Below are 70,748 nucleotides of genomic sequence, written 5' to 3'. Positions count from 1 at the left end.
CATATTTTTTGTCAAAACTGAAAATAAATAAATAAATAAGATGTACTCTTTTTGCACCATATTGTACCTAATATGTTCTTAGGAGACATGAAGACGTAAAAAAGAGGATCATATCAATTTGTTCCGACCTAAAATAATAAGTTCATGGGCTTAATCTTTATTAATGAAATATGCCTATCGCTTTGTGTCAAAGAAAAGACATTGGTTTTTTGGTCAGTTTCACATCAGCTAATTTAACCATTTCTTGATCAACTTAATGAAATGGATGACATGACAAAATCAGTGAAAACAAAAAAATAAACTCACAAAGTTGCAACTTCAAGGAGAAAAATGGAACTTACATACAAATTAAGCCTAAAACAAAGATTAGGTGGGCTGAACATCAGTGTACTTTGGTTGGTTGGCAAAATATATAAAATTAAGAAAACTAATGGAAATTACTTGAAAATTTTGAGTTTTAATCAAAATAACAAAAAGATGTTGTAAGTGAATAATACTATGAGTAACTTTTTAGAGTAAAAATGTCATTTTCGTTAAAAGTGAACAGTCTCTAAGTTTTTTCTTTAGGCACAACACCTCATTGGCAGAAAAATATGAAGTTCCTCCAAAGACTTGCATAGTGCTTTAATAATACTTGTGGATAAAATTGGTGGCTCATCAGATAATTGTATATAGAGACCAATTAATGATAGTAATTTAATTGTGAAGTTTGCCTATATGTTAGATCTAAACGGTAATATAAATACTAAGTGGCGATGGAGCTTTATCTGGGTGTGCATCTTCCTCCTATCTTTGTCTTGTGTTGCTAGACAAATTATTAACCAATGCTCTACGAGTTAGACGGGGTTGACTACGGATTCTTCATGGCGGCAGATATGATGTTGCTTTTGAACCAATTATTCACTTCTTTAGAGATTGCTCCTTTGTTGCTAAGGTTTGGAGAAGTTTTCCTGTTTCCTGATCAATTTTTACCGATGCATGTACTACTAATTGATTCCAAAATAATTTCTCTTCCAAAACATTAGTCTTGGATAATTTGGAATAGAGGCTTATTTTTTGTATCATTTGTTGGTTCTTGTTGCCCTGACGAAACAAATTAAAGTATTTTTGAACATGATTTTGCTCTCCATAATGATCCAAATCTATTATTATTGCCTACTTGAAAGATTGGCTTCAAAGGAAGATGGTTTCCTCCATAATGCCCATTCGAACACATGTTTTTCTTTATTGGGAATCTCCTCCTGAGGGTTGGATAAAGCTTAATGTTATGGGCGTCACAAGAGATGGCCAATTTCATTGATGTTGGTGGTGACGTTAGAAACACGTCGAGGTAGGTTTATGGCTTTTATTCTAATCCTGGTCAAGGTGAGATCTTATGTGCTTGCAGTACAATTGATTTCAAATGCAAAAGTGGATAATCACCTTCTAGGAAGTTTATTATTGAATTGTCGTACCCTTATTGTAAAATTCGTAAGCTCTTCCTTCTTGTCATCAATTGCTAGTTATAGATATAAGTGAGGTCTCGTGGCCTCGTAATATTCTTATGTAATTTTTCCTTTTCTTTCGGGCTTATGCCCTGTTGTCAACCAACAAAATTTGAAACTTTTGAGTGCCTCCAAAAACAAGGTTAAATATATATCTTTGCACGGAAAATATATGTTAACTACTTAATTACGTATCTTCTCAGTTAAATACCAATTTTATATCTTTTTGCTTTACTAAAATATTTGACCAATTTGGACCTTCTGTTTTACTCTGTTAACAGTCTTTGTCCCTCCGGACCAAAAAATGAAAAAAACAAACAAAAAAACAAGAAAGAAAAACAAAACTTGGTCCCTACTTTCTAGTGTGACGTTAATATAATCTGATGCACATGCTTCATCTAGAAGGTTGATCACTTCACATCACTTGTGCAATCTGTGTAAATTTCTTTATCCAAAATTTCAGTATTTCAATTCAATCCAAAACTGCTGTAATAAGTGTCCGGATCAATCTAGAGAAATGTAGAACAAATCGATGACTTTAGGAAATTTATGATTACACCTCTGCTGGGCAAATTTGATACCAAGGGTCCCAAATATTTGTCTAACCTGCTGACAAACCTGCTAGACAGAAATGAAATCATGCACGTTGCTGCCCTTCTTTTAAAGAACCAAAATCCAAGCTGTTAGTGGCCTCTGAATTATTGACTTGGCCCGATTGATCAGTCCATAATCTGCGTTTATTTGTACGTACTACTACTTGTTAGCTAATCCAATATTGCACCACTTCTAGGACCAAGTTGTTTTCAATGGGGAATATAATATTAGTCCACTTATAAAGGGATCAATACTTGTATTGCCATCGGTGGGGGCCGAGCTACTATTTTCTTCTTCATTGAAACACGGACTAACGTATATATTTTTGTATCGGTCGGCAAACATAAACATAAACATAATTAAGGGGTCCAATTTATAAATGCATGCATTATGTATTTCCTACCAAGTACAAAACATGAGACGTTTAATAACCATTTTTTTTGTAGTTTTTTGTTTTGATTTTTTGTTTATGAGATATGAGGAAAATATATAGAGGGGGAAGGGAGGAAGAAAGGTGATGGGAGATGGGAAAAGAAAGAAGGAAGAGTGAACAAAACAAAAACTTTTTTTTACAACAAAACAAAAACTAATTGAAAGTGAAAACAACTTAAAACAATTTTTTGCTGTTGGTTTAGTGTTCATCTTTTTAGTTTTTCTTTTGTCTTTTTCGTAATATCATTCATCCACTCTTCTTCGACTCTCATTTTCCTTACATTTTTCTTTATTACACTAACACAAAAATAAAAACTAAAAACGAAATAATTATTTAACGAGCTAAACAAATTGAATTTGAATTACGGTAAATTGTTATCTTCTCCAACAGAGCTTTATTAATTAACAAGAACATTCACACTTGGAGATGTTCCAGTTTTGTCTCGTTTTCTTTAATTTTTTTTTTTAAGACTGTCTTCGATATGATCATTTGGTAAAACAGCCCCACCACCTACTTTTGGATCAATCGTCTAAATTCTAAATATCTAAATAGGTTAACCCTCCAGAGATTTTGAGTTCTTTCGGTTAAAAGAAAACTAGATTCTATGTGGTTTATATTCACATTTTGACAATATAAACATATTTTGTGTTGATTAACATATATATGGAAACATATAATATATAATCTGCCAATGATTGCATTACTCGTTGGGAAAATAGTTGTTATAAACTACAAAAGTACAAGTTGAAGCATGATAGTTTTAACTTACCAAACACAAACATTTGAATACTTAAAACACGCGCATACAGATTTATAGGCCTACCTCTGCAGCAGTCCTTCTACCTCTTTTCGATCCCAACAAATGTGGTTGGTTGGTCTCTAGCTGAAGACCATCTGAGTTGAGAAACTAAAGGGAGTTTTGGTTGTCCTTAGCTTTGGCTCCTAACAAATATTTGCTTCCTCCTTGCGACGTCCATCTTGGTTGTCCTATATTGCAAAGAAAAACAAAAAAGAAAAGAGCCTCGTGTCAGGGTTTTTATTTTTTTCGTGAAGCTTTGCATGTCCCAGTAAAATGTACAAGTGGATTCCCTCGAAATCGTGAAAACATATTTAACTGACGAGTAACTTATGCATTCTCATTTTCATTTTTACGCTCTCCTCTTTTATCTATCCGTTAAATGACTTGTACGCACGGTGTAGGTACATTCAAATAGAGACATGGAGGCAATCTTTTTCCTCCTTTTGTGATTCTTGCTAGAGTTAGATTATATACGACCGTTTTGTCTTTAGAGATTTGCTGTCACCGTCACCGTCAGTGTGCAAGTAAATGGACTAAGGGGTGGTTTGGGAGTGAGGTGCTTAAAAAAAAAAGCAACTATGAAAAAAAACTGTGAAGGTTTTAGGTGTTTGGTAAACTGAGAAAAAAAAGTTTATTTTGGAAGCTGTTGTGAGAATAAGCTGGAATCAAAGGAAAAAGCTGAAGCTGCTATTTGCAACTTTGGAAAACTGGCTTTTTTTTCAAAGCACACGGAGCTACAGTGCTCATTTAATGAAAATACTCACTATCAGACTGCTTTTTTTTCCAAAAGCACTTTTACAAAAAAAGTTTACCAAACACTCTGCTGATTTATTTCACATCCGCTTATTTTCACAACAGTTTTTTTTCAAAGCACAGCAATACCAAACCAGCCCTAACACTGCATCTTACCTAACACGACTGTGATGAGTCAAACTATGAGATATTTACAAGGCAAAAACAGAGAGAAAGTAAAAGAAGAACTCCTGCATGCATATGGTAATACAATTAAAAATGAGCATTCACTGATAACTAAGATTTGCATTAATATTTATTATTGAAACTACCTAGCTACTTAACCAATAATTGGTTAAGTACTCTTACAACTCGATCAACTGTGTACACTGATTAATATAAAAATATCACTCTCTGACATGAGCGCGCACCCTCTCATAGAACTAGAGAACCAGAGAACTTCAACTGTGTACTACTCCATTGCTAGCTAGCTGGAGATATATTTTAATTGGTGGAGTTGGATTCAGATAGGAACCAATTGGTGAAGTTTTGGAGGGTAGCTTCATCAGCCCTGTAATGGTATTGAGTGAATCGGAGCAAATCTGACCATGTGAAATCCGGGTACTTTCTTGTCTCTTGTTCTTTGCGCAGAAGATCCTCGGGGGGCTTCACAACCTTGTCATCCCTTGGGCACAAAAAGAATGCCAACGATCTCCTCTCCTTGCGCCTGTTCACCATTGCCCTGTGCAAGCAACTCTTGTATTTCCCATTCGATAATGCCTATATATAAACATAATTAAAATATCGATTAATTAATTAAAAAATTAGTTAAACTATATAATTATTGGCCAACAGGATCCTCTCCGGATCCTTTTAGTGAGAATCTTAGGGATCCATGAATAGTGTCCGTTCATCGTATTTGATGCGGTCAATTTTTATCAGCTACTGTTTGTGTTTAATTTTAAATAAAAATATTTAAAATGATTTCTGACCGTACGATATACGATAAAATGACACGATTCACGGATTCCTAAGATCCTCACAAAGAGGATCCGGCAAGGATCCGGATTCAATTATTGGTAATCAGCACTATTCAACTTTATGAGAACAAAATACATAGTGCAAGTTGGCCCTTTACCACAATGAAAAGATGTTGAATTCTTGTGTTATGGCCTGATTTTGAATCATGTCAGCTCCTAATCTAACTAAATTTATATAGAGTATATATGTGCATGCAGGGAACAATTTATACACAAACAATTACTTAGATAATGTTAATTGATGGGGCATTGATTATTATTTTCATTACATTCTTCAATACTCTCAACATATCCATCATGATACTACCTGTTCCCAGTGGCTTTGAGTACTCATTGCTTGTCTGCCATGTCATACATTGAAACTCATTAATTCGGTTTTTTTCTAGAATATACCTATGCAAAACCCTAATATTTGCACAAAAAATATGCATGTGTGTACGTGTGTGCAACAAAATCACAGATTGTACAAATGCTAATGGGGGCCGGCCACTAGCCACTAGGATTCTTGTATTTTCTGTTAACACTAACCTAGCCCCCATATCAATCCTTTACCATTCTTGTACGTCAAGATTTCCTAATATCCATAATCTGGAACATTGATGGAAAGACACCTTGTTTTTTTCTTTTTGTTGGAGTAGCCACAGTTTTTTTCCTAAAATTGATTAATCTATGAAACCATAGTGGTGCCACGTACAAATTTGGTGGGGAAACCAATATGACTCAAGCATAATTACTATCTTAAATAGAGTAATATTATTCATATCATATTTTTGTACCACATTTCTATACCACTTTAGGTGGCATCTGATGTAGATTGCCACATCATTTGAAAAATTTACAAAACCTAAGGAAATGAATAAGAAAGACTCCTCGTATACCATAATCATCATTTAATTAACTAGTTTTTCTTAATTATTAGTTTATTAAATAATGAACCAAATTTAAAAATCTAATTAATTCAAATGATGTGGCTGTCCATATCAAATGTCACCTAAGGTGATATGAAAATGTGGTACAAAAACATGATATGAATAACATTACTCTTCTAGATATTCCTTATCAATTATAAGAGCATGTATGCGTACCGAGAAGGTGTCACCAATGTTGATGACTAGGGCACCTTGAATCGGTCGAACCGAATGCCACTTCTTGTTGACAAACACATCAAGCCCTCCAACTTGGTCTTGATTGAGTATGGTCAAGGATGTTGGATCACAATGAGGTCCGGTTCCGAGAGTAAGACTTGGCTCTTGGCAAGTCGGGTAGAAGTTGCACCTCATGATTGAGTGAGCATCCTCAAAAAATTCTCTGTAATGCATCCGATCCACTCCCAAGCTGATTGCAAGCAGCTCCATTATTGAAAGAGCCAAAACATTCATTGATTCACAGTACTTTTGATAGACCAGCCTATATACAACAAATAGAAAATTTCATTTTAATCCTTAAAAAAGATGAGTTTTAGATTATAACCATATGTAAGATTAAAATCCAATTTTAGTCCCTAGCACATTTAATCATATCATTTATTAGTTGTATTTTGATGTTTTATTTTATCCTTTTATTTTTATTTTAATGTATTAATTACATTTAAATTTAATTTTTATTTCATTCATCATAATATATTTTAATGTCTACATTTAGGCAACTAATTTTTTTATAATATATATTCCGATAACAATTTTGTATGTTCTTTATTTAGGTACATTAATACATTTGAATATTTTTGTATATCCATCGGTACAAACATGTAGTTACATTGATTCAATATAACGCATTTCGGTCAATATAATGTATTTCGTTACGTACACTTTGGTACACACATTTGAGTATTGACTTTTAGGTACATTAATTCAATTATTATATTTCGGTAAATACATTTTGGTATTGATATTTAGGTACATACATTTTCGGTATTGACATTTAGGTACATACATTTCGGTATTGACATTTAGGTACATTAATTCAATATAATACATTTCGGTACATACATTTAGGTTCATTATAATATATTTCGGTACAAAAAGTCAATTTTATATATTTTGGCACAATCATTTATGAACACTTATGTATTTATATATTTTTGTATCACAATTTTTTTTTAATATTTTCTCATTTACATTCATTTCTAATTAAAAAAAACTAAATATGTGCATATTAATAAAATTAAAATTTAATATGGAGAGATTAAATAAAAATACACATTAAATAACAAAAATTGAATGTAAATTTTGATAAAAGTACACCCAAGGGATTAAATTGAATATTTAATCTAGCACCAGATTTTTTTTAAATTTTAATCTTTTACAAGGATTAATGTTCAAAAATCCCTTTGTTTGCAAGAACTAAATTAAACACATCCAGCTTGTTTATAAATATACTATTTAGAAAATGCTGCCCACACGTGTAAGAAAAACAAACGTAATTAGTGTGAGTCATGTAGCACTACTGATCATGTACCATTTATAAATAAGACTTACCCTGTTTGTTCAAAATCTTCGCCTAGTTTGGATTTGAAGAAATCCGCCACAACTGTGTCGGTGCCATTCGCTTGGAAACCAAAAGACAAAGTTTCCTTCCATGGCAAATTGGTTGAGAATCGATCAGCATGAGACCCAGAATAACCCCAAGGGCTACCAGGTACCCTTTTCACCTTTGCTTTCTCTTCGACGGGGAGCTTGAAGAAATGATCCATGTGATCATCAGCGAGTTTGAGGAGATTTGGATCAACGCCGTGGTTGGTCACTTGGAAAAAACCATGGCTCAAGCAAGATGCCCTAATGAGTTTGGCAGCATGCTCGGTTGCCACAGCATCACCCTTGAAGAAACCCTCAAGATCCACCAATGGTTCATTGAGCTCCTCAAGAGCAGCAACCAAGTGACTTTCAGGCCAAATGAAACCAGTGGGGACATGGGATTGTTTTTGCAAATATGATGAGTCAATGAAAGGAGCAATACCTCCCTTTTGGATATGGCTATTGGTTTCCTGATGGTTTTCGAGCTTTGATGGAGAGGACAAGAGAACTGAGGCACTCGAATCCATAGTTTGGTATTGTAGGACACGGACAATTTTCTTTTTCCGCTAAGGAGACACGGACAATTGTGAGAATAGGCCAAGATAGGTTCCAATTTATGTAGAATTTATAAGAGGAGTGTTCCAAAGGGTGTTGAAAGAAACTTGGGGTCTAGTATTTGGATGGCCAAGACGTTCGTGTGTATCCACGATTATACTTGGAAATTGATTTCAAAGGAAATATTTGGCTGAATGACCGATCTGTATTTCGTTGCCAAAACACTGAATCTTATCGGTAATTTTTTTGGTATGTAATGAGCATATTTGGAAGATTGATTTTAAAGAAAATATAGAGGTTGGATCCTTTTCCATGTATAAAATGAACACAATAATGAGTTGGGTGTACATTGAACACAATAATGAATTTGATTAAAACATCTTATAGTAAATTTCTCTTACCAAAACACAAGAAATCGTTTACTAATTTTCTATGACGGATCTAGGAAAAATAATTCGAAAGGCCATATGTAAAAATTCACAAACATTTCTTAGACATATAATAATCTTAGGGTCCGCCCTTGCTAATTTTGTATTTTATTTTATATAAATACAATGTACTTGAAATAACTACATACAATTCACATTAATTAGATAAGAAGAAACCAAATATAGAAGTAAACACGATAGACAACCGCCACTAAAACTCATGTATTTGGGAAGTAAACCAAATTGAGAAGTAAATACGATAGACAATGAGCCACTAGTACTACGGTCTAGTGGTATTCCTTCTCACTGATTAGTGAGAGGTCTTAGGTTCAACTCTCGCCAAAGGCGACACCCCATCTCCTTAGTGTAGATAATATCGATTTGTTAAAAAAAAAAAAAAAAAACAAAACGATAGACAATGAACACAGTAATGAGTTGGGTGTATTGTATGTGGCGTGTACATTGAACACAGTAAGAATTGGTTAAAACATCTTAATACAATTATATATGTTTGGGTTTATCCTTTGTATACCTACATGTAAGGTAAATTTCTCTTACCAAAACACACGAAATCAATTTAGGGCCCATTTGAAGTGTTTTCTAAATGACTAAAACTACTTTTGGTGAAATTGATTTTAGTTTCCAAAGGCACTTTGAGTGTTTTTTGGAAGAAGCACCTGGTGCTTCTTGCAGAAAACACTTTGTGTGCTTTTCTAGGACTCACTTGAATTTTGACTAAGGATTTGTTTCAAGAATATTTTCACCAAAACACTTTCAGTCATTTAAAAGCACTTCCAAATGAGCTCTGATTTTGTTACAAAATACAATGTATTTTATCTATATCTAAACCACATATTAATGAAACCCTTTTTGTCAACCAAAAGAGGGTGAAAATACATTTTTGTCTTCTATTACAACAAAAAATTTAAGGACAATGACGTAATTTCATATAACAAAATTTTGCTATTTTTGTTTAAGCCTCACCTACAAATGGTTCTATCTCTCTAATATTTTAAAAATAAAAAATAAACATTTCTCCCTTTCTCCCCACTCCCACGTTTTGTCTCTCTCTTCCTCTCTCCTCCAATTTTAAAACAAAAATGAAAAATTTCACACACATTTTATGTGTTGGCATATACTGGTATATATAAAGGGAGAAGGAAAAAATGGTGAAACATTCATAATTTCAAAATTGCCCTTTTCCCCATTAAATTTTCAAATAAAGTAAATAATTTACAAAAAAAATAACCCCATGGATTAGTTAGTAACTAACTTTATTATTTTCTAAAATATATTATTATTTTGTTTTTTCAAATAAAAAATAAAAAAGTCAACGCATGTGGCAAGAGATTAGTTTTATATAAACTAGTATATGCCCACACATAAAATGTATGTGAAATTTTTCATTTTTGTTTTTAAAATTGAAGGAGAGGAAGAGAGACATAACGTGGAGGAGAGATGGAGAAGGGTTTATTATTTATTTTTTTTAAATTAGAGATGATAGAATCATCTGTAGGCAAGGTTTAAACAAAAAAATTAAAAATTTATTTTGTGAAATCCTTAACTTTTTTGTTGTAATAAAAGATAAAAATGTCTTTTCACCGTATTTTGGTTGATAAAGAGGATTTCATTAAGGGAAGTGTTATTGACACTCAAAAATTCTTATTCTACACTCTTCACAAGTGTTTTTTCTTTCTTTCCTAATATAGAAAGTTTGGAGTGTAGAATGAGATTTTTGAAATGCTAATAACAATTTCCTTTCATTAATATGTAGTTTAAATACAATATATTTGAAATCACTACATATAGTCCACATTAATTAGATAAGAAATAACCAAATTGAAGTAAACACGATAGACACCGCCAATAAAACTCATGTGTTTGGTTCCCCTCATCATTAGGGGCATTTTAGGCAACCGAAAATATAAATTGGGTGAAATTAAATTAAATTAAATTAAATTAAATTAATGAATTTGCTTAGTTAGTGTTAGAGAAAAATACTTGTGGTTCTTAAATAAAGAAAATTGAATTTTAAGGGGTAAGTCACATTTTTATACTGAAAATCACACACCCGTTGCATAATTTAAGGTTGAAAATGTGACATCATCCATATGACTAACCCTAAACTGCATCAAGAATCCATGGTTAGGCAGCTTAATTAGCCTCTCTTGCCACTTAGTACTACGGTATAGTGGTATTCCTCTTCACTTGTAAGTGAGAGATCTTATGTTCAATTCTTGCCAAATGCGAGTTTGAACCACATTATTGCTAGCCCATTGTGAGGCTAAGTCCATCACTTCTCTCTTTAGTGTAGATAATATCGTTTGTTAAAAAAAAAAAAAAATTAGCCTTTCTTATCCTCAAATTTTTTCATTAGAAAATAGCAAATGCTAAACAAAGGGTTAATTAAACTAACACTCTTTGAGGTTTATTGGGTTTTCACAAAATCCCTAGCTCTTGAGACATTACACTAACATCCCCTTGGTTTTAATTCCCTTGTCATCTAACCCTTTGAGTAAAAAATTTGCTTGTAAATTACTTAACGACCCTCTTATTATTACTTGAAACTAATAAAGAAAAGCTTTACAATTATATATTAAAAAAATTATAAAACATTAAAAAAATTTAAAAGGACAATACGACAATGATCGCAACATCAACCCCGAGGGTTTTGTATTGTAATTTTAATTCCACTATTGATTCCTTGGGGCCGTCCAAGACAATGAAGATCTGGGTTGTCGCTCTAATTTTTCATTTGAGATACAATTATACAAAGAATCCAAATTGAATCTTAAATTCGATTTACTAAAACCTACACAGAAACCGTATAGGCTGGTTGGACACGACGACATCGGTGAAAACCAAATTAATGAGCTTGGCGAGATAAACAACTATGTCGTCCCTGCCTCTGACGTTTTGATTTCTAAATTTTTTGTTTTTTAATATATAATGTTTTAATTTGATTTTTTTTTCTATATATTTATAAAGATTTTCTTATTCAACAAAAATATGAACTTTTCTTTACTTGTAAGGGTAAATTAGTAAATTTATAACTAGATTTTTTTACTCAAGAGGTTATACGAAAGGGAATTAAAATCTGAAAGTGTATTAATGTAATGACTCAAACATGAGTCAATTGTGTGAAAAATTAATAAATCTCAAAAAATGTTAATGTAATTAACCTGCTAAACAGAAGATGAAGTGCTTCCAGCCAAGGTCTTAAATGCCAATAATATTGACGATATTTCGCTGATTTATCGGTTTTTCACGTTACCGATATTTTAATGGTTATCCAATTAGTTTTCGTCAAAATATCGCGATATTATTGATATTATCGATAATATCGCTCTCTCTCTCCATCGTCGGAACGGCAGCCGAGCTCTGTCGTGGCAGCACCAAGATATGCGCCTCTCTCTGCCAAGATCTGCGCCTCTCACAGGTGGTGATGGTGCTCGCAGGAGTGTGCGCTACTCTGGTGGAGGTCACTGTGGGGTGGGAGTGGTGTGTCTCCCCTCCGCTCGCTCGCTCACTATCTATTCTTTCTGCGGTGGTGAACGAAGGAATTCTGCTGTTGTGCAGTGCAGCAAATCGAACTAATTTGAGCTTCACACTAACACGGAGAGAGAGATTCAAGACTTACCTAATCGGAAAATCAAAGAAGACTCGCCGGAGAGTTTATGGGCTCCGCCATTCTCACAAGGCGGGAGAGATAAGACTGATGATGTGTGATGATGGTGGTGTCCTCGAGCTGCTCGAGTGGAGCAGATGGTGCTGCTGCGTGTGTGTGTGTGGTCACGGCAAGAGAGGGAGAGAGGTAAGAGGGGTTCGAGAGAGAGACAGTGCAGAGAAGAGAGAGATAGTCGAAGTGAGTGAGAGAAGGAAATGGGGTCTCGGGGTAGGGGAGAGAGAGAGAGAAACGTGATGAGTGCTGGGGGGGCTGCCACGTGGCAGCCTGAGAGGGTTTCGAAATCCAGATATAGAGTTCAGATTTAATTAGGATAAAGGACTAATTTGATAGTTCCAAATACACTCACAATGTTTGCCAGCTCGTTATATAATCAACTTAAATCAGTTAAATCCATCATGCAATGCATTTCCTTCTAATTTTTTGTGATAAACTAATAAATAATTGACTAAATAAACACCCTACAAAGTTTCAATAAAAATTTCCAAGTTTTTCTTACAATTTCCGTGGTTTTTATTCAATTTTTATCGATATCAATAATATTCCGATATTTCCATCGATATTTCCGTATTTTTGAACTACCGATATTTCCGATATCATCGATATTTTATACCTTACTTCCAGCCGACAGGGATATCTAGTTTTTATTTAATCCTTTTGATTTGTAGCAATATATATCAAAACGGCTTCACGTGAACTCGACATTCTTGTTTTTCTCAAGGACACAATATCTCTCATATGTATGGCCTACCTGTCCTTCCTTTGTTTTGTTTTGTTTTTTTATTTTTTTTTTTTGCTGAAACAGTGTCAAAGTTTAGGGTTGATGGAATTTTTGAGACAATTATGGAGAGGATTCGAACGGATCAATCCAACGTCAACTGTTGAAGATGGAAATTTTGATGTGTTTGGATTTTGGATTGATAACATAGATAAACTCAGAGTCAAGCTCACTTTGTAGCATCTTATGAGTTGTTAAATTTATGCATTGAAAACCAATTCAGTCACATGTCATTTCGATTCTGTTGGAAAAATAGGATCTAATTGCTTTATTAAATCACATAGAAAATTAAAAAATAATTCATGCAATTATATATCAAAGTAATGCATGCACATGAGTAACCAATGTTAAATGAACATGACATAATGGATTAGAAAAACCTGGAAACACGGTCGAGGAAAGTGTTAGACCCTATATTATTACGATAATTTTATACCCCACTACGGTGCTCATGGTTGATCGGCGCTTGTCTCCCAAGATACAACAATCACGTCCATGTAATAGCAGCACTTCAAATCACAAGGCTCCATGATTGTGTTGAAAACTCTTATATAGACTCAATGAGAATATCTAATATTTAGTACACTATATGTATGAATATATGTATGATTAAAAGTTGTTTTATGTTTATAGGAAGCTTCCCTATTTATAGAATTTGAGATACATTTTTGGAAAGCATGTGACTATTAATGAATAGTAAAAAGTTGCAACTCTTCATTTGAATAGGCACATCTTTTTACCAAAACACTCTACTTCTAATTTCCATTCAATTAATAAATTTAATATAATAATATTAATATTAAATTTTCCAACAGATTCATCTCTCAAAACAAAACCAAGATGCAAAACAATCCGTGAAGTAACTTCCTCTCAAAGTTTCATGTCCAATCCAATGCCCAAAATGAAACTCAAAAAAAGAAAGGCCCATGAACATATTGATAGCCTTTTGTTTCGGTTATATTTTCCCAACATAATTTTTTATTACAAAGTGATATTTTAGGCTAATCTACACTATACAAAAGGAGAGGATTTGGTTCAGAAAGACTCTAATTGTCAGGACAATCTACCACTTACATTTTTCTTTCAACATTAAAAAGAAAATACAACCAAACTAAAAAGTTTGATGATATTTCTTCCTATCTAACATATTGAATAGTATAGCCACGTTGTACTACGATCTAGTGATATTTCGTTTCACTTGTAAGTGGAAGATTTTAAGTTTTACTAGTTCGCTACCAAATTATTATGGTTGACCTAAATCATTCACCTTAATGTTAGAGTATATACTCAAGTCATTAGGATTATGACATCTGTCAATGTGTGAAAGGCTAGATTACAAGAGTTGGTTAGTTAGTTAGTCCAAGTTGTATGGATTTAGAAGATAAGGATAAAATGTAACAAAATCTTACACAAGATATACTGTGATTGTATTGATCAGATTCATTAAGGAAAATATGCAAAGATTTCTTTCTCTCTCTTTGTCTCCTTCTTCGATCTTTTTCTTCATAAGTCTCTCTTAATCTTCTCTGTGCAATACTGAGGATTACTGCATTATGGTTAACATGGTATCAATCGCCCGAATGGCTTAGACAGCTTCTTTGATTCTGGTTTCTTGTGCTTCCGCTTCATCTCTCATCTCTCATCTCTTTGTGATTTTCTGGGTTTTTCTCTTCACCCCCAAGTTCTTCGATTCGGTTGGGTCGTTCTTGCCTACCAAGTGTTTGTTCTTATTCCTCAAAGAAAATTCTTTACAATGATTACTGCAAATCTTGTAGTCTCTGATTACTGGGTTGATTTCTTCTATCTCATCCTCTGTGTCGGTTAAGTTGGATGACTCCAACTATCTTCAATGACATTTTCATATGCAACTGACGCTTGAAGGATATGGGATAATGGGATTTGTTGATGGTTCGACTCGTTGTCCGCCTCAATACTCGTTTATTTCTTCGAGTGATTCTGAAGTTTCATCAGTTGACATTGGTTCAAGAATTGAGTCGGATGCTTATAAAGTGTGGAAAATGCATGATAGGGCTCTTATGCAAGTTATTACTGCAACTTTATCGTATGTTGCCATTTCTTGTGCAATTGGGAGTACCAATGCTAGAGATTTGTGGGTTCGTCTTTAAGAACGTTTTTCTATAGTTAGCAAGACTTCAATCTTTCAACTCAAGTATGATCTTCAGACTATCAAGAAAGGGGTAGATTCTGTATCTCAGTATCTTCAATAGATTAAAGAGGCAATAGACTATATTGCGGTTGCAAAGGTTAATTTTGAAGATGAGGACATTGTTATCTTGGCTTTGAATGGTTTACCTGCGGAATATAACACATTTCGATGTGTAATTTGTGGCAGAGAGAATGTAATTTCCCTTAAAGAACTTCGTGCTTAGTTGCTTGCAGAGGAATCAATTATTGAGAACAGTCAAAGTCTACCATTTTCTACTGCATTGTTTGTAAAGAATCAAGGTTCTAATTTTGGGGCTTCATCTTCTGAGTCTCAAGGAGTTTTTCATTCTGGGTTTCAAGCTCCAAATGGTTTTAATGATAACTCTGGCCAATCTCATTTCTTTAATGGAGGTCACAAGTTTAAATACAAGGGTAAAGGTAAAACTGGAAATTTTCAGGGCCACAAATATTATAATAATCAGGGACAAAGTTATTTCAGATATAAACCTGTTGTTCATGATTTTACTCCTGGAATTCTTAGTAATCCTTCCCGGCTTCATAATGGTCTATCTTCGTCCAGTATCATCTGTCAGTTATGTTCTCAACAAGGTCATAGTGTTGCTACTTGTGGTTACAGAAACACTAACTCATCTGAGTCTACCGTGAACTGTCAAATCTGTGATCGAAGTAACCATATTACAAAAACTTGTTTTTATAGAAATAAGAACAGACCTCATTCATCCCAGATGATTGTTATGCAAGCTACTTTTCCTGGATATATGCAGCCTCCATATATGCCCTCTATGATGCATATGGACTATCCTAATATGCTCTCTATGATGAACATGATGTCTTCAACTGGTACACCAAATCTCAATTCTTCTACACATATAACTAGTTCTAATGCATATGCTTCTACCAATATGAATTAGGGGTGGAAAAAATTCCCAAAAATCCTGAACTGAATCGAAAAAATCCCGATCCCAAACCAGGAATTTCGGTAAATTTCCCAAACCGAAATTCCCGAAATTTTTGGGATGTTATCCCGAACAGATCCTGAAATTTCGGTACAAGATTCGGGATTGGCTTCTTGATATTTGGGGAATCCCATACCGAACCGAAAATATATATATTTATACATATATATGATATATATTATTCTTTTATAATTGATGCTAGTAGTTTCTAATTCATGCTCTGCAATCAGGAATGCCCTGCACCTTGCATATTTTTCATGTTCTGTTTGATTTTCATTTGGATTTTATTATTGCTGCTGTCATGGTTGAGGATTTTATAAGGCTTGATTCTTTTGTCTGTCAACAGATTGCCAAAAGGGTTTTAATTAATTTGAATTTTGACTTTGATAAAAGCAGTCAGGCATGCCAGTGTTCAATTAAATGGTAGTGTGAATGAAATGACATTCATAATTCATGAATGTGTTCTTGAATTATATATTTGAAGAATAATTCATAATTTCATATTTTAATTTAGGATTCCCGATTTGTCCCGAAATCCCGAAAATTTGGTTTGAGATTGGTCTTCAAATTCTCGTCCCGAAAAATTTCAGTTTGAGATTCGGGGTACTAGTTTTGGTTAGGTATCCCATACCGAACCACCCCTAACATGAATGTCTCTACTTCATATGCTCCTACCATGCCCAATTTCGTTTCCCCACAAGTTTGGTTGACAAATTCCGATGCAACCAATCACATGACAAATGACCTCAGCAATTTGTCTCTGGCCTCTCCATATCCAAATAATGAGACCGTTCACACTGCAAATGGGGAAGGTTTACAAGTTTCACATATTGGGAGTTCTCTTATTCGGCCATCTTCACAATCTATCAAATTGAATTATGTTCTTTACATTCCCAAATTGTCTCATAATTTGCTGTCAGTTCATAGAATATGTTTTGACAACAATTGTTAGTTAATATTCGATGCTTACTGTTTTTGGATTCAGGACAAAACCACAAGGAGAATATTGTATAAAAGGCTATGCAACAATGGACTGTATCCAATTCCTTCATTCCCCAGTTTATCATTAGGTTCATCATCTCACCTACATGTTTCCTTCCTTTTTCTTCTGCTTCTGCAAAATCTGTAATACCCTTTGAGGTTATGCATAGTGATTTGTAGGGATCTGCACCTAGTGTATATATGGATGGTTTCAAATATTATGTCCTTTTTGTTGATGAATGTACCAAATTTTGTTGACTCTTTCCTTTAATCAATAAATCTTATATTTATTATGTGTTTGTTACATTCTACCACTTTGTTTTTACTCAATTCTCAGCAAGAATTAAGACTTTATAGAGTGATGAAGGGTGAATATATTAGTAAACCTATGCAGTCTTTTCTTGCTAAACAATGCATTTCTCATCATAAATCTTGTCCCTATACCCCTGAACATAACGGTTTGCCTGAGAGAAAGCATAAACATGTAGTTTAAACAGCAATTACACTGTTACAGAATGCACATTTACCTTTTAAGTTTTGGACTTTTGCTTGCCAAACAGCCATCTATTTGATCAATCAAATGCCATTTTTATCCTTCAAAATCAATCACCTTTTGAACTATTGTACTCTGCTATTCCTGAAATCTAGCACCTAAGGGTGTTTGGTTGTGCTTGCTTTCCACTTTTAAAACCCTATAACAACAACAAATTTTAACCTAAGTCTGCAAAATGTATCTCTTTGGGATATGCTTCGAACTATAAAGGTTATATATGTTTTGAACTCAATCTTGGGAAAATATATATATCAAGACATGTTATTTTCAATGAACTTGATTTTCCCTACAGTGCTTTGAGTTCTAAGTCATAATGTTCGCAGTCATAATGTTTAAAGCCCGATAGTAGTCCTCAAATACTCCCTGTTGTGATAACTACCTTGCAAAATGTGTTAGTTTCTCCATCATTAGTTCCTTCTTTTATACATGAACCTGATCCATTACCTTCTCAATCTCCCCCAACATAATATCCTCCACCATATATATTATCTCAGTCATCATCACCACATCAGTCCATTGTTGCCCAAGATTCTCCAGCTCATATGGTTCCTGAATATAGCTCTGAAAGTCTTCAAATGGATGACATACCACCATTGAATTTACATCCCATGCAAACTCAATTCAAGAGTGGAATTGTTAAGAAAATTGTTCTATTTTCTTCTGCCAACATCTTCACAGTGGTTGATTTGACTATTACTGAACCTACCATATATAAATCTGTATTGGAAGTTCTCGTGTGGTTTAATGCAATGAATGAGAAGCTTAATGCTCTTTATTCACAGAAAACATGGAGTTTGGTTGATCTTCCACCTCACAAAGAATTTAGTTGGGTGTAAATGGATTTTTAAAGTCAAGAGAAATGTTGATAGGAGTATTGCTAGACATAAGGCTTGTTTGGTTGCCAAAGGATTTAGTCAAGAGGAAGATTTGGACTATGGTGAGACATTTAGTCTGGTTGTTAAAACAATAACTGTGAGACTCATACTTGCTCTTGCTGCTCACTATAACTGGCCATTGAGACAACTAGATGTGAGGAATGCCTTTCTTCATGGCATTTTAAATGAGGAGGTTTATATGTCTCAACCTCAAAGTCTTGAGGATTCTAAGTATCCCTACCTGGTTTGCAAATTGAATAAGTCTTTATATGGACTTAAACAATCACCAAGGGCTTGGAATGATAGGTTTACTCAATTTTTACCACTGTAGTGTTTCAAAAACACTCATTCCGATTCTTCATTATTTGTTAAACATGTTGTTGGTTCCATTATGGTTCTTTTCTTATATGTGGACGATATTATAATTACTGGGAGTGCATCTTCTGCTATTCAACAAGTTGTTGCAGATTTAACCAAAGAGTTTGATATTAAGGATCTTGGTCCTTTACATTTCTTCTTAGGTATTCAAATTTCCAGAACAACTCAGAGGTTGTTTTTGTCTCAAGAAAAGTATATTGTTGACTTGTTAAAGAAGATAGACATGATAGATGCCAAACCTGCAGCCACACCATGTTTGCCTTATAGTAGACTTCTTAAAAATGATGGCCAGCCTTTTAATAATTCTGCCCTTTATCGAAGTGTGGTTGGAGCTTTGCAATGCCTTGTGTTCACTAGACTTGATATCGCATTCTTTGTGCATTAGGCTAGTCAGTTTATGCAAGCTCCAATGATATCTAATTTCACTGCAGTTAAACGTATTTTGAGGTATCTTAAAGGGTTTTTATCTAAAGGGATTACTTATAGTCAAGGATAGTTGTTTCTCAAAGCCTTTAGTGATGTTGACTGGGTGGGGGATCCCAATGATAGCCGCTCAATTACAGGTTTGGTTGTTTTTCTTGGCAACAATCCCATCTCTTAGTCTTCAAAGAAGCAGCAAACAGTCTTTCGTTCATCCACTAAAGCTGAATATAGAGCTTTGTCTTCAACATCTGCTGAATTAGAGTGGATTCAACAGTTGCTTACATTCTTGCAAATCAAAATTTCTAATCTTCCAGTATTGTTTTGTGATAATATGTCTGCTATAGCATTCTCTTTTAATCCAGTAAATCATCAGCGAACTAAACACATTGAAGTTGATGTTCACTTTGTGCGAGAAAGGGTTGCAAGCAAGAAACTACTGGTACAATTTGTTTCTTCTTCAGATCAATTTGTAGACATCTTAACTAAAGGACTCAGTGCACCTTTCTTCAACACACATTGCAGCAACCTCATGCTTAGTTCATCCAAACCTGAGCTTGAGGGGGGATGTTAGAGTATATACTCAAAGTCATTAGGATTATGACATCTGTCAATGTTTGAAAGGCTAGATTACAAGAGTTGGTTAGTTAGTTAGTCCAAGTTGTATGGATTTAGAAGATAAAGATAAAATGAAACAAAATCTTACACAAGATATATTGTGATTGTATTGATCAGATTCATTAAGGAAAATATATGCAAAGATTTATTTCTCTCTTTAAAACTCTCTCTCTCTCTCTCTCTCTCTCTCTCTCTCTCTCTCTCTCTCTCTCTCTCTCTCTCTCTCTCTCTCTCTCTCTCTCTCTCCTTCTTCGATCTTCTTCTTCATAAGTCTTTCTAATCTTCTATGTGCAATATTGAGCATTACTGCACTATGGTTAACACTTAATGTAAATATATTGTTGCACTGAAAAAGAGTGAACTCGTTTGATTTTCTCCAAAAAAAATGCATCAATTATATTCCTCGTATTACCTTTAAAACAAATGTTTAAATAAGGATACAATTTTTTTTTTAAAGCTACTAATAAAATTAAATAAAAACCCAAACCAAATAAATATACAGAAGAGAATTACTTAGTTGGATGATCCAGTAGATCATTTCCACATTGCCAAACCATAAAATGAATAAATTCACAACCTTTCAAATATACGCATGACCACACACACACACACACACGCACACACACACAAAATATTAATCTACAAGAAAATAAAACAATCAAGAGAAATTAAAGGGTTATCAATGTCCTCAGCAGGAAGAGAGTCCATATAGTCAGCCAGTGCTTCTCCAGCTGCAACCTCATCGATTTTAGAGGTGATCCTGTGAATTCTCATCTCTGTTTCTCTGCTGTTCAAACAAGGCCGAAGTCGCCGGCTCGAATTATTGTAATTCGCGTAGGGGTTGTGTGGCTCGATACAAGTCTTGGATGTGGATTTAGTACCGGCCTCACGCTGGTCCGTCGCGCAACAATATGAACCTGCAGGCCTAACATTCAATGCACTGTTAGGTCTCAAATGATTTAATTCTTTTGGTGGGATTGGCATGTTGAACCTTCTACTTGGGGAGGGTGACCTCAAAGTTCTACTTGGATGTGAATATGCAGAGATCATAGGCCTCTCTGGCTCTTTTCGGAAGCTCTTTTGCCTTCCTAGAGAATTTGGTGAGCTTGATCTCACTCTCTTCTGTGGTGTAACTGACACATTTGCCCTTTTAAGGTTCGGCAGCGGCTTCTTGTTCACTACAGTGGCAGAAACCGGCTTTTGTGGCAATGCCGATGGGGAAAATCTCGAAAAGCTTGCATCTTTGATCGAGTTAATGCGAATGACATGCGGGTTCTCCTTGTAACACGACCACAAGAACTCGTTGGAGAAAGAACGATCAATTTTCGAGCTGGAGGCCGAAGAAGCACTTGACAAGGCTGAGCTCAAGGAGGAAGCGCTTGTGTAGGAAGTGCTTGTGGTGCAAGGGAAGGAGGAGGCAGAGGAAGTGGAGTTGGAAGGGGATTGAGGACAAGGTGAGATTTTGTTGGAAGCAGAAATTGGAGGGATGGTGATCCTAGGAGGAGGCTGTGAAATTATCAACTTGTCTTGGACATTGTTGAATTGTTGTAGGAAGTGTTTTTTGGGTGTGCATTTGCTAATGCAGGAACCCATTTGCTGGATTTTGAATTAATGCAGGAACATGATGGTAAGTGGTTACACAATTTATATAGTTGGTACTAGCTTTTTTTATTTAATTTGTGGGAAGTGATGGAAAAAGTGGGTGTGTGAATGTGGCTTTTGCTTTTTTTCTTTTGCTTTTCAGATATTTGAATTTTGTTGCCGGGTATGAATTCCGTTGAGCAACGGCTAGGTTGACAGGGATGATATCAAACGGTGGTGGCTACTTTCATGATTTCATCACATGCCTCTTCAGCTTCTAGAATACACATTGCAGCCAACTTTTTTGTAAGATTTTTTTTTTACTGTGCGAATATTGCACGATGATTGAAATTGTCTATTTTCTAGTTTATCCTTTAAATGTCAACCCTGTACAAAATTCAACCAAATCAGAATTAGTTTAATTGTTCGATGAATGTTTTGAGAACTGAATGTTTAACTAAATAACATTGTTTGTTTCTTTATTGAATAATTATTAGATAACTAAACGATTTTTGTCAAACTTGATTGTTAAAGATAGTATAGAAAATAAATAGTTTTGGATGCAACATTAGAGGATAAGAAAAAGAACTAAGAAAATAACGAAAATGTTAAATAAAAATGTTACCCATCTATATGGCATCCAATTGACTTCTTGTTACACTTTGGGCATGGCAAAATAGTCCGTCGTCGAATTGGGCGGCCCACTTAAACCCGGTTTAAGCTTTACCCAAGCCTATTTGTACTTTTAGGTACATTCGAGGCCCACTATGTAGGCAGCTCCTCTATTTCTTCATTGTTACTTCAATTAGGGTTATATATTATAATATGAAATATTGTAATATATAATTTTAATAATTTCAATACAATTCCAAGTTATATTTTCTTCAGGTCGTATTTGGCTCGTTGGAGTTTCTTCAGGTCGTATTTGACGCAATACAATTCCAAGCCAAACAGCTCGAGTTTGAAAATTTTATTCAATTTCTCGTAAATCACACCATCGTCACCTAATAATCAACGATTCAAATTTACAATTGAATAAAATTCGCAAATAATTGAACCAAATTTACAATTGAATAAAATTCGCAAATAATTGAACACAGTCAAGAAAATTGTCATTAGCAAGCAATTAACCGACTTAATTTACCAAAAGAACAAACTCCATTTGCAGGTTGCAATTGATGATGGAGTCAGAATTCCCATAAGAAACAACTCATCATCAACAATACTAACATTAACACCAAACAAGATTTGGCAAATAGATCCATACAACTTCCAACCCCAATTACACTTCCCCCCCCCCCCCCCCCCCCCCAACACCAAATGGGGGATTTCCCGTTGTTATTTCACAACTAGTTAGGCTTCATAAAAATATACATACAAACATATCGGCACACATCGTACTTAACTTTATGGCGACGAGTATGTAGATCAAATGGTTACGGGCGACTAACCAAGTCAGCCACAATCTTCTTGATTATGGATCCTCTAGGTGGCACTGGTGCTCTACCCCCACCGCCGTTTGCCGGGGCCTGGCCGGGTCTACCTCCGACGTTGGGATCGCTCATCTTCACTCTTTCTGCTTGGCCTTGGACTAAATTAGCCAGTCCCAGTGGGAGATGAACCGACAAACACAGCACAAGAATTTTTGTAAGGTGCTATTTATCCCACTCTAATTATTTATGCCACAAAACCGCACATTGCCCCGGCGCCAGCTGTTTATAATGCCAACATTATTTATCCATTTCTTGTCCTGTTGTGATCATTTTGGTTAAATATTATGAAGTCGGCACCCCCAGTCTTACTGTGTATTACTCATCTGTCCCATCAAAATTTTACTACGATTTAACGGTATTTTTTTTTCTTTTTAAATTTGCAAGTAAGAAATTTTGATAAACCATTGTACATGGTAAATACGATACTCACTTAGTATGGTGTACAACTAAAGTTTTGATCAAGCTAATTACTTGAAATTAGGGTAACTTAATCCATGTATAAAAAATAAAAAAACAGTTTTAAACTGGTTATTTGGACAATGTGATGTGATTCGTTCAATCATTTAGGGATTAGGCCGTGGCGTCACCATGCTTACGTCAGCACCGCAAAAATCTGAGGGCTTGCGATCTTATCCATACACTTGCACATGGGATCTAGAAGGCGGCTTAACTGAGAAACCAAGGATTAAGATGAGAAATGCTCCACGACATTCTTTTTTTTTTTTTCAAACCAGACATTTTTTTAGGAATATGATTTCTGTTATCTTACATTTTTGTTACAACGGTTTATGATGTTGATATAAAAATTGACGTTAAATTGTAAAATGACAGAGAATATCACTTTGAAATAGTCTCTTTAACATTTCTCATAAGATATAATATTGTTGAAGTTTATCTTGTATTAACTTTTTAAGATATTTGTTGATATGCATGGTTCAATTTTATTAAGATAATTTTTTATGGAGATGTGTAGATTGGAGATTCTCTAACAATTGTTCTGTTTATTAACCAGCGATATTCCACATTGGATTTATTTAAACCAAAATAACAGAAATTCGAACTTTAAATTGATGAAGTAGCTTGTTGCCGGGTAAACTTTTTATTCTCACAAATGGCCTAAGCCCAAAGAAAGCCCAATTACAAGCCCATCCTCTTTTCTTATATTTCCTTCGAATTGGCGCTGGTATTTGTCAGGCTCAATCCCCATCCCATATTACATGTTCATGAATCATGTGTGACTCAGAGAATTGGCTCTGGTATCTGTTAGCACGATTTCTTCACACGGTGACATAAAGGGAACTGACAAAGCTCGATGAAGTTTTTTCGAAAAAGTGCTTCTCTTGGAAAGTGATTATACACTTCCAAGATTCCAACTGTTCCAGTGACTTTTTACTTTGCTTTCGTCCTTTACTCGCCCCTGGGTTCCGCTGATTCAAATAACGATGTGGTATTCACACATCTCATTTTACTTTTCATACACTTCTTGATAATTTATGTCCGTTGATCTTCTTCAATTCATCCGATCCGAATGTTGAAAATTAAAAAGGTGTGTAAGAAGTAAAATAAGGTGTGTGGATATCACACCCTTTAAAATATAACTTAGTGAATGACTGGACAACGAGCTAGCGAAATTTTTTTTTACTTATAAGTAAAGGGTTTTAAGTTTAAATTTTGGAAATTATGATTTGGCAACTAACCTATCCTACCATCCCATTAGTATAAATATCGTTGTAAAAAAAAATAACGATTGTGATTTTATTTGATGTTAAATTGTCATTGTAAGACAATCGCATTGAACTTTCCATCATCTCTAAAGAACTTGCGTAGGGCATTTAGACCACGTCATCTATGAGAATCTCATAAATATATAATCTTCGGTATTAGTGTTACATTGATTTCATTAGGACAAGGATTGTCTGCTCTCCTACTTCTGGTGCCCTTTTGTTTTGTGTGGCCACGATTAAGCCACGTCAACATTTTATATTACTATTCATTTTTGTCTTATTATCTCTATAAAAAAATAATATAAAATGTTGACGTGGCTTAACCGTAGCCACATAAACACAAGAACACCAGAAGGGGAAGGGCAGACAATCCTTATCCTTTCACCAGATACGAAAATTGTTCTATTCGTACTACCTTACCGAAAATTTACTTCTCCCAAAAGGGGTAAAACCCGTAAAATAAAAAATCAATTGATGAGAATAAACTCTAGTTCTGGCCTTTTCTTCCAAACATGTGAATAAATCCACCCTCCAAGAATCCAGTTCCAAAAAGCAAATCATGCACTGCTCACAATAGGCCACAAAAACCCTAAACCCTAAACCCTATTCTGATTTCTTGAGCAACTCACAAAAAAGCTTCCAACTTTTGCATTATTTGGACTGCATTTCAAGGCACAAGAAGCAGAAAACCCAGCATTTCCCTCTTCTGGGTCAGCCCAAAAAATGTCAAGGCCATTTGATCAGACCCAGCAATCTCCACCAGACTTTGTGCTGCAGCAAAACACCAACACCTTTCACTCACCCCATGGCTCCATTGGAGCAGTTGTTGGTGTTCTTATTGTGGTGCTACTTTTGGGTCTGGTTGCTGCTGTGATTGGAAGGGTCTGCTCTGGAAGGAGTATTTTCGGGTACGGACATTACGATTTGGGGAGCTGGGCAGAAGCGAAATGTGCATCCTGCATTGATGGAAGAATCAACACTCAGATTCCAAGGCCTAATGTGTCTGCTACTTCATCTGCAACTGCAAGCCCAGCACAAACCCAGCAAGAATCCGAGCTTCAACCTCCACAAACTGCAAATGTTTGATTTCTGGTTATTGGGTTTTGGATTTAGTATTGGTACCTACCCAACAAGTCACAAGTTTCCTATTTTTTTTTTTATTCTTTATTTTCGATCTTCATCTGATCTCTGTTGCTGGGTACGTTATTAGAGCAGGGAAGCCATACATTCTGTGATGTTGGTGTCAATGATTTTGGAAGGATGAAATGAATTTGGGAGACTTCTTTGAATTTTTTAATTGCCTCTCTAACTTAGTTCTAGTTGAAAAGAAAAAGGAGTTAAGATATACATTACCAATCAAGATTCAAGCATTTTTGCAACGAATACTACAACGTATCAAACTGTGATTTGTCTGTAACGTATCGATTCAAGTTTTTTCCTTAAGCAATTGCCATATTTTTCATTTGATCGATCACCGGAGCCACATGATCTTTACGATCACATCAGACCATTCAACAGAAAAAGTAATTGCAAAGGAAAAGTAGTCAATGTGGTCCACCGAGCACAATAACTTGAGCAGCTGGTAGAAATTGGTGACTGAATTGAGGGAATAGGTGGAAAATGGCTAAAAATTCAAAAATCCACATGCTATAACAAGCTTAACAAGGCCCCAGAACGCATCGCTTTCAACCCAGAAAAGGGAATAATTTTGTTGATTCTGCAAGCACACAACTCATCCAAGAATACTTGGGGTCCACACTTGCTTTAATGCCCTTAGCTGGTGGTAGTTTACAACTTCCAGATGCGTAATGTCGAATCTCCAGATTTTGAAGTTGTGGTAAATTTGATTTTTGCTTTCAATTGAGCTGCAGGCAAAAGTACGTTAAAACAGTAAGCTGAACCAGTTCTACAGGATTTGCCACTTATCTTCAAAGAAATTACTGTTTCCGTTTCCACGGTCAATATTTTACTTTAAACTAATCTAAACCGCAAGGAAGAGGATTGAAGTAATGTGCATAGGGTGGAGCAAATCCGCAATAAACAATTCCGCTATTTGTATATTTGTAGGGTAAGAATGGACCTAGCTTCTCTGCTCTCCTACTTTCTGTACACTCTCATATCTTCTTATTTGTGCGGTCACGGTTAAGCCATGTCAACATTTTATATTACCATTGTTTTTTGTCTTATTATCTTTATAAAAAAAATCAATATAAAATATTGACGTGGCTTAACCTTGACCGCACAATATAGGAGCGTATGAAAAGTGGGAGGACGAAGAAGCCGGATCCGGTAAGAATACGTTAATCACAGGTAGGCTTTTAAGAAAACTGTTCAGACCCAGAAAAGGGGGCACTTTTTAGCAAGCCCAATTGTCATTCATCATAGGGTTTCCAGAGAACAGCTTTTCTACCCTGTGCATTGCCCCCTGCACATGGCTGCGTATTGTGCGTATCAACTCATCACATCCACCGGTTTTTAATCTATAAAAATGGAGGGCTGAGGTTTTTGCTAATTGGGGCATGCGCGCAGCACATATGTGCAGGATAGTAAACATCTTCCAGAGAAATGTTCAAAAGTTATTCTTCCTTCCCTTCATCCAAATTTTCTCATTAACCAAACAGACACCTTGATCATATTAAGATTGTAAAAATTCCCAAGTTTCCACATGCCGTTGTTTGACCGTTTAATCCTCGTCTGTAAACGAACCCACACCTACCCTCCGTTGCCTTAGCTGACCTCTTAAACTGTTAATGCGCCACTAATCATAGCCATTGCATGAGATTTTTGTACTTAATGGATAATTACCAAATTTACGATGACCAGAACCACTTGTCAACCAATCAATTTTACTCTTTTACCCCTGCAGTCTTCTGGTCATGCTGTCACATAATCAACTAAGGAGTAGAGTTATGATGTAATCTGAAAGTTGGCAATTCAGTAATTACCAAATGAGAAAATAGGGTTTTGAAGTTCAGCTTCTGGAATCTGAAAATGTGAAAAATGTTGAAACCAAAGAGACAGAGGCAAATCTAATCACTTTCGATTTCCTATATAAACCCCATAACCCTCTCACGTTTTCTCATCACCTTCTCACACAATCAAGTTTCTATATTTTTTTAAGGACATTACTAGAGGGGCAATGGCTTTGAGTTCTAATGCGCAAGTGTTCATCCTCCTCCTAGCTGCTGCCTCTCTCTTGGCAGTGACTGAGGCCAGAACCGTGGTTGTTGGAGGGTCTGAAGGCTGGCGTTTCGGCTACAACTACACTGACTGGGCGCTCCAAAACAGCCCCTTTTACATAAATGACCAACTAGGTTAGTATCATTTAACATCAAAATTCTCTGTGCATGACATCCCTTCTTGAATTTCAATAAACATGCTTTTATATTGTACGATAACATGTGTATGTGACAACTATATCAACGCATTATCAATGGCAACATCGGCAGTTAGTTCTTTAATAAAAAACGGACATACAGATGTCCATTATTCCGTAGATCGATTATTCCATGCATGCATGCGTCAACTATTTATGTGTGTGTATAAGTTCTTGGTTTAACTTTTGCAGTGTTCAAGTACTATCCACCGAGTGAGGCGAACTCCGGCTACAGCGTATACCAACTGCCGAACCTATGGAGCTACATAACTTGCGACTTTAGCAACGCCAAGCTGCTGGCGAGTCAGATGCAGGGAGTTGGCGACGGCTTCAAGGTGGAGCTAACTCGGTGGAGTCCTTATTACTTTGCCAGTGGTGAAAAAGATGGCAAGAACTGCAAGGATGGGCTGATGAAGCTGTTTGCCATCCCACTGCCACGTTGGAATAATTAATCGCAGAGTTTGAAAACACACAAATAAAAAGGTCCGGGAAGAAGAGACGGTGTACAAAAATACACACATACGCACACCAGATTGATTATGTACTTCAATTATTCTGCAGGGTTTCGAGCCAAATAATAATTTCCCCATGATACTTGTAGGGGGAATCGTGTCTGAATAATTTGTACTCGTTTCTTGATTTTCATACAGTCATATACACAATAAAGATGATTTTGTCAGTTTGAAATTTATTTTATATTAATAAAAATGTTCAACTCATGAATAAGAAAAATATTATCTTACTTGACTCTCTAAATATTTCAAATGTTTATGTTGTCAGATTATAAATCTCAACCATTGATCAGGTTGATTTTTATCTGAATGATTAATCTGAACCATTTATCATAATTCTTATCTGAATGGTTAATTCATATTCATACAAGTTAAATTTGTACTAAAACATGAAAGCCTTATGTAGGGATTTAGCACCTAGTATCCGGCTTGCATGTCGTTTGCATTGTGATCCGTTACCTCATACAATATAGTTCCTACTCAAATATACTAATGTTCAAGCCTGACTTGCTGAGCCAAACTAGATTTGGTTTGTTTCTATCACGAGTTAAATTTCAACGAGCCAATGACAAGCCATACCTGGTACTAAATCGAACTAGAACCAATTTATAGCAGTAACTGCAACCGACACTCTCTCTCGTATGATTTGTGACGGGCTACTTACACTGTAGTTTCTATCCAAGAATATCTGTCTCCTACAAAAAAAATTGGCCATGGCCTATGGGCCTTTACCGGTCCAGAAACTATGACAAATAATGTCTATTACTTCCATGACTCACATCACATCCATAAAAACTTTTCTACGATGTTCGGCATGAGCAGTTAAAACAGGCAGACCATGCGTGCATGAATCGATCACACAAATCCAAAAGTGCTTCTCTAGAAGCAGAAGTGGGGAACACAAAGTGACAGTTTGCTTCCAACCGCGCCAAAACAAGGTGCCGCTATTCGATCAGACGTATGCTTTGTTAGCTTTTCCACCAGTGGAAGAAAAGATGGTGAAAAAGTCCTCGCGTACTTAGTTTTCAAATATATATTGCCAGTCGGTGGTGGGTTTAACTTTAAATTGTTTTCAAAGACTTTGAATCTGTTTTTATTCGGAAACATGAAACATATTCCGCTTGATTCTAAATCGTAAATACCTAAACTCTTGAAGAAAACCTTTAGCTGTCAAGTCATTTGTATTGATTTAACGGTTGACAAGTTGTGGGGCTGATCTTGGCCATTCAAAATTGTGCAGTGTTACGCTTACTGTCAATTTGTATCATCTCTCAAATAGAGGTAGGACCTATCCATACATGTGGATTTCATCTCTATTAAAGATATAGTACGAATAGATAGCAAAAATAACATTTTTTTTTTTTCAAATTTTGGCCTTCTTTCCTTTCGAGGGTACACTAGCTTTAGGGCTTCCCAGGGGTGTGTCCAGAGTAGGAGGCGAGACTTTATACTCGTTGTCCGAAAAACCTAGTTTACCTAAGGTTTTCTTGCTAACTTGAAATGCTTGCCTAATTAGATAACTGATTTAACCAATTTTCCCCACTCATGTATGATTGAAGATAATGGACACAAATTTATGTAAATATCTTACCCAATTTCTTTCTTAATTAGGACACAAATTTATGTAAATATCTTACCCAATTTCTTTCTTAATTAGGTGTAACAAATAATGTGCTTATTATTCCATGATGTGTAAGTTAATTAATTTTCCATCAATATTGAAGTACTCAGAAGTTGGTCAACACTAGCGTTGACCAGTTTATTAATCTTATTTAGGTCAAATAAATTAAGTCGTTAGCGTTTGTTGGTATTCGATAATAAATTAAATAATACATTCTTATCCCAAATGTTGTTCAGTGTTTCAATGGATGTACACAACATGCTATATACTACTAATTATATTCTCTCACCAGCTGGAATTTCATTAGCTACCAAAAGTGTTATATTATATTATGCTAAATTAGTTACGGAAAATCTGCCACACCAACATAAACGACATGGTTAATTCAACCGTGCACATGATATTTTTAAGTCGTACGTGTTTTTATGACAGACAATCTCAAATTTCAAAAAAAATAATTGGCGTATGAACATGTATGACATGCAAATTTGCCTGAACAATTTGATCAACAAAGTTTCCGACTTCTTAAAATAAAAATCAAATTACAACAAAATGTCCATCAAGCATCTAAAATTTTCTAAATCCCAAAACTAGTTGGTCTCGTGATAATTTAATTTTCTATTAATAAATATCGTACTTTTACACAAAAAATAATAATAATTTTGAATTTTCAAATTACGTATGAGTGCATATGCAATATTATTTCGGTTACTGAGTTAAAGTTCCATCTACATCGAACTAATTGATTGTGGCACTTAACATCTCGACTTTCTTGTCTTTTCTATTCATTTCCACTTGTTCGTTGATGACAGGCTGGAACACCAGCCTTACCTTTTTTTTTAATCAAGAATTAAAATTTTTAATTATTTTTAGCTTATATTCATTCGACCAATCTTACATTTTTTAGCCTCTGAGAATTAATCGAAGCCAACATATTAACAAAAACATAATCCGAAATTAAATCAAAACATCATTAATTTTATCAAAGAAGCCCCGAAGGCTCTGAAAATGTTGTCGCCACGTAATCTCTAACCTCCCTAGCGATAACATCCCTCATCGCGTCCCAAAACCCCGCCGGCACACTCTCATTATTCCTCCGCTGCTCTGCCACCATCGCCCCGCCGCTTCCGCTACCAATCCCCGGCGGTGCCAAAGTCAACTCCGTCAACGGGTCAAACTCCATCGACCCATTAACCAAAGATCCGGAAACCGAATTCGTGCTCATCCCCTCATTGCTACCCACATTGCCGCCGCCTCCAAGAAAACTGCCACCCTCCGTTAGTTGATCTCCCCTCACCCTCCGCTTCAACGTCGAGTTCCAGTGATTTTTCACCGCGTTGTCGGTCCGACCCGGAAGCAGGCGCGCAATGGTGGCCCATCTGTTTCCGAACCGGGCCTGTGCGGCCAAGATGGTCTCGTCCTCGGCCTGCGAAAAGGATCGATGCTGGACGCTCGGGCTCAGCTGGTTGCACCACCTTAGCCTGCAAGACTTCCCGGACCGTCCCTTTATATACCGGCTTATCAATGACCAGTTTCTAGGCCCGTAGCGCTCGACAAGCCGGGTCAAGACCCGGTCCTCCTCAGCGCTCCACGGGCCCTTGATTCGTTCGGGCTTATTGGGATTTCTCGTCAGAGAAGACTCCGACGAGGACGTGTCGGAAGACGAAGCAGAAGACGAGCAAATATTCAATGCTTCCATGGAAATACAGTGTTGGTGTTTGTTCGAGGAGAGTGAGGAGTGAGTGCCCGAGAGATGTTTGTGAAAATTCCTGAGAGGGGGAGAGAGGGGAGGACTGAAATGAATGAGAGATAGGTTGTGTGTTTGGGGATTATATTTTTAGGGGAAGAGGTGCGTGCACTTCTGAGTACTTTTATGGGAAGGTATCGAGAGGGGAAGGGGTACTTCCACGAAATTGGCTTTTGTAAAGTGGGTGGGGTGCTAACTTGAACCGAGTGCGTAGATGCGTACCCCTTGTTTGTATCCTCAATTTTCTTTTACGGATATTTCCTTCCTTGTCTGTGGCCTCTGGTTTTGTTTATTTTACTATTTTGAGCTTCCCACGATATATTGAGACAAGGTGAGCTGTCATGTTTTCTCCCTTGTGACAATTTTTTGAAAGCGTTGCACAGTCATTTGATGTTATCAGTTAAATTTATACAAGACGTAAATCATTTGATAATTTGATAAAACACTTACTAACATTTTAACTCAGGGGTAGCTATTAAATTTGATAATATTTTTTTCAATTTAACAATTATCGTATAAGAGATTTAACTTAAATCATCTCCAATTAAATAGACAAAATAATCACTAGAAGATGCCTGAGGAGGACCAGACCATCTCGTCCTCGGCCTGCGTAAAGTTGAAAATAAAAAGTAGTAAAATCATTCTCGTACATGGGACAAGTCTCAAGAACAAGAAGCGTGACTACTTTATAGATTAGGGAGCGTTTAACACATGACAGGAAACTCAGAGCTGTTAATCACAAATCAACGTTTCAAAACCGCAAATGGGCCACAACAAACTTTTTTGACCACTTTTTAGCCCCAGACTCTCTCTCTCTCTCTCTCTCTCTCTCTCTCTCTCTCTCTCTCTCGTCTACAACCAATTTAACAGCTGTGAAAAAAAAAAAAATTTAGTAGTTACAAGAACATAAGTGGTACATCACGTGTTTTAATAGAAGTTATGAGAAATTTTATTTTTTAAGTTATTAACTTTTTAGCACACATATTCCACCATTTGTATAATGACACGTGGTGTACCATCTTGTGTACCGATCATATTGAAAAATCTCTAGCGAAAAAGGGACCAAGATTGTCTTCCCTTCCATCCCCTTCTATTTTTTTCAGATATTGATTTCATGTCGAGTTAATTTAATACTTCAAATTTTTTTCACCTCACCAACAGCACTAAAGCATCTTTCAACCCAATTTTCCTAACTTTTTCTACTGCCTCTCCCCTCCCTCCTATCTGCCTTCCCGCTCTTCCAATTTTTCTGAACTTCACCTCCCACCGATTCGATTTCTAGGTCACAATCACAACAAAGTTCATCATCTAAACTTTTGCAACTCTATCCTTATGCCATTTTACACCAATGCATCTTCATTGGATCTTCTCAGGTTTTGTTTTTTCTTTTTTTGCTTGTTTATGCTATAGGATTTGTATTTTCTTTTTAATAACGTGTTGGGGTCCTCTTTGATTGAACTTGTCCCATTATTTGTTTTTATAAAGTAATTGAGAACAATTTTAAAGTATACAAAAGATTTAGTATTAGTTAAATAAAGCCCACATCCTCCTCCGTAAAGAAACAAAATTTGAGATGATGATTTTTTTTCTCTATTGCAGATAGGATGGAAAATGATTGATTCTGATGATTATATTTTAAAGTATACAAAAGTTGTTGCAGAAGCAGCTATGCCATGCATAGAGATTGCAGAGTATACAAAAGATGTTTAGTTAGATAGGTTTGGATCTCGTTGGTTTATGCGAAACAAATATTTTGTGTATAATTTTGAATCTGAATATTCTTGTGCTGCAGTCCATGCTTATTAATTTTGAATATGCAAAAATGTTCTGCTTGTATTGGAAGCATGTATTACTACTCCAGTCCAGGCTTATGTAAAATGCATTTCAGAAACAAGGGCAGCTTAAAGGGCAGATAAGAGCAACTCCACCTTTGAAGCCCTCCCCCTGGCAATCCACTATTGAATTTAGCATATTGAACAGTAACTGCCTTTAATGAATAGTAACTACCATTAATGAACAGTAATTACCTTTTGCATCTCCACCCTTGGAGCCCTCTCCCCTAGCAATAGGTAATAAAATAGTAGTTTTTTTTGTTTGTTTAAATAATATAAAATATAAAAAAACAGGGAAATGGGGTTGTAGGGCCTCGGGCTGACACAAAAAACAATAAAAAAATGCCTTGGCCCTCGGGCTGCAGGCCTGTCAACTCTCCACCCCCCTTGTGCTCGGGCTCTCACCCTCACTCGGGCCCTCCATGGCTGGAGAAGAATCAACCGGCCCTCGGGCCCCTTCCTGCAGCCCGTCCTCCGAGCAAAGTAGAAGGCTGAAGTTGCTCTAAGAGAGGGCGGAAAGGCAGCAGAAAAAGTTAGGAAATTTGAGCTTTAAAGTCGTTTTAGTGTTATAGATGAGGTGATAGAATCTGGAGCATTATTAACACGGTATGAAATCAATGGCTAAAAAAGTAAGAGAATATGAAAAGAAATGAAAAGTAAGAGAGGAATCAATCTTGGTTCGGGAAAAAGCCCCCGTCAGTCAGCCCCTTTTGCCTATAGAGTCACTGAAATGTGGAAATTAACGGCGTCCCCGATAAAAAGGAATGACTTTAACGTCTTAGACGTAGGAAGGTCCCACTCCCAGGCTGTGAGAATCTCACGTGATTTCAGTTGAACCCCCTCTTTGACTTCTGAGGCTCTCGTCCAATAAAGCTCTGCTCATCTTCGTCGAGGGTTACCCGTCCCTCACTTTACACCCCAAAGTTTTCATTGTTTTGTCGTTTAGTGCAAAATGTGGAAAGTGATTATCGATCGATTCGATTCGATATATAATCTAAAGAAACGAATTATGTAGAATTTGTTTGGTGTTTATGATATTTAATCATTCTTTTAAGTTCAATATACAAGAATGAAGAAATGAATGTATACTTCTATCGGTCGAATTTAAAGTAAATTTAACATTTTCAACTCTACAATACTGATATAATTGAACTTGATTATGATGCAATGCATTTAGGTTTATGTTCAACGTACATTGGATTTATTAAGTTATCATATCCAATTTAATTATAAACACCAAATACCGTCATAATGTTTCAGACTGATTAGATGATAAAGTTATAGTGTTTCTACTCTTCATACGCTATAATACATCAATTTAAAGTGTTCATATTGAGTACGGCCTCAGCCTTCTGCTACATCTTCAATAACCCACAATCAGCATGAGACCATAGTAGCAAACATACAAATATCTTTTGGTTGTTTAATTTGTTCCAGGTTAAATAATTTTTTATCGAAAAAAGGAGCAATTTTTGTAGGTTTGTGCTTCTTACACACTCATTTTTACTACTCACACACTCATTTCAATTTTCGACCGTCGAATCGAACGAACTTTCACTCGGGCTACTTTTCTTATTGGGCAAGTTGCCACCCGTTGTTCAATACCCTAACTATAGCAAGTAGCTTAATCTATCGAGAAGAACCAAATAACAGTTACTTCATACTGATGATGCAACCAGTGGCGTCGTCACAACCATCAATCAACTACTTGATGCTCTAGTCTTTGGGTTGAGCATACCCAAAAGAGTCTTCAAACAAAAAAGGAATACAACCAGGAGGAGGACTTTGCAACTCAAAATAGCCCAGGTCATAAGTCAATCGAATGTTTGCCAAGTATCTAAAGAAGATCCAATGATCACAATTAACAAAAAAAAAACGTGTGAAGGTACAAATAGATGTGTAGATAGTGAACATCTATTAAAGTTTTAGATAATATCTTGTAAAACAGGAGTAAGGATCCTTGTCGGTCCTCTTTGTGAGGATATCGAGAATCCTCAAATCACATCCGTTCATCATATATTGTGCCGTCATAAATCATTGTAAATTTTTTTTATTTAAAATTAAATATAAACAGTGACGAAAACCACCGCCATACAAGTATCAATTTTTTAGTAATTTCAAATTTTTGGGCAGAAAACTGAGACCCACGCGCGGACAAGCTCAGTAGAAATAAAGATCCCGCAATCTGAACACGAACGTTGTGATGATTGCATCCTAGGCGCCCACGTGGCATTTTTAATGGATTTTGGCGTACTTGTGGTGAACTTTTGGCAAGAAGCAGTTGGGCAGTTGATACCACAGCTAGCTGGCACCAGATTAGTCACCGACTTGTTTCAGATTTTTCATTACAACAAAAAGAACTATACATGTACCAATGTCCTTTAGTAGAAAAAAAAGCCCTAGAGTTGTAGGGCACTGGCCATAATGTTAACTTTTAGTCTCAAATTAGAGTAGCGCTAGAATTGGTCACGTGGACGCAAAAGAGACGTGCTCGAACCAATTGTGTGAGCGATGCAAAAAACAGATTGTGATTAGTGTGTGTATAAACGATTGAGAGACAAGTAAATGCATGCTGCAGGATCATTTAGAGTCTCGTTACGAGTAATAATTTGGTGAAGAAAATTCAGTAAATACATTTGATAAAATAATCTGTAAATTCCATATTTATGGCAACTCTCATCTTAAATTGAACTCTCATACGTAAGGCCTGGAACTCTAACTCTAACCTCGAACTTTTTGAAAAAAACATTTTCTTTATACCATCGCTCGAATGGTATATCTACAGAGCTACTATAACTATGGAAATACATTCTTATGTTTTTATGATATAATTTGCAAAGTTTTTTCAAGCGGAACAACGTAACAAAAATTCGAAGAGAAACAGATAAAAAGAGATGATTGTGTACGGTAGGTACCGGGAGGTGGGCCCCAAATTTGGACTCCTTTCATTCGTAGATATGTTCACTGATGGGAGGAGATTTGGGATACCTGGTCTGGTAACTATCAGAGGTCCCGCGATGTCCCCTTCCAACCCAGTTGCCGGTTGGGTCGGTCCCACAGTTAGGGTGGCAGCCCAAACCGCGTGAGAACCGGTGCCCGGTCCTTCTGTGCTGGTCAACAATTTGCATAAGACAAGGATTGTCTGTCCTCTCACTTCCAGTATCCTTCCATGCCCTCTTATTTTATATGATTATGATTAAGTCACGTCAACATTTTATATTATTTTTATAGAGATAATAAGACAAATATAAAATGTTGACGTAACTTAACCGTGACCACACAAACAAGAGGACACAGAAGGGCACCGGAAGTGGGAGGGCAGACAATCCTTGTCCATTTGATTAACCACGGTTGTTTGATATTCTCCTCGTTTTTCTTATTTTTGCATTCATTTGTTTTACGTGAATTGATTAGGAAAGGCTCCTCTCCTAAGCTTACTTTTTTTTTTTTTTTTTTGAAAGCTAGGAATTCACATTCCAAGGCTAAGAAGCCAAACAGAAACAAGAAAGCCAACTCCTGGGCAAACACCAAGGAAGACCAACCAAGAAAAAAGTAGTGCAAGGATATTAGACCAACAGACACTTCAATCAAGTAAAAGTGTCACCCCAAGCACCACTAATGAGGACATGGAAGACCATCATTACATAAGACATACACTAACGAATATGGGGGCCTATCGACCCACACAAAATCACACATCTCCGTAAAACCAGCCGACGTGAGAGCATCCGCCGCCATGTTGGCTGATCTTGGAACCTAAGACCAGCGACAGTTATGGAAAGACTCACTCAACTTAAGAGCCCTTGCCAAGAAAGGGTAAGCCTCTCAACTGCCATTATCAAGAGAACCACGAAGACAAGAAATCGCTTCAAGAGAATCGGATTCGATCATAGCAGAGCTCACACCCATCGAAATGCCCAGCTCACACCCACGAATCAGAGCCAAAGCCTCAGCAGCTGCGGCATTAGGAGCCAAAAGAGAGTACCTAGCAGCAGCCAAGAAACGGCCTCCCTCATCCCTGATAATCACCCCAGCGAAGCCCAATCTAAACACCTTTGACCAGTAAGCATCGACGTTAATCTTCAAGAAAGAAGAGGGAGGGGGCTCCACCGCTCAACCGGAACCTCCCTCGCACCCACCACCGGCCTACGAACCTCCATAACCCTCACCGCACACAAAAATGAATCCAAAGCAGAAGAAATGGCAAAAAGCACTTTTGAGGGATTAAGAGAGGCTTACTTTGTATGTGTTGATTCCTTTCGAAAATTTGTGAATACCGAAAATTAGAAAACGGTACCTCGTCTATTTGCATACGTAGATAAACGTGTCAAGGCAGAACTCTAATATAATAGTTGTAAAAAAAAAAAAAAAAAGAGTATCTTCATCAGATTAAATAAATGAAACAAAAAAAAATAGACAAGAGTAAATAAATATATATACACAAAAAGAACGCTTTCCTGCCCCCCTCACAAAAGAGTTAAATTGTCTCTTTTGTGCTATATGACTAATAACTGTAACCTTCCAAAGATCAAAATATATAAATCTAGCAATTATCTACAATATTACAATTAACAAGTCGCTTTTATAAACAGAAACTCAAATGGATGCAAAGCTGCTGACAGATGGATCAAAATTAAAAAAACCGAAGCACAAGACTTCTCAAACTAGGGAAGATCTAATTAAGTATATTCTTCTTACCCACCTAACCCAATCCCTATCCAATAAGGTTGGCTTCAATTCCAATCGATGTCAATTCATTTGGATGAGGTTTTTCTGGACAACTCTCTTTGACCATCTTTAATTTAAAGGAAAACTAAGCCCTATCTCTATTTCTATGTCTATTACGTTGGAAATTCTTATGTCCAAGAGTTGGACTAGGTGGATTGTCCGACATACTAAAAAAAAAGAAATAGGGTTTTTTTCATTTGAGTACCACAATCTCATGTACATGCAAACTTCAATGCTAGCGTTATGCTATTTAGTGATTGGGCCAGACAGTTTATCATATATGTCTATCGAACACAATAACGATTTCTAAGTGACAAAAGAGAAAAACTAGAAACAGTCCCACAAACACATACAAGCTGATCCTGACCGTCACCAATATATGATTATCCTGTAGGATAATCATAGTTAGTCTGAGCACGTACATCCTGGCATTTTCCTTGACAGAATGAAGCCGGCTGTAAATAGCAAAGTTGGGTTAGTAGGGATTCATACAAGGATTTTGGAAGCTTGGGCAATTGCAGGTTTTGTGCAATGCTAGAAGCCCATTCTTGTTGCCCGTTACTGTCTTTGTTACTGGACCACTAACTGAATCCAGTACAACTCACTTTTGGGCTTATGAGGCCTCACTTCGCATTATACGTGGGAGTATGTATTCAATTAGGAATTTGAGAGATTTCAATGAATTTATAAATCAATAGATTTTTAAGAAGTTTAATTGATTTGTAGAGATTCCATGTAAAATTTTGATTCAATTCCCTCGAAATCTCATGAGGAGAGGTGAGATTTGTGAATGTTTAAAATACATTACGAAATCTCTCAAATTCTCTCAAATTCCTCACTTTTTCAATTTCTTTAAAATTAAATTTTAATTGAATATACCTGAAATGTTATAAACTTCTTTAAAATCTTAATTGAATACCCCTAGATTTCTAACAATGTTGATAAGCTATCTTAAAATCCTAATTGAATACACATTGAATTTCAGAGAACCACTTAAAATCCTGATTGAATGCCCCTAGATTCATTAAAGAATTAAAATCACTCAAAATCCCAATTGAATACACGCCCCTTAGGTTTTCTTCCTTGCACTTGTGGATTGTGCGCATGAATTGCACATGACCTGACTAAGTGACATAGACGAGATATAGTAACCAATTATCAACATCATCTTGACAACGTTATATTGATGTACTGATACAAAATATCGACACTATACCCACAATATCTACCTAATATCGATGTAACATTTGCTGAATATCAACGTTGTTGCCATATCATTGATATTCAATTGCACTATTGTCATCTGTATCGCTATTCGAGTCATGCCAAAGGAAAATCTTTTGAATTATACATACCAGAGGCACATTTTAATTTCTTTTCCTGCTTGTTTTCTATAAATTTATTTTGGAAAGGGGGTTGTGTGCATAGATGGCACATGACCTGAGCGACATAGATGAGATATAGTAACCAAATATCAACGTCATCTTGACAACATTATATTGATGTATTGATATCAAAATATCAACACTATATCAACAATATCTACCTAATATCGATGTAACATCTACTGAATATCAACGTTGGTACCATATCATTGATATTCAATGGCATTGTCATCCGTGTCGCTATTCGGGTCATGGCGGAGGAGAATTTTCTGAATTATACATATCAGAGGCAAATTTCAATTTCTTTTCCTTCTCATTTACTTTAATTTTATATTGGAAAGGGGGTTGGGACAGAAAACATTAATTTCACTGATAAAAGAATGTGGTCCAAACACTTTCCAGCCCGTTATTCTTTCCTATGTATCATCATGGAATGATCAAGAAAATACCTTGAAGGCAATTGATGAGATTTGAGACATTTTTTAATTTCTTCTGCTGTGATTTGCGTGATAAATCAATTTGTTGGCCTAATTGTAATTTTCTTTCTATACCTTATCCGGTCGTTAAAACTTAGGCTAACCCAAAAAGTTTAATTATTATTTATTTATTGTATAAGTCAATTATAGTCCACATGAAGATTTCCTCCATGCTAAATAGACCATTGCTAATTGGACAGATAATGTCACATTGCACTCGAGTTCGAATACCTTTTCCGTCAATTAGAGAGAAGTTTTAGAATTTACTTTGTTAGAGAGAAATAAAACTTTTTGGAACTCAACTACTCCAATCATTGAAGTTCAAAACAATCAATACATGCATTTGAGAACTTTAATTAGTTTACATAGACACAAAGTTATATTATATATAACCTAGATTAATTAATCAAAAGAGTACATAATTTTTTGCTAATTAAGCTAATGAGCTCTTACAAAGAAAATACTTAATTCTGGTCCTGCAGCACCATCTGGATTAATCATGTACAAAGCTTCAGAGTCCTTTGATCCAACCACCCTCTCAAACCTTGCCCTAATGTAAGTCAACTCCCCATCTCCTGCATACTCCTTCTGATCAGAAGGGCATGGAAGAACCCCTGCCCCCATCGAAACACCCCTCAAAGTTTGCATAACATGAAGCTCATCCTCCGACATTTGCTTCCTCCTAATAGAATACCCTACCTTTCTTCCATTGCAGTATACAGCCCACACATACTCCTCCATCAGCTTCTTCTTGTGCGTCTTCGTCTCGCTCTCCAGCGCGATTCGGACTATATCCGACGCCATTTCCTTGTGAAACACACTACTGTGCATTGGCAGCTCTATCACAAAGAGTGGCATGCAATGAGGGTCTTCTTGTATAGCTAGGCTTACCCTCCCCTTTCGATAGCCGAAAATTGTACCAGTTGTGGCATGATCCTTCAGTAACGGCTTCCGGGGCCTGCCTAGCAAGGCAACCATTTTGCAGCCTGATGTTAACATGGGAAAGAGCTTGAACATCTTGAGAAGGCCTCCGGATGAAGATTTTGTTGAACGTTTTTGGCCTGGCGTGTGAGCGTGCCGGATTAGGTTAAATATGGCTGAGTTCTCTATGTGGTGGAAGGGGCTAGAGTGCACAGAAGGCATTGTAGCTAGGTTATGAGGTTCAGAAATCAATTTAGAAAATACAAGGTAAGTTAGATATGAGTGTCTGAAATTGTACGCTAATTGGAGATATATATAGAGAGAGTGGAAGGTTGGAGAATAGGGCTTCAAAGTTTAGTTTGGTTGGTCACTCGGGACTCTGTGTTTGGATGCTTTCAGTTGAACGACGTCGTTTCGAGGTTTGTTTGTGTGATTGAAATCTTTGAAGTGGGAAAGGGAATGGAGACCCTTCAAATTTCTTCTCAAGTTGGTTAAGGGAGAAAGGGAACTTAATGGGACTAAAGAGTAAAGTATGATGTGACAAAGTTTAGTGATGAAAAGTGGAGGGGTGTTGAATGCGATAAGAGAGGTCGGACCACACAGGAAGAAAAAATAGTCTCATTACATGTAACAAGTCATTTCTCTTTATTTGTAGACCATTCATTGTTCGTAACAAGTTAAATTATCTGCTTACAAAACTACTTATTGTATGTAAGGAGTCATTCTTCTTTATTTGTAAATCACTCTTTGCAAGTAATGGCTCATTCTCTATTTGCAGATCACTCAGTGTGTGTAATGACATACTTATCTCTACTAGCAGATCATTCGTTTGTGAAAATTGATTCTTTACATGTAAGTGATCAAGTATATTACGAAAAGAAACTCGAAATGACGTGTAAAAAGGAACGTGGAAATGTTGGTTATGCATGTGACTCTCTGGTCATCAAATAAGGCATCAATGTCACTAGCTTTATGCTTTTCCAAACCCCATCCTAAATGCCTCAATAATTATTGAGGTGCAGCTCATCTTTCCCCTCATAATATTTTTCTCCTGTTTATCCATATTGGAATTAAACTTTGCTTTCTTTCCATTGTTTAGTGACTATCCCTTTCTCTGTTCCCTTTTATAGTTATTTCCTCTTATATGTCAGAGATGGTCTTATCACAAACGCCATGTTAGGCAAGTGCTGCAAATAATTGGATTCTATATATACCAAGTGTTTTTCTAGTTTCTGGTTTGTGTTCAACTAGGCATCCGTGGCACAATTACGAGCAAAACTTTCATGCTCCCAAAATGTCTTGGTGCTAGTATTTGAATCCAATCACGTACAGAGTTGCCACGTAAAATGTGATTGACTTAAAATACTGTCATCGTGACATCTTAGGTTTGACGCAAAGTTAGAAACCCTAACTTTTAGTAAGTAACAAAATCGTTTATTTGAAGTTCTTCCACATGTTTAAGAAGAGGGTCCAAACATGAGATAACTAGTGTCCATGCTGGGGCTCCTTTCCCATGATCTAGTATTTAGGGGCAGTATTGTCGGTATCACCAAACCATGATCCTTGACAATGTTAACCAAAACAGCATCTTTTAATGGTGCCCACAATCTCAATAAAGTTTATAGCCTCTTTTTTTTTGTTTAGTACAACTAAACGTGGTTGTGTTCGTTTTACACTTGCAACTTTAATCTTGCTTTGCAACAAGTATTAACCATAACTAGAAATGGAGTAGAGAGATGGAACGATGCTTAGTCTTTTTTAATGAGAAGTGAAATATGTGAGACGTGACGTTACTTGTTATGTACAATCACGTTTTTGTTTTTCATTTATCAAACATTTAATCACGTGATTGTACACAACCGCGTATGAATCATATTTGCCCTTGAAATAGAGATTTCACAACCAAAAGTGCATGAGCCAATCCCCTAACAACACATCTGCTCGATAGTTTGGTTTATTGGGAGCATTAGTTAAAGCTGTGAAACCTAGTGAGGAACTTAGGTATGGGAGATCTTTGCCAATGCAATAATACAAGTCCAAGGACAAGAAAGTTGAGTGCTCATATAACTAATTAAAAAAAGGGATTTAACTCCATGACCATGTCCATTCGGCTTTTGGGAAATGACCCACTGACTGAGCGATCATGTACCACAAGCATATGTTGGATAGAAAAGCTCTGGTCACTTTATAATTTGGAGTTTGGAACAATGCAAGACCAAGTTACCTGCAGCAGAGGTGGGTTCCATATGCATATGCATATGTATTTACCAAAGGAGTTTTAGTCTTCACTGATGCAACATAAAGTTGCAACTAAACCATGATCTGACCACTTACAATAGTGAAAAAAACCAATAATATAAGATTGGATTGATTTGAGATGGGGACGTTAATGTTCGGTTTTTCATTTCGATACCGACACCAGTTACTCGGCCATCCTAAACGGCTACAGTGTACTTTTGTCGTTCTTGGTGCGTTAATTTCTTACTTAGATTTCAAGTTGAACTCTAGAGTTTTTAGTTAAGCTCGAGAGTGAAACTTGGAATCCAAGCTTGTAGGGTTATTTTTCATCCTTAAAGAATCAACACTTGTCAAAGATGAGCTCAAATTTTACAAAATAAAAAAATTGATGAAACGTGACACATTTAAGGTAAGTTACAATTTTCATTCTAAAAAATGATAGTTTTGTTGAAACCAGACTAACAATGCATTCACACGTAATTCATGGTTAACGTCTAGATGAAAATATAATTATGTATACAAATTTGATTTGATAACTGAATCTTGAAGGATTGATAATTCAATATGATGTTTTTGGCACGTAAAGCAAATTTAAAAAAGAGTAATTAGAAGATTGTTTGAAAACTCCTCCACCTTTAGAATTATTATTGCGCTTTGGATGGGATCGTCAACTCTTTTGGTTTTTCAAGTGACATGATATCAATAAAAGCACTTATAAGAAAAGCTTTCTTGAATGTGGAAGTTAGCTAGAGATTGGACAGTCCATGGCCAAACAAAGAAGTGAAAATCTCTCTCATCACTCAATTGCAATGATTGATCTACAAGTTGTTAACTTGCGCTTGTTTACTAGAAAAGGATTGAATTTGTGTATATAAAGATTTAACTCTTTTCACTTGTTTTTAATTAGTTTTTATTTGGATACTTACATTCTAACATGACATCAGGCATGTTATCTATTTGCGTCTAAACGACTATACCTGCTCTTGCTTCTCCAAAATATGCGTTGTTCAGTTGTTTGGCAGAAGGGCGAAATCCTTGCATTATTGTTTAAGGGTTGTGTTATCCACACATCTAATTTTATTTTTCACGCACTCTTGTTAATTTCTGTCTGTTGATCTTCTTCAATTTATTCAATCCTACGTGCAAAAAATTAAAAGGAGTGTGTGAATAACACCACTTGTTTAAAACGATATTGAATATCTTCGCGTACCAATTAGTTTTCAGTTAGATGCTAACATCATAACGATTTGTTTCTTTAATAATATTATTCCGCAATCCCGTTTGCACGATTTACACTGCTCTCATTTCGCTCACCGCCACATTACTACGTTCGTTGGGTCCAGAAATTCGAATCCTCACTCTCATATTCGAAATGAAAAAAGGATAATGTGTATGGAAAGTAGAAACTTAGAAAGTCTAGATTGGGCTTAAAGGCTAACAATATATGAGGCCATAAAAACTTGAACCATCTCACGGCCCATATAAAGCCTCAGAATCACTCAACACCCAGCGACCCAGTCGGCCTCTAGCGTTTGGAAGGCCCGCGTATTCCCGCCCATTCCAAAACGCTCCCAACAGTTATTTATTTATTTAATTTTCTGTAAATGTTAGAAAAACGGTTTTATATTTTTAAAATATAAGAGCAGTTCCACCGAGGAACCTTTAGGCTGGCACCCAGCTAATCCACTCCAATCGAGCATATAGGTTAGCACCCAGCCCAAGCTGGTCTCTAGGCCGGCTCAGAATGTGATGATCTATTGCCTGGCCTACATGACGCCAGGCGATACCGCCACGCCTCCCTCGACCTGAATTCGACTCCCTGGGTGTGGAGCACCTCCTTGGCGAGCTCTGACAAAGAGACCGACGACGAGGTTGAGTTGCCCCATGCGAAGGAGGAATCATTCGCCGAATTTCTTGACGAGGTCAGTGAGGCGACGATCACGACGACGACCAATGATGAGGTGACGATCATAGAGTTTTGAAATGGCGATGGCGACGAAGAGACCCAGAAGGGTCTTTTCCATGAGGAGGAGGAGGTCCATTTTTGGGGGAGCGTTGGTGTGGTGAGTAGTTTGGTGGGCGTACAGAGCAAAATGCAGAGAGTTGCCGTGGGAGAGTGAAAAGTGGGAAGACAAAGAAGGGATAATGCTAGAAATTAAAAACTAAATTATTATTTTATAATAAAAAATAATAATATTTTAATAAAATTGATAAGACAATTTAGTAAAGATGTATTTGGCATATTACTGTGCCCATGCCTATCTGGCATTTTTTTAGTGATGTAATTGCTCTAAAAACGGAGAGTCAGAAATGGCTGCTTTCACTCTCACTCTCACTCTCACTCTCACTCGCTTATCTTCGTCTTCCTTCAATCGAATTAGTCAACGATTGAGCTCCAGAGTACAGACGAACAGCCACCGTCTCCACCAAATGGCTACTTCTTCCTCCCCCGAAGTCAAGCAATCGGAGAAAATCGTAGCTCCTTACGGGTCCTGGAAATCCCCAATCTCCGCCGATGTCGTCTCTGGCGCCTCCAAGAGACTCGGCGGCACGGCCGTCGATTCCCTCGGCCGCCTCATCTGGCTCGAGTCCCGCCCATCTGAATCAGGGTATCCATCTCTCTCTCTCTGTGTCTATATATATGTATATCTTGTATTTTTTCGATTCTTCGTGAATGTATGTATTTAATGAGGAATTATTTGGTGGATGTATAGACGGGCGGTTCTGGTGAGGGAACCGGAGAGGCCGGAGGACGAACCGGTTGATATTACGCCGAAGGACTATGCGGTTCGGACGGTGGCGCAGGAGTACGGCGGCGGTGCATTCAGCGTTTCAGGGGATACAATCGTTTTCTGTAATTACAAGGATCAGCGTCTTTACAAGCAGTCCCTAAGTTCGAAAGGTATGTGATGTTATCAATCTCGTAGCTTTTATATGCTTGTGACTCTAATTCTCGAGAAAAGTTGGTAATAATTGTTTAATTTGAAAAGATGATAACTTGTATTAATATTGGTGTTGTGGTCTTATGGGTGTTGTGTTCTTATGGGTGCCAATTAGATTCTGCTCCTACACCACTCACTCCGGATTATGGCGGGCCGGTAATTAGTTATGCTGATGGCGTGTTTGATGCACGTTTTAATCGTTTTGTCACTGTACGGGAAGGTATGTGAATGTAGTGCATTCTATTTGTATATACATTTTCTTTTCAGTTTTTAACTTATGAGGAATTGTGTATCAATTTTCTCATTTTTGTGTAGATCGTCGTGAAAGCAGCATTAATTCGATAACAACAATTGTAACAGTAGGGCTTGATGGCAAGGAAATTCAGGGTAAGGGTTTATCAAAAACCCATGTCTTGCTTCAGTTTACAGTGCCATAGTTTATGTTAACTGCGAAAAACATTGCGGTATATTTGACAATATTTGACTATTGTGGACACCATTTGACATACAGAACCAGAAGTACTAGTTGGTGGGACGGATTTCTATGCCTTCCCGCGTTTTGATCCGAAAGGTGAACGTCTGGCATGGATTGAATGGTGCCATCCTAATATGCCATGGGATAGGTCTCAACTTTGGGTTGGGTATATATCCGAGAAGGGGTAAGAAAATCTCTTTTCAGGATGCCATTGCCCTTCTTATCATTTCCTTTCCAAAAGTAATCTTTCCAAGATAAATTAGGTCAACGCTGAAGAAACTAATAACCATTGGAAGTTTGATATGTCAGTACACACTCCATGCATATTGAAGTCAGTTTTATTTATGCAGTACTACCATAATACATATAGTCAATATGGAATTATTACCAAACCAAGTGTTATATGCTTCTTTCTCGCAGAGAAGTCTATAAACGAATTTGTGTTGCTGGCTCTGATCCTTCCATTAAGGAGTCCCCAATTGAACCCAAGTGGTCCTCTAAAGGTACCTTTTTTTACTTGCTTGAGTAACAAATTTAAGTAGCTTTTACTAAACAAATGGTCAATCTTTGAATTATTAAACAGCAGAATTTTGGTATCCGCAGTCTTATCAAATTGTCATGCTAACAATAAGATATAATAGACTGAACTAGGTTGACTTCAGGATTCCGCTATGATCGCTATCAAGGAAACGCTAAATGTGCATCCTTTGCAAATAGGGAAATTTCTTTTATCTTTGGAAAGTACTGGTGGGATAAACAATATTGAATGATTATACAGTATCAACTAAGGATCAGATTTTCTTGGCTAGTTCTTGGCTTTTATATGCACAATGGAACACTTAAAGCCATCTACTCTCTTAGAATCTAGCTATTTCTTTTGCTCTTGTTTATTCTGCATAGTGATAATTATGTATTACACGTTCAAATATTTTTATTAATGTTGGCCAAAAACTGTTGAACTTTCAGATGCTGGATGCCATTGCATGTTTTAATTGGTTAGCTTGATGCCATTGCATGTTTTAATTGGTTATACTTGAATTACAGGGGAACTATTTTTTATTACTGACAGAAAAGGTGGGTACTGGAATCTTTATAAATGGGTGAGTTCTGTACTTCAGCATTTCTGTCTTGCTTATTTATTGCAAATGATAAGAACAGTAAACTCCATCTAACATGGTTAAGTTACATCTTGTTTAATTGGACGATGAATTTTTAATTTCTGTTTAATTGGATAACAGTATTTGGTGTCAAAGAAGAGTGCTCAATTTAATTTTTGCTGGACCTGCTGTCTAGTCAGACAACAATTGTTTGGCAGTTGGTATTGATTGGCTTCAATATGATATATTCACTTTTTCTGTATCCACAGGTTGAGTCTAGTAATGAGGTCGTATCAGTTTATTCCTTGGATGCCGAGTTTTCCAAGCCATTATGGGTTTTTGGCATGAATTCTTATGAATTTATCGAGAGCCATGAAAGTAAAAACATAATTGCTTGCAGCTACAGGTAAGAATTATTTTTGATTGTTTTGAGTCTATCTTATTTTGACTTGTAATTTGCAATGATTGCATCAATGCGGTTTAGTCTTGCTTAAGTAATGGATGCTTGCTTGCAGGCAGAAGGGGAGGTCATATCTTGGAATCCTGGATGATGCTCAGGGCTCACTGTCTCTACTTAATACTCCTTTTACAGATATTGATAATATTGTATGCCTAGAAACCTTGTTTTCCCTAAGTTTCAGTGCTGAAGTTGTTAAGTATTCGACCTGATTATAGTTTTTTCTTTGTTAAATTTTCATATTTATCTATGCAGACCTTGGGGATCAATTGCCTGTACATTGAAGGAGCATCAGAAGTTCAACCTTTGGCTGTTGCTAAGGTGTTTGCCATCTTTTATGTCCCGTCCTAAATTACCTTTTTCTCTTGTCAGGCAAAGGCCATTGTTTTGGAAATTGAACCACCTGTGTTTTTGTCTTCAAATAATTTCATTCTCCCTTGCAGGTGACTTTAGATGATCATAGAACGAAAGCAGTTGACTCCAAGATTATTTGGTCTTCCTCACCTGATTGCTTAAAATATCAGTCCTACTTCAGCCTACCCGAATTAATTGAGTTCCCAACAGAAGTTCCTGGTCAAACTGCCTTCGCATACTTTTACCCACCAACAAATCCCAATTACCAAGCTCCTCAGGGTGAAAAGCCTCCACTGTTATTGAAAAGCCACGGTATGTGTGGTTTAAAATTTTCATAGTTATATTTCCTAAGGTAAGGCTAGCCGACATTCACCTCTCCCAGACCCTGTGTAAAGCGGGAGCCTTGTGCACTGGGTGGATGACAAGACATATTTCCTAAGTTTCCTGCATTTGGGCTTTCTTCTGCAAATATAGCTATGTGCTCTCTGAAAGGGTGATTTATTGCTGAGGATATCATGTTATCAATAATTTTGCTACACTAATAAGTAGTAAATTTACAATTAAGCTTTTGTAAGGCCTTTTACTTAGGTGCCCTTTGTAGTCAAAATATATCCATTCTCTTGAATGTCTAGTTGAGCTTCTTGTCAATAGAATTTGTTACATCACTGTATTTCTTTGATTTACAACAGGAGGGCCCACAGCCGAATCACATGGAATCTTAAATTTGAGTATTCAGTATTGGACTAGTCGTGGTTGGGCATTTGTCGATGTTAACTATGGTGGAAGCACTGGTTTGTTCTTAACCTTATGTTTTTCTTATTTCACTTTGGGGGGAATTTTTGCAGTTCATCCTGAGTTTTTGTTATCTCTGATTACACTCAATCTTTCAAACTCTATTACTCTATTTTGTTTTCTTTCTATGTCACATATGTCATATGTGGCTATCAATGGTGTTAGTTTGGCCGTAAAATGAATTGAATTTTAAATTACATTCTACTATATCTAAGACATTGCATTTCAGGTTATGGCAGAGAATATCGGGAACGACTCTTGAACAAATGGGGAATTGTGGATGTAAATGATTGTTGCAGCTGTGCTAGATATCTGGTATCCATTTATCTCCCCTCTTGTAAATGGTGATGTTGATTTTGATGGATCACATATCAAGCTTGGTAATATATACTTTGTTATTTAGGTGGATTCCGGAAAGGTAGATGGGGAACGACTTTGTATTACTGGGGGATCTGCAGGTGGCTATACAACCCTAGCTGCTCTTGCTTTTAGAGATACCTTCAAGGCAGGATCTTCCTTGTATGGTGTGAGTACCTAACTTTATATTCGATTTATTATTAATTTCTCGCCTCTCTCAACTAATCTCTTGTTATCTATTAACTAGAGAACTGAGGGAGGGATTATATTATTGCATTATGTAAGCTTTGTTGTTTTAGATTATTTCAGATTTGGCTTTTGCTTGTTTTCTCTCTTTCTTTTCCGATTTTTTCTCTCTGCTTCCTCTGTTACTACCAAAATCTCTTTTTATACTGCACAGATTCTATAAGAACTAGTTAACTGAATATCTTCTTCTTTTGTATTGATCCCTGAACAGGTAGCCGACTTAAACATGTTGAGGGCAGAAACTCACAAATTTGAGTCTCATTATATTGATAATCTTGTTGGTAAGTCAGAAGATGACATTTGGTGCTTTACGCTGCTCTTCTTGTTTTTATTGATATTGTTTGAAAATGAGCCAATTTTAACCGGTTGCAGGTAGTGAAAAGGATTATCATGATAGGTCACCCATCAACTTTGCTGATAAGTTTTCTTGCCCGATAATCTTATTCCAAGGGTTGGAAGACAAGGTAAGCAGATGTTGCCTTTTTTTTTTTTTTTACCAGTCACGATATAATAAAGCAAGAATTTGTTGATGAGAAAGGAACCGAGGAATTTATCGATAACATGTGGTATGTTTGGGTTTTAGTTATTATCTTAAAGTTTAGTTTTATGAACTACGATTTATTTTGTAGGTTGTAGCCCCAGATCAAGCTCGTAAAATTTATCAGGCTTTGAAGGAAAAGGGTCTGCCTGTTGCTCATGTGGAGTATGAAGGAGAACAACATGGCTTCCGCAAGGTATTTTCTATTCCGTTTTCTATTGTATGTTGTATTAACAAATTCAAATGATTCGAAAGAGTAAATTGATCTTGTACCACTTGTACGCAGGCTGAGAACATTAAGTTCACGCTTGAACAGCAAATGGTTTTCTTTGCTCGTTTAGTTGGAAACTTCAAGGTTGCGGATGAGATTAATCCTATTAAAATTGACAACTTCGACTAGAATTCAACCCGAAAGTGGCGCCTCAAGGTGGAATTTTTTGAGTCTTGTGTTTTCATGCGAAGGAATTGGTTTACAGGTTTGCTTTTTCTGAAGAGACTTCTGTGCCATCTGAGGAGTGGAAAACAATTATCTAGTTTTACTAAGAACGTGGATAAATAACAACTTTGAGACGGAGCTTGAAATACTGACGCAAATGGGAATGGCTACATCTTCTTTGGTTTTCTTAAACCCTATGTGAACTTTGTGTTGATATACTCATGTATCCTCGGTTGTATATCTTTGTGTGTTTATTTTTCTCTCGATAGACGTATCTTGAAAGGACACACTTATGTTCTTCGATATTTTATACATAGAAGTTTCTATTCGCTAAATTTTTGATCCGGGATCCAATGATTTGAGTTATTGTGCATATAAGATCGTATGAGCATAAATAAAACTCTTGATGTACAAAGACCATAAAATGATTTTTTACTTGGGCCAAGTTTCCTGGACATGGGACAAAGTGTCTGTTGGTTAAAATGCGACCGGTTCCTTGCATCAAGTTCATATTCTACCGTAAATTAGGACATGTCAATAGTGTTTTGGTTCAATAACGCAATGCTATGTTACGTTGCAACATCAATTAGACTCGTTTACTATACTTCATGTACAAAACCAAAAAAAGATGGAACAACGTAGCGGTGATAGAGGTGGCGACTGTCAGAAAAGGAGTGAGCTGGTACGAGTCAAATGGCCTTCTTCCTCAGTCCTCTTCCTCATCTGCAAGCGTTCATCTCTGCATGTCGGTTTCACTTGAATTCTCAACTTCAACGTATCAGTCGTAAACCACTCAGGAGTCCTAACCCAACTAAAACGCATAGCTTCAAGACTATGACCACTTATTCCTTCGAATCTATGAAAATGGAGAAAATCAGAGCTCCTTATGGGTCCTGGAAACCCCCCATCACCGCCGAGTTGTCTCCGGCGCCTCCAAGCTACTCGGTAGCACTGCTGTTGATTCTTTCGGCCACCTCTTCTGGCTCGAGTCACGCCCCCATGCTCTGTATCTATATCTATCCAACCATCTATCGTTTCATCCTCCCCCTTGCTAAACGGTAGTGGTGAATTTGGTACAACACCCATCAAGCCAAGGTAATATATATTGTGCCATTTTCTATTCCTCGTCATATGCTTTTTGAAGGAAGTTGAGGTTCCACCACACAACGGGGTGACGTGGAGCCCGTATGGCAGTTTGGCTTCACACGTGAGACAACTTGCTCTGATACCAAGAAGGAAGTTGAGGTTCCACCATAAAACCAATTGGTAATATGAGGAGTAGCCCAACCTCTTATAAGCCAATGCAAAGTCTCTACTTCCATCAATATGAGACTCATTCTCAACACTTTTCGTCCTACTTTCACCATGTAATTACTGGGGATGAAAATTTTGACAGAGATGAGATAAAATAATAAAAATTGAGTTTGGAAAATACAATTTTATTTTGCAGTCTGTACCCCCAGCACAAGCTCGTAACATTTACCATGCTTTGCTCTTGTGGAGTATGAAGGAGAACAACACGGTTTCCGTAAGGTAATTTCTATGTTCTGTACTCACAAAATTTATATGATATATATGTAATGCTATTGATCTGATATTATATGCAGGCTGAGGCTGAGAGCACTAAGTTCACGCTGGAACAACAAATGATCGTCTTTTCACGTTTAGTCGGACGCTTCAAGGTTGCAGAAGAGATTACCCCAACCAGAATTGATAACTTGGATTAAGCATTTATTAAAAGAGGTGCCTATGGGCCCTTTTGTAATATGTATGAGGTAATATGTCTGCAGATTTTGTTTCGTTATTTGGTTTCCATGCAATCTGGATGAGAAAAATTTGCTAGATTTAAAAAAACTTGTGGATCTTTTACTGATGACAAATTTAAATGAATTTTAATCTATTTGGAGCATTTATGGATTACAGTTTTTCATGTTGCGTGAAGTATTTATCATTTATGTTGTCTGTATTACATTGTCGAAAACCTTACTTGGAGCTTGGCGGATCCAATCAAGGTTTTTTACTTTAGATTAGGGAAATTGTCATTTGGAGACTAATATATCATATGCATATACGGTTCCAAAACCGTAGAGCGAAAACTTATATGATTTGTTTAAGCTTCGACATCCCACCTTAATACTGCAATTCACATTTCTAACGTCTAGAAGTTGACTGTACCTTTTGCCTACCGCCCGTTATATTCTACAATTTTAAAATCATGTCGGACAAGGATAATGGACTTGTCTAGTAGTTCGTCTCTATCTATCTGGAGTAAACAATGATTCTAGCAGTTGCATCCATGTTTACAAACATAGATCCACTGCAAGCATTTACAAGGTCATAGAATATTATTGTGAAGGCCTTAAGAAACTTCTAAATTACCTATAGATATTTGTTAACTTTCTTTTTAACAATTAAGGACAGAGTCCAAACTTTCTCTAACAATTTCAAGTGGTAAGTTTGCAAATGATCATGTATGAATAGTTGGGTTATTTTAATGAGTTGTCTCATTGGTTATAGAGATTAGTTTGATACAAGTTTTTAAGGATTTTAAAGTTATTTAGGGGTCTATATGTTGCACTATGAGATTTTTTTATTGTTCTACGGGGATTCTGATACTTGAATTTTTTTTAAGTGTCAAATTTTTAGTCAAAAAATACCAAACTTAAGATTTAACAATTAAAATGACGTCTAAAATCATATAATTTTTTATCGAACTCTTTTTAATCACTTCCTTAAAAAACAAGAACATATGACGTATTGACTTCTAGATGGCTGAATTAGGATAATCAAATATGAGGTCTATCTGACAAAACTGAGTTTGGATGGGTCTATGTCAAACCGTGTTGTATGTCTGATACAATGTCCTTTTCTTTTATGGCATCACCAAATATTCTTGTGGTCAGTATTCTGATATTTTTCCTTCTTTGTTTTTTTTTGGTCAAATGGATTGGGTGTAGGGTCTTGGAATTATTGCAGGGAGTCATCAAGTGTGCACAATAAAGATGTTAGTTCTTCTCTAAAATGGAATTGTAAATTCTCACTGAAGTCAGGTGCAGCCTGCTTATGAACTCTTAGCTTGTTGCTTCCCTTAGGTTTTCTGAAATCATACTTTCTTATAAGGTAAAGTGTTCATATTCGATTTCCTTAAAGTGCCAGGGGTTTTGTAGTTAAAGTGGTTAAGAACAATTAATCCTACTTTTGAAGTTAGATACAATAAGATTGAATTTTGATCTGAATTCGGATCGAATCCGATATAATTAACAAGACTTCTAATCCAGTAATCCAAATACGGTTTGAATTTGATAATCTTCGAATATGGAGTAAGGCTGATTTATCGTAATAACGAACAAAAGTTTTTTTTTTGTCAAACACAAACAAAAGTTATGGTGCAAATTAATAAATACCAGTTAGAGGATGGCAAAAATCTCATACTCTCTAAATAGGCTTTGAGAGGGAAGCTAAAAACAGCGGACAATTATGGGATTAGATAATCTATGCTTCTTCCAGCATGTAAATATTTTTCCAAACTACTAACTTTGAGATAAAACAAAGAAATTAAGAATTGTATATATACGAAGTAATGGGGCAATCATTTCTTGATTTTTCACTGCACACCACCAATTACACTCCTCTCATGTATGAATTCTACATTGGTAATTAACAAAAATAACAAATTTAATTACAACAAAAAAGAGAGAAAAAAAAAACATGAAATTTTCTTAAGAATAAATCAATCATCAATTGGGCAATTGGGGATATTCATTTTCTTGAAAGAGACCCAAAGCCGTTGGCAAGGGCACTGACGGCGGGATTGAAGGCCAATCTACCCAAAAGGCCCTGCTTGTAAGGCAAGAAGGTTTTCTTCTTCATATCATTAGACGCTGCTTTGTTCACAGTGTAATGCAACTCGTGAGCTGAAACTGGCGGCCCTTTTCTCCTTGAGCTCGAAACCGAGGCCGGGCTGTCTATTGACCTGAAGCTGGAGTTCTTCATGTCTTCATTTTTTCTGAACAAAGTTGAGTACTTCCTGAACGGATCTTTATCTGTGGCTCTTCCCTCCGATGCGCTTCGAAACAACAAAAAGTCCTTCAGTTTCCATTTTCTTGAAGCCTTAGAAACTATGCAGGATGTAAACATAGCTGTAGGAGCTAACTGCTTGTTGTTTTGTTGTGGCTGCTGTTGCTTCTGTTGATTTTGTTTTTCTTCTTCTACCCATTGGTACTCCGAAACCCTCAAAGGTGACACCGATCTCGTCGCTCTTCTGCCTGAAATGGAGGATGACAAGGCTGCTGGAGCTCTCTCTCTACCTCTTTGTTGTTGTTGATCGCTTCTTCTCTCGCTTCTTCTTGTGTTGTTGTCCATTTGGGTCGGGGACGATAACCCAAATGGATATTCTTTACCCTTTTTCCGTCTAGGCGAAAGAACCTTACGGAAAATGGATGGAGTAGGTGGAGGCTTATTAAAGGGTCTTATGATGCCGCCATCGAAAAGCTCTTCAGCTGAGAGGGAAGTTCTTTGTACCTCTTCACCAACATCAAAAGCAAAGTCATCGAATCCAAAGTCCTCCTCACGTTTATGTGATTTCGGTGATCTTGGGGTGGCTGCTTGAGATGCTGTCTCGTCATCTTTCCAGTTACTCGTGTTGGAAAACTCCTCAAAATCCCTATAAAACTCGGACATCCGAGTTGGGCTTGTTGGTGCACTCATGTAGAAGTCCCCAAACCGCCGTGGTGTCGAAGGTGCAGTCACGGACGGCGAGGATCGAGCGCTGTTAAAGTCGAAATCCATGTCTGCTCTACTTGGTATCAGCACCTCCATTGATATGATCCAATCTGTAGTTTGCTTTGCTTGTTGTGTTGGGAGAGTTTGGTTTTTGAGAGGGACTGAAAAATGAAAGACAAAGGTGAATAATATATATAAAGGAGTACAAGTAGAAGAAGGAACATTGAAATGAGAATAAAAGGTAGAGATTGTTGACCAATGACCATCACAGTAAGACTTGAATTAGATTAATCTGGGGCCGCCTTTTAATACTTTGTGGCTAAACATGGTTTATTTTCTATTACTTTTTTTTTTTGGTAATGTTTATTTTCTATTATTACTTGTGCTATAAATCACTAAAACATCATATGCCAAAGTCTCATCATTCCTTTTTTTTTTTTTTTTTTTTTTACCGTAAGAATTTTCCTTAACATTAATGGATAGCAATATTACTTAAAAGTAAACGCGGATGTTAATCTCTATCGTTCATTATTATATGTAATTGGTAACTCGTATTTTTGATATCCATAAAATTTCCTTTATATGATGGTGAGGTTAATTTATATTAAAGTAAAACTCATGGCGCAATGAATGGCATCACTCATTTCACCTGTGTTTCTTTGCCTCCAAGTTTAATTGGTTTGACCACAATGCATGCGGTCAACGTAGTCGATTGCTTTCACCTGAGATGTGGGATTAATTATAACCATAAGTTTGGTACGTGTTTATAAAGCCCAACCAAATGATATGAAGAAAATATGACAGGTTAGTATAATACGTCTTAATCATGGGAAACATAACTAGGGTTGCTTGAGAAATATGGTAGAACACGTAACTTGGCTCTTTTTATTTTATTTTATATGCTATTGGGTTTCCCATTGAAGATGACGAAGAAGTAAAATTTAAGGAAAACTAAAGTTAATTATACAGATTAATTGGCATGATGATTGTTACGGCAATATAGTGGATGTATTGTAAATTAATTCATCCATATATTTGTTTTGTTTGTAAATTCAATTAATTCAATTGATTAGAGAATGTTTTGTACCTTTATACTTAAGTTCAAATTTCTCTCAATTTATAAAGTACCGCCTTGTCAAAAATTATATTCTTTTTGTTCGATTTTGATGCCCATCTACCTGAAAGATTAGCTGAATTGATTAAAGATTTTGTTTGATGGCTTTATAAACGTGACTAAAATCGCTCTTATTAAATCTCACTTCTAGAAATATTTGAAGCCTCATCAATTTTCTTGAGCCATGTAAGGGTGTGCTTATAATTCAACATCTAATAAGACTCCGATGTTGTTGGGTGCAGCTATATATCTTGCCTTGGGGCCCAAATATATCTAAATGGTGACAAAATGTTGTACAGCTGACAAATTTAGCCGAATCTCAAGCTGTACATAAGCCCCTATTGTTGAATTTTTGATGCAGAAAAACAAATTTGGTAGGGAAACCTTATCACCTTTTACACCTATCCAAATTTACCTCCAACAATTTTTGCTCCTCTCCATAATTTTCTTCAGTAACTTTTTCTTATTGTAAATTAAGGAGAAATACTTCTATAGCACCAAGATATTGTCTTCGTGAAATTTTTTATTATTGTAAATGACATTTGTAAGTCTTTTCACATAATGACGAAGTATTGTGTCATATGTGTATTGCCTGCGATACAAAGAGTGAGTTATTCTTTTTTCAATTCATGTGTCACTGGATGTTGCATGCAGTGCTGTCCACATTATAACTTGGTACAACAAATACATGTGGCCTTTGGTGAGGAACAAAAGATGCAAAAGCGCATGGCGGGGTTAGGGTCTTAGAAAGAGATGTAAAGTAGTGGTTGGGCAATGCAGCCGGCCTAGTTAGTCTTAAGGCTGCATGAATAATGCTTTCGATTTGTGGGTGCACGTTTGTGCCCATCCATATATTATTTTGATACATAACAAGCATTTGCCGTCCAATATGCGCTCCCCCTTGTATAAACTTTAATACCTAATTTAGTTGGATTTTTGTGCTTATTTGTGAATGGTATAAACAAATGTTCTTTATTATTTGTATATAAGTAAGTAGATCTTTGCTGATAAAGATATATGTAGACGAATTCTTAAAGAGTAATGTTCTTTTGCTATACTTATATTTTAAACGGATTTTTATCATAAATAATCTCTGAGATTGATCAAACTCATCATTTTGGTCCTTCACTTTCTAAATCAATCAATGTCATCACTGACATTCACTACCGCACGCCAATTTGGTCCTTACGTTAAGATTCCATCAACTATTCTATTAGTTTGTATATGGGACCCATAAATCCAATGAAATGGTTACACATGGATTACACAAAATAAGGATTTTTATCGTAAATGGTCCCTAACATTGATCTAACACCTCATTTTGGTCTTTGAGTTTCAAAAAAATCGATAAATTTGGTCCCTAATTTTCAATACCGCACATCAATTTAATCCTTCCGTTAAAGTTTCGTCAATATTTTTTGTCCCACTAATCCAATCATATGGCACCACGTGGATTAACTACAATAAACTATTTTTTAAGATTTAAAACTAAAAGTAAAATAAGAAACTAAAAACCAAAACTAAAAGAAAAAAAGGTCATCGTCGTCTTCATCAGGGTATGCTCAAAAAGAAAAGGAAGGCACCATGACACCACTAAAGTAATTGACCTCCTGAACTCACTCCTCATTCTCTCTAGTTGGTTATAATCCTATCAAATTTGAATTGAATTTGGATTACATTTTATCGAATTTAGATTGATTTTTTTTTTCCAATTGGGGTTGATGGATTTGAGAAAAATGTTAGCAGGGCATACTCGTCTGTTGGTTCACTCTTAAATAAAATAGTTTATTACAGTTAATTCACGTGGAGCCATATGATTAGATTATGGGACCACATCATAACACAAACAAAAAATATTGATGAAATTTTAACGGAATGACTAAATTGATGTGCAATAGTGAAAGTCAGGGATCAAATTTATCGATTTTTGAAACTTAGGGACCAAAATGAGGCGTTGGATCAATGTCAGGGACCATTTGTGATAAAAATCCTTATTTTGTGTAATCATGTGTCACCATTTCATTAGATTTGTGGGTCCCACATACAAACTAACAAAATAGTTAACGAAATCTTAACGGAATGACCAAATTGATGTGGGGTAGTGAATGTAAGGGACCACATTGATTGATTTTGAAAGTGAGGGACCAAAATGATGAGTTTGATCAATCTCAGGGACTATTTGTGATAAAAACCCCAACAACATATATTTTTATCTTATCAATTTGTGAATTTGAAATTCGCAAGTGTTGCCCTCAAGTGAGGAGCTATACTATGGTAGGGTGTTTCTTAAAAAATACTCGTAAGTAAATTTGTTTGATACAATTAAAAATTAGAATATGCTAACAATTATATTAACAAACTACAAAGATTATTTATTAATAGAATATCGGCTAGCAATTGAAGGCTACATTTTGACTGATTTGTATCTAATGAATAACCAAACACCCTATTTATAGAGCTAACCCTAATTCCTACTAGGCAAGTAAGTGAAACCCTAATCTTAATAAGCAAGGGAACCAAAATTTAAGCCCACAAGAAAACTCATAAAATACCGAACTACGCTTATCCATGTCAAACTTATGGTGGTACACACCATGAATTTGCCAACATGAAATGTTGATTGCCGATGTTGATGTTGATGGAGATGTCGATGGAGATTTCTGGATGCCGAAGCCATGAACATTCCATATGCATGTAGATTCAGAAGTTGTTGGGGTGTATGAAAAGAAGGCATATGAATGCTCATCATCTCTAAATGAACGAGATTTTCGTATTTCACCATCAATGAAAAAAATAGAACCGATCACAAATTTTCAATGCCAGTGGAAACTTCAAACAAACAAAACAAAAAAAATCCAATCTATCCCCATTTATACAACATCACTTAAGTTGTGATCAGTCCAAACACTCGAGTAATCGTTGTGGTCAAGCAACAAAAACTTTTGCCTGAGCCTTTAAAGCAACATGCGGCCCAACAACTTTTCACTGTCAACCATCCCAAATTCGTTGATAATCTCGGATCAGGATCCTCTCTTGAGCTTAGGAGGCTGAGCCTCTTGAGCAAATCACACGGCCCGTTGGATTAAAATCCAACGGCTACAATTATTATAACTTTTAGAGGAATACCTGTTTGTAGCCGTTGGATTTTGATCTAACGGCCCGTGTGATTTGCTCAGGAGGCTCAACCTCCTAAGCTCAGGAACGGATCCTAATTAGATAATCTCGCATAGATTCAAAATAAAGTCAATAAGTTGCTCAACCGTTTAAGTATCTGAATTTTCGTGGACAGTTATATGCTCATGGAACCATGCGAGTAGCAAATAACCTTCTTCAATTTTAGAGGTACGTATATATTTGAAAATTCCGTCTTAGTTGCATAAAACAAATGCCAAATGGGATTAATAAAAAAGAAAAGACCATCTAGAAGTGAAGACAGCTCATGGAGTTGAATCGTTGTCTGACAAAAGTAATATCAAAATGTGCATGACATGCACATCTATACCCTAAAAATTTAATTCAAAACAAGGCATCGTATTCGTACGTGCGTATGCAAATTAAAACAAAATTCTTAACTCATGACAAGGTACAAATTGACACACAACCCATAAGATAAACATGCCCCGGCCCTTCAAGGTTCATGTATGTACAAGAAGCTAGCTAACTTCGAACAAAATAATAAATAAAAATTTAACAAGAACTAGAAGCTCCTGTGTTTGTAGCCTACATGGTGCTCATTAACAACTCTTCGCTTTGGTTTGTTCTTTCTAATATTATTTTTAAACAAGCGATATCGAGAAAGAAGATAGTTTGACATATGACCTCGAGTACAAGGGTTAACACTTTTATCTCTTAACCACTTGTTGCAAATAGTGGCTTTGATTTAAGCAAGCTAATTATACATTGAATTAATGAAAATGATAATCACACACTTTTTTCTTTCATAATACACTCTCATGTAATTGTGCACCTTATTTGATTTATTCAATTTGATAATTGTGCATGCGATAACCTTTGGCTTGTTGTGGAGCGAGGTTAGTGCCTCTCACTCTTCAATAAGAGAGTATTATCCACAAATTAATAAATAAAATAAACTAATAGAGATGATTAGTTGGGTTCATATTAATTCATTAGGTCAACTTGCCTTTTCAAATAATAAACCATTTGGCAAGCATCTTTAATACTAAACAACAGCCTCTCTCGCAACTCCCATGCATGAAATTGTTTTTTGTTTTCATGTGTTCATTTTGGTGTATGAAACGTGCTGAATATCATTGCATTCGTCTTCGGTTTCAGTTCCCTATCGTTAATATAAATCATGAAAATGTCAACCCTAAAAAATTTGTGGTTAGGAATTGGGATTATCTAATCTAGGTTCAGCCAGCCCAGGTTCTAAATTATGTCTTCTCCAAGCCTCTTGAGTTGGTGATCACCGATTGGTGCTGCTGCTGCCATGCATCCTATTGCTAGCCCCCATTATTGGTTCACCTCTACTGCTTTTGGTATTGTGTGATTCGGCTTCATAAACTGGTTATATGTTCAGTCGAGAAATGTTAGCTACAAATTACGATCTGAGAAATATGCAAATCTAACTGATTGAAGGTCACAAAACAAAGTTTATATTAAACTAAACATGGTAAATACCAAAAATATATATGACATTATTTGAGAATTTCTTATATATTCATTAATCTCCAAAGTGGAGTATATATATGAGTTACAATTGTATTACATATGTACTTCACCAATGTGGGACAATAAACTACTATTTACACTTTAACTAATATATAACTCGCAACACTCCCCCTCAAGTTGGTGCAAAGATGTCACACATGCCCAACTTGTCAAGCGAGTTGGAAAACCCACTATTAGACATAGCCTTGGTAAGAACATCAGCAAGTTGATCTTCAGATCTCACAAACGGAAGCATAATAATTCCAGCATCCAATTTTTCCTTAATGAAATGTCGATCAATCTCCATATGTTTTGTTCGATCATGTTGCACTGGATTATGAGCAATCTCAATAGTAGTTTTGTTATCACAATGAAGTTTCATAGCACCCTTGGGTTTAAACCCAAGATCTTTCAACAATTTTTCCAACCACAACAACTCACATACACCATGAGACATACCATGAAACTCAGCTTCTGCACTTGACCTAGTCACCACTTTTTGTTTCTTGCTTCTCCAAGTAACTAAATTACCACCCACAAACGTAAAGTATCCAGATGTAGATCGCCGATCAGTGATAAAACCTGCCCAATCTGCATTTGTATACCATTCGACATTCAAATGACCATTCTTGGAGAAAACCAAGCCTCTGCCAGGAGCCATATTCAAGTACCTCAAAATACGGGTTACTGCATCCATATGAGCTTCACTAGGTGAGTGCATAAACTGACTTACCAAACTAACTGCATAAGCAATGTCAGGGCGAGTGCGAGTACGAGACAAATAAATTAATCTCCCCACAAGCCTCTGATTCCGTTCCTTATAAGTAGGAACTTGATTTGGAAATAAGCCCAGACGATGATTCTGCTCAATCAGAGTATCAACAGATTTGCAATCTAACATACCTGTTTCAGCTAACAAATCAAGAACATACTTCCGTTGAGACTGAAAAATACCATGCTTGGATCGTGCAATCTTGATTCCAAGAAAATACTTCAATTCACCCAATTCTTTCATCTCAAATTCAGTAGCTAGGTACTTTTGAAAGCGTTGTATCTCATTCTGATAATCACCAGTCACTATCATGTCATCAACATAAATAATCAATGCAATTAGCTTACCATTTTGTCGCTTTAGAAACAAAGTATGATCTGAATGACTCTGGATATACCCAAACTTCTTCATTGAACTTGTAAACCTCCTAAACCATGCTCTAGGAGATTGTTTCAAACCATACAAAGCCTTTCGTAACCTGCATACAACACATTTTCCAGGAAATGTTCCAATACCAGGTGGGAGATCCATATAAACTTCCTCCTTAAGATCATCATGAAGGAAAGCATTCTTAACATCAAACTGCAACAGAGGCCAATCCTGGTTTGCTGCTAAGAACAGAAGAATACGCACATTATTAAGTTTGGCAACAGGAGCAAAAGTTTCCTGATAAAATCCACCCCATAGGTTTGAGTATAACCCTTAGCAACTAATCTGGCTTTATATCGGTCAATAGAACCATCTGCTTTGTGCTTAATAGTAAACACACATTTACATCCAACGGCTTTCTTCTTGTTTGGTAAAGGAACCAAATCCCAAGTAGAATTCTTTTCCAAAGCTTCCATCTCAACTTTCATGGCATTAACCCACATAGGGTCAGACAAAGCATCTTGCAATTTTGTTGGAATTAATACACTAGATAGCTGACATATGTAAGATGCATACGGTTTGGACAAACGATGAGTAGACACATAATTGTTGATATGATATTTGGTTTTGACATGCATATCAGACTCATATTTTACCTTAGGTTTTCCACGATTAGCTCGTGGAGGCAATTGATAAGTAGAAGAATCGTCAAAATTTACCTCATGTATGCCACCATCTTGTACCAAACTATTAGAAGAATCATCACTGGACAAATCATCATCAGTCAACTCGTTAGACATATCAGCAACAGGCAGCCGATCATTAGAAGGTAATTCGTCTGACATACTAACAGGCAACTCGCTGGGCACATCTAATTTGTCGTCAGTAGAAATAGTTCCGGGAATGATAGGTGACCGATCACTATCTGTAGCCAACTGATCAGTATCACGCAACATAATAGGTTATGTTTCCAACTCTTCCTGTAACACATCATCCATACCATCTCTTTGAATCTGCACTTCACTCTCCCTCTTCCCTTGAAGTGGAGAGTCGGAAGAGGGCTTCACAAAATACGAAACTTCCTCATGGAATGTGACATCCATGGTAATATAAGTTTTTTGAGTCGGAGGATGATAATACTTATAACCTTTTTTATTGTTAGCATACCTAATAAAGACACATCGGATAGCATATGCATCAAGTTTACTCTGCTGATAAGAGTAGACATGCACATACGCAATACATCCAAACACTTTTGGAGGAAGCTTTGATACAGAAACAAGATAAACATGTTTTTTGTAGCACATCAAGCGGTGTCTGAAAATCAAGAACTCTACTTGGAACACAATTGATCAAATACACAGCAGCTAAAACAGCATGACCTAAATACATTTATCCAACATCAATGAGCGAGCAACCTCCATTATTTGACGATTCTTCTGTTCGGACACACCATTTTGTTGGGGTGTAAACGGAGTAGTCGTTTGGTGAATAATACCACGATCACGAAAAAAACATGCCAAAGTGTGATTCACATATTCTCCTCCGTTATCAGACCTGAAGACCTTAACCTTGGTCTAAAACTGAGTAGACACCATTGTACAAAATTCTTGAAGAAGTAACGGAACATCACTTTTATTCTTCATCAAGAACACCCAAGTTAACTGAGTACAATCATTAATAAAAGTAACAAACCAACGGAATCCATTAGAAGTAACTTTCGCCAGACCCCACACATCAGAATGTATCAAATCAAATGACAAAGTAGCTTTAGAATCACTTACGGGAAAGAAGGCACGATGACTCTTAGCCATGACACATTTTTCACACTTGAACTCTGAATCACTAGAAGTGTGAAACAAAGAAGGAAATAGATGCTTCATATGACTGAATGATGGATGTCCCAATTGTCGATGCTACAACCAAATTTGATGTCTGTCATCCACTTTAGCACTTAAAACTTGATGATTATTTGAACCGGAAACAACAGTATTCTCTATAGTCAAGTTGTACAAACTCCCTACTCTTTTACCACGACCAATTATTTTCTGAGTTTGAATGTCTTGAAAATAGCAATACGTAGGGTAGAAGTGAGCAGAACAATATAAGGTATCAAGAAGTTTTACTACCGACAAAAGATTGCACTTAACATCAGGAACAAATAAAGCATGGACCAGTGATAAGGTTGGAGTCAGAGAGATAGTGCATTCACCCTTCACAGGGGAAGGTGCTTCATTTGCACTAGTAATATACGGATCACGAACATAATCACATAACTCATCAAACACTTTAGGGTCACTAGTCACATGATCAATGGCCCTAGTATCAATTATCAATTTATTTGTTCCACCAAGATGCATAACAACACTATGATTATATTGAGCCATTGAATAAAATCACGAACAATAAAGGCACAAAAGATATGCAGCGGAATGAAAACAATTTACCAGAACACTGTAGCAATCACTGTTCACGATACTGTAGCAATATGTCCACAAAGCAGATCACTGTTCAGGGCATTGTAGCAAACGATGTACTGTAGCGCGACACTATTCATTTTTTTTTCAACGAAGGAAATCACGAAAAATGTGGACACAAATTAAAGCACACAGATCATCAAAAGCGAACTGCTTTAATGCCATATTAAACTAAATATGGTAAATATCAAAAATATATATGACAATATTTGGGAATTTCTTATATATTCATTAATCTCCAAAGTGAAGTATATATAGGAGTTACAATTGGTATTACATATATACTTCACCAATGTGGAGTAATAAACTACTATTTATACTTTAACTAATATATAACTCGCAACAATTTAGCGTTGGAACAGTGAAAGAAACCCTAGCTAGAGATAAAAAGAAGTCGCTCACCAGTTACACCCTTGCCGCTAACCCATGACTTGACTTTCCTCTAAGACTACATCTCAAGTTTCCATTTGATCTGTTTGGGGTATTGTGGGGCGCTATTTTTGGACGTGGTGGTGAATGATGATTTCTACTTCGATGGCAGTGTATGTGTCAAGAGGCATCGCAACTAAGAGCAAACATTGCTCCAAATTACGGGTTAAATCTTCAAGACAAATCCCATAACATTGCAATTGACAGAAATGACATAATTCTCATCTAGAACGTTCAGACTAATCACTAGAGAAGGTTTACCAATATTTAGCAAAATGTTTGCTCGTGTTTGCGATGTCTCTTGCAATTGGGTTGAATAATCATTTTTTCCCTCCTTCAAATTGTGTTGCTTGAGCATTACAATTTTTTCGATTCAAAATAATATTATATTTATAGGATATGTTATCCACACATCTTTTTTATTTTTTACACCTTTCTAATTTTCGGCAGTCGAATCGGATGAATTGAAGAAGATCAACGGACATAAATTAATAAAATGTGTGTGAGAAGTAAAAAGAGGTGTATAGATAGCACATCCCTACATCTATATCTTTTCTTATAAAAAAAATATCACAAAAACAAAAAAAATTACACAAATATCAAACTGTAATTTATGAGTTTAACTTCATCGATTAGAAGGAAAATTAAGAAATCCAAAACCATTCAGCTCCAATTTTCTTCCAAGTCATTGCAGCTGTTCCTCTTCATGTTCACTCAGTGAATGAAGGACCCATAAATGATAAATATGTACCTAAAAAAATGGACTTTAAACACAGTTGTCTTCAATAGCAGTTGGAAGATGCACAGTCCAAATGTCTTTCGAAAAGATATTGGTGCAGTTAGGGGTGGGTTCGGTACGGTTACCGTACCAAAACCCTTATACCAATTACCGTACCAAACTTTCGGTTTGGTAAAATCTATTACCATTACCGTACCAAACTTTCGGTATACCGAAGTTATGTATTGCCAAAAATTTGGTTGGCATGGTATGGCAATGGTAATTGCCATTTTGTTTTGGGACAAAATATGTTTTTGTTTTTTTAACCCAATTCAAGGGCAAAACTTTTTTTTTTTGTACCTTTATCTCATACATTATAGATTAAATTCATCTATTATTCATCATTCACAATTCACAAACATAATAATTCAAATGAAGCATCAAGATTCATCATGAAAATTAAGCTTACAATCCAAATAGAAGTTACGAACCAAAACAAATAGAAGTTAACAATCCAAATAGAAATTAAAGTTTCAAACCAAATGAAAATTGGAAGTAAACTTCAAAAAGGAGAATTCATTGATCAGTTATTCAAGCTTAAGATGTCGAAGCTTTTGGAGGAGGCATTGAACTTGTAGAAGATTGAGTTTGTGTCAAGCCTACAATACAAACAAAGAAAACATATTAATTAGTAGCAAGAGTTGAAAACCATTTAATAACAAATTTACTAAAAAACTTAAAGCATATCTTTCTTGTTTTCTCTTCTTCTATTTCCTTGTAAAATTGAAGCATATTTTCCGTTGCTCATTGTAGAAGTTTACTTCACCTGCCCTAAGCCAACCACTAGTACACACTAGTGCCTCCATTATTTTAGGAGTCAAGGATACCCTAAAAGGGTTCACAACCCTCCTCCCTAGACTAAATGCATTTTCACTAGCAACAGTAGAAGTGGGGGTTACAAAGATATTTTGGCTATTTGTGAAAGAATTAGAAACTCTTTTGTGTTTGATTTCCACAATTTTAAGAGATCAAAGTCACCAACAACAATGCTAATATAAGTAGGGTTTTATTTTCAAATTATTGGAATATTATAAATATGTGTTATATAATTATGTATTATATAAATTATAAATTATAAATTATATTGTATTTTCGGTATGGTACGGTAATACCGTGGTAATGGTATCCATTACCAATACCGTACCATGAAATTTCGGTACGGTACAATACCGTACCATTACCGATTGGTACAAAAAATTTGGCACAAAATCGGTATGGCACGGTTGGCAATTCGGTTGGCATGGCAATTTGGCAAAAAAATCCACCCCTAGGTGCAGTAGCTCTGCAACTATTAGGTTTGGGCCTCAAACTTTAGCCGTACTATTTGTTTGAGTACCAACAGCACGTACCATTTTGACGTCACGGGTGTTGTGCTATTTCAGAAAACAGAATATCTCCAAGCCTGAAGTCAGCAGGTACAGAAAATTTAACTATTCTGTATGTTCTTTAGTACAGGGTGATAATTGTGGAAATTTTTGTTAATATTACTCAACATCCCGCTTTAGAAAAATAACATATTTTGCTATGATTTAAGAGTTTTGGGGGAAGGGATTATAAGTCGGTGTTGTAATGGCACGTCTTACTTATGAGCTCTTAAAAATTGGTATTAATTAGGGGATTGTGAATCCGTCTTAAAAGAAGGAAATGGTTGCCACCATGTGAGACGCCTGAGACACAGGCATGGAAGGGTGGTGTAATATTCTAAGTCGGTTTTGTAGTGCACGCTTTACCCATGAACTCTTAACATTTTGTATCAGAACCTGATTTCGAGTCAATGAATATTAATAAATGAGTGTTCACTCATCCTAAGAGCACTTCCACCAAGGTGCAAATGTGCCAGCATTCAGTCAAAAAACCAAGCTGGGGGTCATTCCATTCACTCCAGCCCACAAACTTGCATGGCACCTAGCCTAAGCTAGGCAATAGACCAGCCCATTTTTGACAGACCCAGAGATCGGCCTATTTGACTGGCTCGTGCAGTTTATTCACGAGTGGGCGCGAGTAGGGGACATGGGTGCAGGCGGCGGGGCCCGTTGTCAGCCCACTTGTTCTTCACTCGAAAGTAGGTGACGTGGCCCTCTCAGTGCCGTTAGATTTCCAACGGTAAAAAAAATTTAAAATTTACTTTTAAAATGGATCGTCCAATCACAGATCAACAGTCCACGTTTTTTCCCCAAAAATAAAAATAAAAATAAAAAGGCCCAACGGTCAGAATTATGACCGTTGGCCACGTGGCAGCTCCTTGGCTCTTGGATTTGAATATTTTTCAAATTCAACTGTCTAAAATTTATTAAAAATTATGAAAAAATAAGGAAAATTTTTAAAAAATTTATTTATTTTTTCTATAAATACCTAACTCTCATCTTCCACCTTACACCACATTTCAATATTTTCTACACTTTCTACTTTTCAATATTTTCTACAAAATAGTACATTCGGATAATTACACGTGATGTTACGAGATTGATTAAAAATCTTATCCGAAATTAAAACTATTTTATTTATTTGTTCTTTTATAAAAAAATTTAAAAAATTTAAAATGGGCTAAGTGCCAGCACATTTTGTAGGGGTGAATATCGTTTGTGCCAGCGTATTTTTTTAAGGGTGGAGATGCTTTGGCCTATTACTGTTCACTATGGTATATTACTGTTCACTTGAGTGAATAAATGTATTGGGTGCTGACACAAAATTTTTAGGGATAGAATTGCTCTAAGTTGGCTGACGATGACGTAGGTACAAAAGCGTGGTGGAATGTATGGAACACCAGATTTTAACGCTGTAAACTCGATTAATAAGAATTACAAGAAGAAAATGTAATATGAATGCATGGAAATATTGTCGGGTTTTGTTTTCTGATTTTTGCCTTTGGTTAAACGCCCCGCTCAGGTTTAGACTCTAAGTAGTGACCCCTCCACCTTGAAAAGCGTGGTTTGGTCGTTGATTCGATGTGCATGATGGATAGGTCTGTGTCGTGAAAATGACAAATTTTAGGACCACTCACTCAACTTGTTTCCAATAAAATTTTGAGAATTTTAACGAAATATTCCCGGTACTATTCATTTTAATGAAAAATCATATTTTTACATTAAAAAATCAATCCCACTACTATTCACCTTACCTTTTATTTTGTCTTTATCGTTAAAACTCAAAGTTTTCAAACTCTTTTAATTAGTTTTGCTTAAAATTTTCTTGCGCATGGGCCAATACTTAGATTATCTAGCTATACAGATCCGATCATAACCAGCGCTTTTTATATAAGCAATATCAAAGGAGGGGGAATTGAATAGAATATCAGAGTGTAAAGGAGAAAGCTCTTGATTATTTGAGTTACATACTCCACTATTGGGAATAGGGAGTAGAACACATGACTAGAGAACATATTTAAGTACTCTATTTGAGCTACAAGCCCTTGTATCGATAAGAGAATGGAGTAGAACACATGATCATAATGCATATGTAAATGCTCTAGACTACTTGAGCTACAAGCCCTAGTATCGGAAAATTGGGAGTAGACACATGACCCTGAGTGCAGATGTAAATGGTTTAGACTACTAAAGCTAGTGCTTTCAAACTTGACGCATTTCTCTCATTATTACTCACAAGTTACAAGAGAGCATATATTATACATGTAATTTGCATATATGTCTATATCTATGTACAAAATCATAAACCCCAAAACCCTTACAATGATGTGAACAATAATTTGCAGAGCCAAAGATGGATCATGCGCATAGAAGGTACCTAAAATTAAACTCATACGGCATTACTTGGACAAATTGTAAAAGAGGCTCATTTTTACCTTTTACAAGAAGCTTAAGTGCCTCTTTTCCTAGTTCACTTGGGAGCTGAAGGCAGATCCAATCAAGCAATGACTCCAAATCCTTAGCAAAATCAGGTAAATACCAATCCAAAATCTTTGGAATTGCAAACCTATTTGATGAAATTCCAACTGCAGCTTGTAGGTACTCTCTTTTTGCAACTTCCAGTTCATTTTCAACTTGGGATGCAGTGTACACTCTCACCTACATTTTGGCAGAGATCTTATATTAATAATGTCAGTTGGCCGCGTTGATAATTAA

General features: G+C 36.2%; 10 protein-coding genes across 17 annotated transcripts in view; 3 read left to right on the top strand and 7 right to left on the bottom strand.

The window, feature by feature from the left end:
* Positions 1-4,315: 4,315 nt before the first annotated feature.
* On the bottom strand, positions 4,316-8,191 carry LOC103400175 (gibberellin 20 oxidase 2-like). The gene is made up of 3 exons (XM_008338844.4): positions 7,560-8,191; positions 6,168-6,489; positions 4,316-4,822 (listed from the first exon to the last, which is right to left on the bottom strand). The coding sequence occupies exons 1-3, from the start codon at positions 8,120-8,122 to the stop codon at positions 4,547-4,549; spliced, it is 1,161 nt and encodes a 386-aa protein (XP_008337066.1). The 5' UTR covers positions 8,123-8,191; the 3' UTR covers positions 4,316-4,546.
* Positions 8,192-20,379: 12,188 nt separating this feature from the next.
* Positions 20,380-21,903, bottom strand: LOC103400174 (uncharacterized). The gene has a single exon (XM_008338843.3). The coding sequence runs from the start codon at positions 21,600-21,602 to the stop codon at positions 20,649-20,651; it is 954 nt and encodes a 317-aa protein (XP_008337065.2). The 5' UTR covers positions 21,603-21,903; the 3' UTR covers positions 20,380-20,648.
* Positions 21,904-25,530: 3,627 nt separating this feature from the next.
* On the top strand, positions 25,531-25,893 carry LOC114821287 (uncharacterized). The gene has a single exon (XM_029093310.1). The coding sequence runs from the start codon at positions 25,531-25,533 to the stop codon at positions 25,891-25,893; it is 363 nt and encodes a 120-aa protein (XP_028949143.1).
* A 1,965-nt stretch (positions 25,894-27,858) lies between these two features.
* LOC103415613 (early nodulin-like protein 2) lies at positions 27,859-28,874 on the top strand. Its single transcript, XM_008353926.4, has 2 exons — positions 27,859-28,121; positions 28,376-28,874. The coding sequence occupies exons 1-2, from the start codon at positions 27,947-27,949 to the stop codon at positions 28,633-28,635; spliced, it is 435 nt and encodes a 144-aa protein (XP_008352148.1). The 5' UTR covers positions 27,859-27,946; the 3' UTR covers positions 28,636-28,874.
* A 2,292-nt stretch (positions 28,875-31,166) lies between these two features.
* LOC103415449 (transcription factor MYB73-like) lies at positions 31,167-32,348 on the bottom strand. Its single transcript, XM_008353782.4, has one exon. The coding sequence runs from the start codon at positions 32,013-32,015 to the stop codon at positions 31,299-31,301; it is 717 nt and encodes a 238-aa protein (XP_008352004.2). The 5' UTR covers positions 32,016-32,348; the 3' UTR covers positions 31,167-31,298.
* An 8,450-nt stretch (positions 32,349-40,798) lies between these two features.
* LOC103415447 (protein MIZU-KUSSEI 1-like) lies at positions 40,799-41,754 on the bottom strand. The gene has a single exon (XM_008353781.4). The coding sequence runs from the start codon at positions 41,625-41,627 to the stop codon at positions 40,923-40,925; it is 705 nt and encodes a 234-aa protein (XP_008352003.2). The 5' UTR covers positions 41,628-41,754; the 3' UTR covers positions 40,799-40,922.
* A 4,148-nt stretch (positions 41,755-45,902) lies between these two features.
* Positions 45,903-51,672, top strand: LOC103455998 (dipeptidyl-peptidase 5-like). The gene is made up of 18 exons (XM_008395619.4): positions 45,903-46,252; positions 46,358-46,545; positions 46,701-46,805; positions 46,901-46,972; positions 47,097-47,244; positions 47,481-47,563; positions 48,105-48,160; positions 48,427-48,563; positions 48,673-48,763; positions 48,870-48,935; positions 49,058-49,280; positions 49,658-49,759; positions 49,990-50,075; positions 50,164-50,286; positions 50,575-50,644; positions 50,736-50,827; positions 50,993-51,097; positions 51,188-51,672. The coding sequence occupies exons 1-18, from the start codon at positions 45,954-45,956 to the stop codon at positions 51,299-51,301; spliced, it is 2,160 nt and encodes a 719-aa protein (XP_008393841.2). The 5' UTR covers positions 45,903-45,953; the 3' UTR covers positions 51,302-51,672.
* Positions 51,673-55,096: 3,424 nt separating this feature from the next.
* LOC114821286 (uncharacterized) lies at positions 55,097-56,125 on the bottom strand. The gene has a single exon (XM_029093309.2). The coding sequence runs from the start codon at positions 56,123-56,125 to the stop codon at positions 55,097-55,099; it is 1,029 nt and encodes a 342-aa protein (XP_028949142.2).
* Positions 56,126-62,366: 6,241 nt separating this feature from the next.
* Positions 62,367-65,372, bottom strand: LOC139191652 (uncharacterized). The gene is made up of 7 exons (XM_070812637.1): positions 64,909-65,372; positions 64,681-64,830; positions 64,005-64,152; positions 63,642-63,920; positions 63,200-63,282; positions 62,578-63,094; positions 62,367-62,435 (listed from the first exon to the last, which is right to left on the bottom strand). Exons 1-7 carry the CDS (start codon positions 65,370-65,372, stop codon positions 62,367-62,369), a joined length of 1,710 nt encoding a protein of 569 aa, XP_070668738.1.
* A 4,858-nt stretch (positions 65,373-70,230) lies between these two features.
* The window catches only part of LOC103415608 (uncharacterized), a 4,341-nt gene continuing 3,823 nt past the window's right edge, over positions 70,231-70,748 (bottom strand). For all 8 annotated transcript variants that reach the window (XM_029094840.2, XM_070813614.1, XM_070813615.1 and 5 more), the window contains one exon: positions 70,231-70,691. In XM_029094840.2, coding sequence (XP_028950673.1) covers positions 70,392-70,691 — 300 coding nt within the window. In that variant the 3' untranslated portion in view covers positions 70,231-70,391. The remainder of the gene's footprint in view (positions 70,692-70,748) is intronic.

This window comes from Malus domestica, chromosome 15 (genome assembly GCF_042453785.1).
Source record: "Malus domestica chromosome 15, GDT2T_hap1".
In the NCBI taxonomy this organism is placed as follows: Eukaryota; Viridiplantae; Streptophyta; class Magnoliopsida; order Rosales; family Rosaceae; genus Malus; species Malus domestica.
This window is presented reverse-complemented; position numbering and strand designations above follow the sequence as displayed.

What these genes read in the sequence shown, in the direction of transcription:
- LOC103415447 (XM_008353781.4), bottom strand. Translation starts at nt 41,627, where the DNA reads ATGCCTTCTGTGCACTCTAGCCCCTTCCACCACATAGAGAACTCAGCC.
- LOC103400174 (XM_008338843.3), bottom strand. Translation starts at nt 21,602, where the DNA reads ATGGGTTCCTGCATTAGCAAATGCACACCCAAAAAACACTTCCTACAA.
- LOC103455998 (XM_008395619.4), top strand. Translation starts at nt 45,954, where the DNA reads ATGGCTGCTTTCACTCTCACTCTCACTCTCACTCTCACTCGCTTATCT. An exon ending in GCAGTCCCTAAGTTCGAAAG is followed by an intron (nt 46,546 to 46,700) that starts GTATGTGATGTT and finishes GGTGCCAATTAG; the next exon opens with ATTCTGCTCCTACACCACTC. An exon ending in ATAATTGCTTGCAGCTACAG is followed by an intron (nt 48,564 to 48,672) that starts GTAAGAATTATT and finishes GCTTGCTTGCAG; the next exon opens with GCAGAAGGGGAGGTCATATC.
- LOC103400175 (XM_008338844.4), bottom strand. Translation starts at nt 8,122, where the DNA reads ATGGATTCGAGTGCCTCAGTTCTCTTGTCCTCTCCATCAAAGCTCGAA. An exon ending in GAAGATTTTGAACAAACAGG is followed by an intron (nt 6,490 to 7,559) that starts GTAAGTCTTATT and finishes TGTTGTATATAG; the next exon opens with GCTGGTCTATCAAAAGTACT. An exon ending in ACATTGGTGACACCTTCTCG is followed by an intron (nt 4,823 to 6,167) that starts GTACGCATACAT and finishes GTTTATATATAG; the next exon opens with GCATTATCGAATGGGAAATA.
- LOC103415449 (XM_008353782.4), bottom strand. Translation starts at nt 32,015, where the DNA reads ATGGAAGCATTGAATATTTGCTCGTCTTCTGCTTCGTCTTCCGACACG.
- LOC114821287 (XM_029093310.1), top strand. Translation starts at nt 25,531, where the DNA reads ATGTCAAGGCCATTTGATCAGACCCAGCAATCTCCACCAGACTTTGTG.
- LOC103415613 (XM_008353926.4), top strand. Translation starts at nt 27,947, where the DNA reads ATGGCTTTGAGTTCTAATGCGCAAGTGTTCATCCTCCTCCTAGCTGCT. An exon ending in TTACATAAATGACCAACTAG is followed by an intron (nt 28,122 to 28,375) that starts GTTAGTATCATT and finishes TAACTTTTGCAG; the next exon opens with TGTTCAAGTACTATCCACCG.
- LOC114821286 (XM_029093309.2), bottom strand. Translation starts at nt 56,125, where the DNA reads ATGGATTTCGACTTTAACAGCGCTCGATCCTCGCCGTCCGTGACTGCA.
- LOC139191652 (XM_070812637.1), bottom strand. Translation starts at nt 65,372, where the DNA reads ATGGCTCAATATAATCATAGTGTTGTTATGCATCTTGGTGGAACAAAT. An exon ending in ACTTCTAATGGATTCCGTTG is followed by an intron (nt 64,153 to 64,680) that starts GTTTGTTACTTT and finishes TGTCTTTATTAG; the next exon opens with GTATGCTAACAATAAAAAAG. An exon ending in CTAATCGTGGAAAACCTAAG is followed by an intron (nt 63,283 to 63,641) that starts GTAAAATATGAG and finishes GGATTTTATCAG; the next exon opens with GAAACTTTTGCTCCTGTTGC.